This window comes from Triticum urartu, chromosome 4A (assembly GCF_056163025.1).
Source record: "Triticum urartu cultivar PI428250 chromosome 4A, HENAU_Tu73, whole genome shotgun sequence".
Classification (NCBI taxonomy): Eukaryota; Viridiplantae; Streptophyta; class Magnoliopsida; order Poales; family Poaceae; genus Triticum; species Triticum urartu.
The window spans coordinates 352,091,202-352,163,290 of NC_141876.1; the positions used below are offsets into that span (position 1 = coordinate 352,091,202).

General features: G+C 44.3%; 2 protein-coding genes and 1 non-coding gene across 4 annotated transcripts; 2 read left to right on the forward strand and 1 right to left on the reverse strand.

Moving 5' to 3' along the window:
- Window positions 1-14,575: 14,575 nt before the first annotated feature.
- On the reverse strand, window positions 14,576-14,658 carry TRNAL-UAA (transfer RNA leucine (anticodon UAA)). The gene has a single exon. It is a non-coding gene; the product is annotated as a tRNA-Leu (tRNA).
- A 101-nt stretch (window positions 14,659-14,759) lies between these two features.
- LOC125551217 (F-box/RNI-like superfamily protein) lies at window positions 14,760-31,502 on the forward strand. Of its 2 annotated transcripts, XM_048714373.2 has the most exons (9): window positions 14,760-15,167; window positions 15,509-15,775; window positions 26,987-27,134; window positions 27,225-27,393; window positions 27,714-27,899; window positions 28,260-28,452; window positions 29,010-29,086; window positions 29,217-29,367; window positions 30,988-31,502. In XM_048714373.2, exons 1-9 carry the CDS (start codon window positions 14,766-14,768, stop codon window positions 31,282-31,284), a joined length of 1,890 nt encoding a protein of 629 aa, XP_048570330.2. In that variant the 5' UTR covers window positions 14,760-14,765; the 3' UTR covers window positions 31,285-31,502. The 2 variants fall into 2 exon arrangements, with proteins under 2 accessions (XP_048570330.2, XP_048570329.2); XM_048714372.2 differs by having other exon boundaries at window positions 26,987-27,393.
- A 2,758-nt stretch (window positions 31,503-34,260) lies between these two features.
- On the forward strand, window positions 34,261-35,263 carry LOC125553728 (uncharacterized). Its single transcript, XM_048717458.2, has one exon. The coding sequence runs from the start codon at window positions 34,406-34,408 to the stop codon at window positions 35,060-35,062; it is 657 nt and encodes a 218-aa protein (XP_048573415.1). The 5' UTR covers window positions 34,261-34,405; the 3' UTR covers window positions 35,063-35,263.
- Window positions 35,264-72,089: the final 36,826 nt, after the last annotated feature.

Below are 72,089 nucleotides of genomic sequence, written 5' to 3' on the forward strand. Positions count from 1 at the left end.
TAAACAACCAACACATAATCATGGCATGATGCACAACCAAGTATGATGCATGTACGGTTTAAATATGCATGGCATGGCAAGGGGCACAAACAAAACTACAAGTTAAGTGGAGCTCAATATGCAACAAGTTGCATATTGACGGAACACCACATCAATTATTTAGTTCTCTCTCGGTTAGGTACTCAACAATATTAAATGTTGGTTAACATGGCAAGAGGTGTAGCATAACAAACTATACCATCTAGACAATTTAAATGGGGCCGGATATAATAAACAACAAAACCGGCAAATCCCCATATGCAATTATCAATTTGGTGCAACAACAATTTTAACCAATCTTGAAGTTGTTATCATGATGCGGATGACATGCTCAAGTTTTATGCAATTTTAAGAAAAGTTGACAAGGGCATATCAAGAAGCATTTGTCAACGTGGCGGAAATGAAAAGGGGAGCCACGGCAACGATAACAAAACGGTGCCACGGCAACGTTCCGGTTCCGGTAACTCGATTGAGATCCCGGTGCAAAGAAAGTGCGACGGGAGCGTGACATGCGATAGAAGGTGGGGTGCTCCCGGTTACCGGGTTCCCACATGACGGTGACAAGGTAAAAGAGGGCAACGTGCACCGACAAATCGAGCACGGTGCAAGCACGAGCATCTCATACATCACACATGCATTCGTTCACAGCGGTCGTCTTGGGGTTATACCTTCGAAGCGTGCGTTATCGGAGCGGTTCGGGTCAAGCGGTGTAGAGGAAGTAGTGGAAGTAGACGTTCTCGGACGTCGAGGGAAGTAGTGGTTCACGCGACGGTAGTCAAAGTAGTCATTCTCGCATGCTCTAGGGTCGACGGTAGAGGTTCTCGCGACCTCGGCGACGGTAGTGGTACATGTATATCGTTGCACGAGTTTCTGTAGACGTTCATGTCATCGGTATCGAGGTACTTGGGGTCTTTGGACTTTCCGGTCCCGTTCTTGCGACGGTAGTCATTCACGTTCGTTTCGGGGAGGTACTTGATGACTCCAAACCCTTCGCGGTCGATGGTAGTTGAACTTGATGCTTGCGGTGCACATGTCTTCATCAACAGTAGTAGTACAAGGTCGTCATGGGAAGTGGTCGTACTCGCGAACTTGTCGAAACCAGGGTCTCGGTCGTCGGTAGGTACTTGGTGAAATCCATGGGTGTCAGTAGTTGTACATGGTCTTCGCGTTGTAGTCTGACTTGGCGATTCCAAAACGTTCATCGGTAGTGGAACTTGGCGGATTCCACGAAGGCGTCCTTGGGCGTTCCTGGTTGTCACGTCTTGGCAAAACAAAGGGTATCTTGGCGTCCATGCAACCAGCAAGGGAGGTGATGGCGCTGGGCTCCAGCGAAGCAGGGCGCTGACGAGGAGGCAAAAATGGTGCTGCGGTGGCCTGCTGGTCTTGGACAGCGGCAACACATAGGAGAAGGAGGAGGGCAGCAGCGGGCAACGGCGTCCATGGGCCTCAGCAGCAGCGGCGCGGCCATGGCGGGGCTTGGCTGCTCGTGGAGGACGGCGAGTGTCGGCAGCAGGTCGAGCTGGAGGAGCTCGGGGCCTCAGGTACAGGAACAGAGGAGCTCAAGGCGCCATGGCAGGGGAACGGTAGCAGTGGCGGTAGGAGGTGGTGCGCCATGGTCTGCTGCTGCTCCTATTGGCGAGGCAGCGAGGCCACTTGGAACCAGAGACGGAGGGAGTCGGCGATGGAGACACTCCAGGCGGCAGCGGCGAGCACGGGAGCTCCTCTCCCTGGTGCGAAGCGTGCGGCGGCACTAGGAGACGAGAGGGAGAGGGTCGGGCGCGATGGAAGGAGGGACCGGCGCGGGATCTAGGCAGCAGAGGGAGGAGGGGCACGGATCGGGAGGCGCGGGCGCTCTCCTGGAGCTCGATGCGTGTGGTGGTGGCGCTGAGAAAAACGGATGGGAGGAGAAGGGAACAAGAGAAAGGGGATCGGGCAGGGAACGAGAGGGAGATAGGCTAGGGTTCGCTCGGGCCTTAGTTGTGGGTCGGTGCTGGAGTCTGTGAGGCCCAGGTGGGTAGTGGGGAGAGATGGGCCTAGTGGAGAGGGAGGCGGCGCCTAGGGAGACTGGTGGCTGGGCCTTAGGCCTAGGCTGGGCTTCTCTCTCTTTCTCTCTCTTATCTTATCTCCTTTAGCAGAAAAGAAAATCGAGAGAGGGAAAAGAAGGAGAGGGTTAGGAAAGGATTTTGCGCATAGGGATAATTTCCCCAGACTTGTAAAAATGAGCTTGATCCCGCAAAATAGAAGTGGGCACGCGGTTGAAGTTGAATTCAAACTCATTTGAAATTAATTCCAAATGATTTGAATAGGAGGTGAGGTTTGGGAAGGTCCAAAAATGTTGAGACTTTTGGAGGAGCCTCAAAAAAAGAAGAATGAATTTCCGGCAAGGTTTGGAGATCAACTCGAAGCAGAAAGGCATGGGATTATCTGCACGTGTGTTATGGGTGATTCCAAATTATTGGAATATAATTTATATAGCTCCCTAAAATATTGGGAGAATATGTTTTAGAGAGTAATCACCATAGTGAATATCCCTCGATTTAAATGGATCAAAGATCCATGCTTTTTATTTAGTTGAGATGCCAAAAAGACTTATGACATGATGACATGATGCAATGCACATGATGCAACGAACCAAAACGAATCACCTGACAACACCCGGAAACATGGAAGGCATCTGAAGCTCCGGTCTTGGGGCATTACAACACTCCACCACTACGAGAGGATCTCGTCCCGAGATCTAGAATGGCACTGGAGGGAAAACGGAAGAGAAAGAGAAGAGGTAAAGCTAAGTTGCTTCTTTGACAAACGAGTGAAACCACGAGCCTTGAGAGGTTAAGCCATTTCGAGAAAAAAACGGAGATAAACGAAGTTGAAAACACTCCGTTGGAAAAGAGGAACAAGGAACAATATGGAACCTTGAGATTGCAAAGGTAAGAATGACGAGCGCAAAGGACAAGAAGGAATTGAAACCACTCTGGGTGAGATAAACAAAGATCAAAGAAGAATAATCTCGGGCAGAACTCCGTTTGAAAAGTGATATGAAGCTTGACAAGATGAAAAGAACTTGAGCAGAGGACAAAACACTCTGGTTAAATGGATAAGCACGAAAAGAACACGATCCTCACCATTCGAGATGATGACTGAAGAGAGAAACATCACAATGCCACCGGAAGAAAAGAAAGAATGCATGGTATGAACGGAAGGAAACAAGATATTGTAAGATCACGCTTACCACAAATGCTAGAGCGGAGTTGTTGGAAAACCAACAATGAAAAGAATAATCTTGTATTGGGCTTATGGAGAAGAACTCAAAACTATGAGATGAAATTCTGCCACTCACGGGAAAAAGAATTGCATTGATATGAACAAGGAGACGAGAAAATATGTTCACGGAAGGATAAAGAAGAACTTGGGTCCTTTATGAGCACCATAATTAGCACGGTCCTTAGGGAAGAGCTTTAGGTGAAATATAACCCAAGATAACTCCAACAAAGAGATTGATGGATTTAAAATACCTCATTCTTAACAACATGTGAATCATGAAACACGAACTCAAATTATCAAGAATGACATAATACCACCTCCAATGATATGGAAGAAAGGAATTGCACTCCGGATTGCAAGATGAAGAAACTTAAGCTCCTTAGAAAAGAATGTAGATGAACACTTTGAAAAGGAATATAAATCCTTGATGAACCATCATGAAAGAACCTTCATGAAGAACTCCGGTAACAAAAGAAATGATCAAACGGAAGGAAAGAGAGGTCGAAAACACAAGGTGAAATCCTTGCAATGATTTAGATGGAGCTCGCGACGAGATAATTGAGAGAGCTTGGAACTCCGGGAAAAGAAAGCTGAGAACTTGAAACCAATAATTTAATCATCGTGAACAAACTCCGGAAGAAAAGATTAACATATGGATGAAACAAGAATAAGAATTACATTATGCTTATCCTTCACCAATTAAATTGATGACAAGCCACGGATTTGACACACTACTTATTCTCGTAGAAAGGATTAAGCGAGATATAGCGCAAACTTGGGAAGGTCTTTGACAAATCCACCGGTAGGATTGAAAACAACAAATGAATTGATATGATAACAAGGTAAGAAGAATCTTGAATGAACCACTGTAAGAATTAAAATGACCGAAGGAAAGATAAAGGAACACCGGGAAGAATTATGAAATGAACGAGGATACTTGAGAGAATTTAGATACAAGTGAACGAAGGGATTACGCACTGATTAGAGGATATTTGATCGATGCACCGGTAAAATTAGGAGGATGAGAGCTAACACCTGAGAATGAATAAATATGAGATGATGGGCTTCGGAGAAACAAACTGAAAAGACTCCTGAGTTGCTCCGGATGAGTGAAAAGAAATTCTCACAATCGAAAACAATTATGAGAGGACGCCACAAGCTAGAATCATGAATCTTGAAGAGAATGGATAAGATTGAGAGCAATTATTCTTCGGTCTTCAACTGCAGAGAATGATGATAATAAAGACCACCGTGACTTGTTGCGATACTCCAGAATGAAAAATTAGAAAGGTTGAACCAATGATGAGAAGAATTGAAAGATCTAGGAGAAGGGCATATGACTGATGACAGTTCATTCTTACGTCAAACTTCGAAAAGAAATTTAAAGATATCTTCGGGTGAATTAGAAGAGTCAGGTAAGATCCTAGAAAAGACCTGTGGGTTAGGGCCCACTGAAAAGATACACCGTTGAAATGATTTAAAAGAGAGGTTGCACCGGTTGAATTAAATGACTTGAATGAGATAACAACCTCGAAAGATCTTGAATGAATGTAGAGTGGAAAACACAAATCTTCGAGATATCTTGAGCACTCCGGAACAATTAAATAGCGAGAAGTGAATGAATATGAGGTGCACTGGCATGAGAAGGTATTGAAACGAGGAAAAAGGATATGATCAACACCAAAGCTTGATTTGAATACACCGGAGAAGAAAACGAGTGAAGAGTGACGAACTTGAAGCTCCGTTAGAATCTTCATGAGGATCACCGGGTAAGAACAAGAAGGAAAAGAAAATGGAGAGACTTCACAAGAATAAAAGGATGCTTGATTAAGAAATCTAAATCGTTGAGGAAAAAAGGTGGGTGGGCGGGAAAAACAAAGGCAACTTGGAGAGAGATGAAACAAACACCGTTCAGAAGAACTGATACCAGATCTTGCAGATGTTGAAAATGGACGGATCCGCTTGAAGAGAAGCACACCGGTTGAAAAGGATTGGCAAGACAATCTCGATGATCAAGAAGGATTAGTATTCACATAGGAATATGAGGACACCTGTTCGGAAAGGTATGGAATCAACACTTGACATTGAAGCAACTCAAATACCACAACTCAAAACAAAACAAAGGATTGGCTTGCAGAATAAGCCGGAACAAACATATGATAGAGATTTCGTCCGAAGTTTTCATGGTGGGGCCTACACGGGCTCGATCGTACAGCACCATCATGTACAAGGCAGTGCACATGACATACGAAGCATCCCCGAGTCGGCATAGCCAAGGACTCTTTAAGACACAACAAAACCACTGTAAAACCAACCGTGGATAGGCGGACCACTAGACGTCGAACCCCAATTTCATATCATACATCTGTTGGAAAGATATCCTAAGAGCTACTTGAATTCCCACTTATAAACTCTGAAACTTTCCCGGTTATGCAATCAGGTGTTGGGGATACAGGGGAAGCATAATATCTCACCCAAAGCTAACAAATCCTACATCCAACTGTATCCATCCTTCAACACATAACCAAGAAACCTTCGGAAATTGTTTACCTCAACCTTCTAAAAGCATCCGTTATACGAGTTATGGCAATACTCCCGAACTCCCGCCCCAGTACTGGGTGGCGTCGAGGTTATCTCACCAACAACTGCATAAAAGAGATTTTCGATGTCGGCGAAACTAAACTCAGGTATTCCAGAACTGCAACGATAAAATTGTGACGACAACACCTCGGAGCTCAACTCCCTGGGACACTGCCACAACCCCTAAATGACAGGAGGCACCAAGAACAATGTTCTCGTCACAAAACCATCAGAACGATTCCAAGATACCCGTGTGATCCTAAGTTTGTTTTAGTGAAATTTGAGAAGAGAAGAGTCAAAACTCTACGTCAAGATGCCTCACCAGAGCGACAAAGGGACTGAGGAGTAAAAAGAATTCCTAACTCTCCGATATATATAATCCTAAATGACTCAAAACATTTTTCTAGACTCAACAACGCCAACGATTCGATAAAGCAGGGGCTCCTAAGGTCGGGGAAGGCTCTGATTACCAACTTGTAACGCCCTCGATGCGGCTATATCTCCCACGTGTCGAAGCACGACTTAGAGGCATAACCGCATTGAAAGCAATGTCACAAGTGAGGTAATCTTCGCAAACAACCCATGTAATACATAAAGGGAAAGAGATACATAGTTGGCTTACAATCGCCACTTCACACAATTACATGAATAAAGCATTACATCAACCAGATACAATCAAGGTCCGACTACGGAACCAAAATAAAAGAAGACTACCCCAAAAGCTACACAGATCCCCGATCGTCCCAACTGGGCTCCACTACTGATCAACTGGAACGAAACAACACAACAGACAAAGTCTTCATCGAGCTCCTCCGGAGCTCAGTTGCGTCACCTGCTCGATAACATCGGCACCTGCAAACTGGTTTTGGAAGTATCAGTGAGTCACGGGGACTCAGCAATCTCACACCCTCGCGATCAAGACTATTTAAGCTTATGGGTAAGGTAAAAGGTATGAGGTGGAGCTGCAGCAAGCGACTAGCATATATGGTGGCTAACATACGCAAAAGAGAGCGAGAAGAGAAGGCAAAGCACGATCGAACAAACTATGATCAAGAAGTGATCCTAGAACAACCTACGTCAAGCATTACTCCAACACAGTGTTCACTTCCCGGACTCCGCCGAGAAGAGACCATCACGGTTACACACGCGGTTGATGCATTTTAATTAAGATAATCTTTAGGTTTTCTACAACCGGACATTAACAAATTCCCATCTGCCCATAACCACGAGCACGGCTTTCGAAAATTCAAATCTCTGCAGGGATGTCCCAACTTAGCCCATCACAAGCTCTCACGGTCAACGAAGGATATTCCTTCTAGCGGGAAGACCCGATCAGACTCGGAATCCTGGTTACAAGACATTTCGACAATGGTAAAACAAGACCAGCAAAGCCACCCAGATGTGCCGACAAATCCCGATAGGAGCTGCACATATCTCGTTCTCAGGGCACACCGGATGAGCAAGACGTCGGGTAAGCCAGCCTAGAGTTGCCCCTGGTAGCCTCGGACATCGCTCAGTTGGACCAACACTTAGAGAAGCACTGGCCCGGGGGGGTTAAAATAAGATGAACCTTGAAGGCTAGGTGGCAAATGGTAAAACCAATGTTGGGCCTTGCTGGAGGAGTTTTATTCAATGCGAACTATCAAGGGGTTCCCATTATAACCCAACCGCGTGAGGAACGCAAAATCTGGGAATATAACACCGATATGACGGAAACTAGGGTGGCAAGAGTGGAATAAAACACCAGGAATAAGGCCGAGCCTTCCACCCTTTACCAAGTATATAGATGCATTAATTAAATAAGAGATATTGTGATATCCCAACAAATATCCATGTTCCAAACATGGAACAAGCTCCAATCTTCACCTGCAACTAACAACGCTATAAGAGGGGCTGATCAAAGCGGTAACATAGCCAAACAACGGTTTGCTAGGACAAGGTGGGTTAGAGGCTTGGCTTAACAATATGGGAGGCATGATAAGCATGTGGTAGGTATCGCAGCATAGGCATAGCAAAAGAGCGAGCAACTAGGAAGCAAAGATAGAAGTGATTTCGAAGGTATGGTCATCTTGCCTGAAATCCCGCAAGGAAGAAGAACGAGTCCATGAAGAAGACAAACGGACGTAGTCGAACGGATTCTCACAACTCTGGAACGAAACCAAAGCTAACACGAGAAGCAACCCGGAAAGAAGCAAACAACATAATAAACAACCAACACATAATCATGGCATGATGCACAACCAAGTATGATGCATGTCCGGTTTAAATATGCATGACATGGCAAGGGGCACAAACAAAACTACAAGTTAAGTGGAGCTCAATATGCAACGAGTTGCATATTGACGGAACACCACATCAATTATTTAGTTCTCTCTCGGTTAGGTACTCAACAATATTAAATGTTGGTTAACATGGCAAGAGGTGTAGCATAACAAACTATACCATCTAAACAATTTAAATGGGGCCGAATATAATAAACAACAAAACCGGTAAATCCCCATATGCAATTATCAATTTGGTGCAACAACAATTTTAACCAATCTTGAAGTTGTTATCATGATGCGGATGACATGCTCAAGTTTTATGCAATTTTAAGAAAAGTTGACAAGGGCATATCAAGAAGCATTTGTCAACGTGGCGGAAATGAAAAGGGGAGCCACGGCAAAGATAACGAAACGGTGCCACGGCAATGTTCCGGTTCCGGTAACTCGATTGAGATCCCGGTGCAAAGAAAGTGCGACGGGAGCGTGACATGCGATAGAAGGTGGGGTGCTCCCGGTTACCGGGTTCCCACATGACGGTGACAAGGTAAAAGAGGGCAACGTGCACCGACAAATCGAGCACGGTGCAAGCACGAGCATCTCATACATCACACATGCATTCGTTCACGGCGGTCGTCTCGGGGTTATACCTTCGAAGCGTGCGTTATCGGAGCGATTCGGGTCAAGCGGTGTAGAGGAAGTAGTGGAAGTAGACGTTCTCGGACGTCGAGGGAAGTAGTGGTTCACGCGACGGTTGTCGAAGTAGTCGTTCTCGCATGCTCTAGGGTCGACGGTAGAGGTTCTCGCGATCTCAGCGACGGTAGTGGTACATGTATATCGTTCCACGAGTTTCCGTAGACGTTCATGTCGTCGGTGTCAAGGTACTTGGGGTCTTCGGACTTTCCGGTCCCGTTCTTGCAACGGTAGTCATTCATGTTCGTTTCGGAGAGGTACTTGATGACTCCAAACCCTTCGCGGTCGATGGTAGTTGAACTTGATGCTTGTGGTGCATATGTCTTCGTCAACGGTAGTAGTACAAGGTCGTTGTGGGAAGTGGTCGTACTCGCGAACTTGTCGAAACCAGGGTCTCGGTCGTCGGTATAGGTACTTGGTGAAATCCACGGGTGTCAGTAGTTGTACATGGTCTTCGCATTGTAGTCTGACTTGGCGATTCCAAAACGTTCATCGGTAGTGGAACTTGGCGGATTCCACGGAGGCGTCCTTGGGCGTTCCTGGTTGTCGCGTCTTGGCAAAACAAAGGGTATCTTGGCGTCCATGCAACCGGCAGGGGAGGTGATGGCGCTGGGCTCCAGCGAAGCAGGGCGCTGACGAGGAGGCAAAAATGGCGTTGCGGTGGCCTGGTGGTCTTGGACAGCGGCAACGCACAGGAGAAGGAGGAGGGCAGCAGCGGGCAACGGCGTCCATGGGCCTCAACAGCAGGGGGCGCGGCCATGGCGGGGCTTGGCTGCTCGTGGAGGACGGCGAGCGCCGGTAGCAGGTCGAGCTGGAGGAGCTCGGGGCCTCAGGTACAGGAACAGAGGAGCTCAAGGCGCCATGGCAGGGGAACGGTAGCAACGGCGGCAAGAGGTGGTGCGCCATGGTCTGCTGCTGCTCCTGTTGGCGAGGCAGCGAGGCCACTTGGAACCAGAGACGGAGGGAGTCGGCGATGGAGACACTCCAGGCGGCGGCGACGAGCACGGGAGCTCCTCTCCCTGGTGCGAAGCGTGCGGCGGCGCTAGGAGATGAGAGGGAGAGGGTCGGGCGCGATGGAAGGAGGGACCGGCGCGGGATCTAGGCAGCAGAGGGAGGAGGGGCACGGATCGGGAGGCGCGGGCGCTCTCCTGGAGCTCGATGCGTGTGGTGGCGGCGCTGAGAAAAACAGATGGGAGGAGAAGGGAACGAGAGAAAGGGGATCGGGCAGGGAACGAGAGGGAGATAGGCTAGGGTTCAGTCGGGCCTTAGCTATGGGCCGGTGCTGGAGTCTGTGAGGCCCAGGTGGGTAGCAGGGAGAGATGGGCCTAGTGGAGAGGGAGGCGGCGCCTAGGGAGACTGGTGGCTGGGCCTTAGGCCTAGGCTGGGCTTCTCTCTCTCTCTTCTCTTATCTCCTTTAACAGAAAAGAAAATCGAGAGAGGGAAAAGAAGGAGAGGGTTAGGAAAGGATTTTGCGCATAGGGATAATTTCCCCGGACTTGTAAAAATGAGCTTGATCCCGCAAAATAGAAGTGGGCACGCGGTTGAAGTTGAATTCAAACTCATTTGAAATTAATTCCAAATGATTTGAATATGAAGTGAGGTTTTTGAAGGTCCAAAACTGTTGAGCCTTTTGGAGGAGCCTCAAAAAAAGAAGAAATAATTTTCGGCAAGGTTTGGAGATCAACTCGAAGCAGAAAGGCATGGGATTATCTGCACGTGTGTTATGGGTGATTCCAAATTATTGAAATATAATTTATATAGCTTCCTAAAATATTGGGAGAATATGTTGTAAAGAGTAATCACCATAGTGAATATCCCTCGATTTAAATGGATCAAAGATCCATGCCATTTATTTAGTTGAGATGCCAAAAAGACTTATGACATGATGACATGATGCAATGCACATGATGCAACGAACCAAAACGAATCACCTGACAACACCCGGAAACATGGAAGGCATCTGAAGCTCCAGTCTTGAGGCGTTACATGTTAACTGAGTATGTAATAAAGCAACACATGTTCTTACCGGGTCGGGGATTAAGGATTCTTGTTGGTTAAATGAGGCTCCTGAGGTACTAAACAATTGGTGAATGAATAATAAGAGGCTACTGCCCATTGTCTTATTTGTCTTAAAAAGACATTCCACAAATAGGGCCGTTGGCTCTGGGGTTCGAACCCATCATAAAGGTCTTCCCTAAAAGAAAAATGTTAACTAAGTGTGTAATAAAGCAACACATGTTCTTGCCAGGGTCGGTTATTAAGGATTCTTGTTGGTTACAAGAGGCTCCTGAGGTACTGAACAATTGGTGAATGAATAATAAGAGGTTGTTTTCCATTATCTTGTTTGTCTTAAAATAATAGTTTTACTAAAACATATTTAGATGTGACATAGGTATTGCACATCTAAGTCATATATCATTGATCTCACATGAAGATTTGTGTGGATATTTTCCTTTTCTTTTTCTTTTCTTTTCTATGCTTGCTTGTGTTACTTAGATGTGTAATAATTAAGGTACATCTAGATATGTCTTGGACAAACCCGTAAAATAAACATTCCATAATAATTAAGAAAAAAACAAAGCAACACATGTTAACTGAGTATGTAATAAAGCAACACATGTTCTAGACTACCCTCTCAAAAACACATGTTCTTGCCAGGTCAGGGATTAGAGATTCTTGTTTGTTAAAAAACATTCCACAATAATTAGAGAAAAAATAGGGTTGTTGGCTGTGGGGTTCGAACCCGCTCGTACATTTCCATAATAATGAACTAAGTATGTAATAAAGCAACACATGCTCTTGCCTACCCCCGAGAAAAAAAACACATGCTCTTGCCTGATCGGGGATTATGGATACTTGTTTGTTAAAAAACATTCCACAATAATTAGAGAAAACATTCCACAATAATTAGAGAAAACATTCCACTATAATTAGAGAAAAAATAGGGCTAAGGGATTAGGGATTCTTGTTTGTTGAAAAACATTCGGTAATAATTAGAGAAAAATAGGGCTGGTGAAAAAAAACACATGTTCTCGCCTGGTCGGGATTAGGGATTCTTGTTTGTTAAAAGACATTCCACAATAATTAGAGAAAAAATAGGGCTATTGGCTGTGGGGTTCGAACCCACGCGCACATTTTCATAATAATTAACTAAGTATGTAATAAAGTAACACATGCTCTTGCCTACCCTTAGAAAAAAACACATGCTCTTGCCACATCGGGATTAGGGATTTTTGTTTGTTAAAAAACATTCCACAATAATTAGAGAAAACATTCCACAATAATTAGAGAAAAAATAGAGCTAATGGATTAGGGATTCTTGTTTGTTAAAAAAACATTCCACAATAATTAGAAAAAACATCTATACCAATATAAAAAGACCCAAAGGGGCCGATCCAACTAATTTCAGCCATCAAATCATGTCAATCCAATGACATAGACTGCTTCAATGTCAAACACTCAACACGTTTAGTGTGCAGTTAATTTCATGCCAAATATAGTGATAATCACATAATACGAACATAATGTGATGCTTAATATCCGCATGCACTTAATATATTTCCAAATTAACGTGCATTGCACGTACACAATGACTTGTTCCACAATAATTAGAGAAAAAACAGGGCTAGGGGATTAGGGATTTTTGTTTGTTAAAAGACATTCCACAATAATTATAGAAAAAATAGGGGTAGGGGAATCTTGTTTGTTAAAAAATATTTCACAATAATTAGAGAAAACATCTATACCAATATAAAAAGACTCAAAGGGGCCGATTCAAATAATTTCGGCCATCAAATCATGTCAATCCAACGACATAGACTGCTTCAATGTGGAGCGCTTAACACGTTTAGCGTGCAGTTAATTTCATGCCAAATATAATACTAATCACATAATAACATGAACATAATATGATGCTTAATATCCGCATGCACTTGATATATTTCCAAATTAACGTGCATTGCACGTACACAATGACTTGTTCCACAATAATTAGAGAAAAAATAGGGCTAGGGGATTAGGGATTTTTGCTTGTTAAAAAACATTCCACAATAATTATAGAAAAAATAGGGGTAGGGGATTTTTCTTTGTTAAAAACATTCCATAATAATTAGAGAAAAATAGGGGTAAGGGATTTCTGTTTGTTAAAAAACATTCCACAATAATTATAGAAAAAATAGCGGTAGGAGATTCTTGTTTGTTAAAAAACATTCCACAAAAATTAGAGAAAACAACTATACCAATATAAAAACACTCAAAGGGACCAATTCAATTAATTTTGGCCATCAAATCATGTCAATCCAACGACATAAACTGCTTCAATGTCAAGCGCTCAACACGTTTAACGTGCAGTTAATTTCATGCGAAATATAGTGATAATCACATAACAACATGAACATAATATGATGCTTAATATCCGCATACACCTAATATATTTTCAAATTAACGTGCATTGCACGTACACAATGACTTGTTCCACAATAATTAGAGAAAAAATAGCGCTAGAGGATTAGGGATTTTTGTTTGTTAAAAAACATTCTACAATAATTATAGAAAAAATAGGGGTAGGGGATTTTTGTTTGTTAAAAAACATTCCATAATAATTAGAGAAAAATATGGGTAAGGGATTTTTGTTTGTTAAAAAACATTCCACAATAATTATAAAATAATAGGGGCAGGGGATTCTTGTTTGTTAAAAAAACATTCCACAAAAATATAAAAACACTCAAAGGGGCCGATCCAATTAATTTCGGCCATCAAATCATGTCAATCCAACGACATAAACTGCTTCAATATCAAGCGCTCAACACGTTTAGCGTGCAGTTAATTTTATGTCAAATATAGTGCTAATCACATAATAATAATATGATGCTTAATATCCGCATGCACTTAATATATTTTCAAATTAACGTGCATTGCACGTACATAATGACTTGTTCCACACTTCCACAATAATTAGAGAAAAAATAGGGCTAGGAGATTAGGGGTTTTTGTTTGTTAAAAAACATTCCACAATAGTTATAGAAAAAATAGGGATAAGGGATTTTTGTTTGTTAAAAAACCATTCCATAATAATTAGAGAAAAATAGGGTTGCTGGCTGTGGGGTTCGAACCCACGCGCACTTATGTGCAGAAGGGACGCGCACTTAGAGAAAAACACTCAAAGGGGCCGATCCAATTAATTTCGGCCATCAAATCATGTCAATCCAACGACATAAACTGCTTCAATGTCAAGCGCTCAACACGTTTAGCGTGTAGTTAATTTTATGTCAAATATAGTGCTAATCACATAATAATAATATGATGCTTAATATCCGCATGCACTTAATATATTTTTAAATTAACGTGCATTGCACGTACACAATGACTTGTTCCACACTTCCACAATAATTAGAGAAAAAATAGGGCTAGGAGATTAGGGGTTTTTGTTTGTTAAAAAACATTCCACAATAGTTATAGAAAAAATAGGGATAAGGGATTTTTGTTTGTTAAAAAACCATTCCATAATAATTAGAGAAAAATAGGGTTAGAAAAAATAGGGATAAGGGATTTTTGTTTGTTAAAAAACCATTCCATAATAATTAGAGAAAAATAGGGTTAGAAAAAATAGGGATAAGGGATTTTTGTTTGTTAAAAAACCATTCCATAATAATTAGAGAAAAATAGGGTTAGAAAAAATAGGGATAAGGGATTTTTGTTTGTTAAAAAACCATTCCATAATAATTAGAGAAAAATATGGTTGCTGGCTGTGGGGTTCGAACCCACGCGCACTTATGTGCAGAAGATCTTAAGTCTTCCCCCTTAACCACTCGGGCAAACCAGCTAGGACGTGATATTTTTGGTGTAGCCATACTTATATTTGTGTGCCACCAAATCGGGTAGATCCGAATCTACGAGTCACCTGCACTACATATACGGTCGTGCACACTAATGCTTCCACTTCCGCGGCATCTCTTCCCCTCCACCACCTCTAACTTCTTTAAATTCCCTAACTCACTCCGGTCGCTCTTATCTCCGGCGACGCCCGCCGCGATGAAGGGCGCCGACCTGATAAACGTGGCCCTCCCGGAGGAGCTCCTGGAGGACGTGCTCAGACGTGTCGGCGGCGAAAAGCTTGACCTGGACGCCTGCGCCCTCGTCTGCCGCCGCTGGCGCCGCCTCGACCGCGCCACGCGCCGGTCCGCCAAGCTCCCGGCATCCGGGGTTCACGCGGACGAGGTGGTAGGCCTCTTCGTGGAGCGGTTCCCGGCGCTCGCAGACGTCTCCATTGACGAGCGTCTCTCTGCCGACGCCGCCGTGGTCTCCGCTCCTGCGTCTAGATCGCGCCGCCACGTGAGTGACCTCGATCTGATGGCAAAATGTGCGCCTTTTGGTGCGTGCGCTCGCGAATTGTGTGGAATATCGCTCCCTGCAGCTAATTCTTGGATCGAAATCTTGAAGAGCTATAGTTTGACGAAATGTTGCATCTGGTTTATCGGTGATCACATATATATCATCTTTATTATCTGGTTGTACACATTGTAGGTGGCTTGCATTTGCATGACTTAAATACACAGATCCTAGTGTGTATGGGTTATGACATTTTGATCATTTCTCAAGGGACAGCGTTTGTCCACGGACTATCAATGCTGCACAATACGACGGATACACTAAAATACTACTTCTTGATGCAGGTGATTAGCAGTATCCCATCTGGTAGCCGTAGCAGGATGTCCCGGGTACCACGTTTTGCAGGGATTTTATTCCCATTGCCATCGGAACAGACACCCAGTGCTGATGGGATAGAGAGCTTTTGTTTAACTGATGTTGGCTTAACTAGTCTCGCCAGAGGCTGCAAAGGGCTGGAAAAACTAAGTCTAGTATGGTGTTCTGCCATATCTTCAACAGGCTTAGTGAGAGTAGCAGAGAACTGTAAGAAATTGGCTTCTTTGGATATCCAGGTAATTCCGTGCTACTTGTTCTGCACCTTTTGCTTTGTTATTGACTTCACGACCTCTGTGTTTTACCATGTGTGTTCGTAGAAGACATAAACATCAGCCTTTCTATACCCCCCTCTATAAATGGCCCAACATAGAGTTTACACGCATTGTGGTGCGTTGAATGCAATGATATCCTAGGATTGTCATTGAGTTATTATACTTTGCTTTAATCAAAGAAAAACACTTTTGCATTACAAATTTGCAATCGATCCATTTATATGCTTGAATATTTCTCTTCATAATTTTGTTGACAAAATGTGTAAGGCCCCATATGCGGTACTATTCCAAATATAGACTCTTCGACCCCTATCTGGAATAGAAGCTCATATAGTACCGTTGAAACATATGACTTCATAATATACGTGCACTATCATATGTCGTGGACTTTACAAATTGAATATCATTACAATACCACTAGAGAAGATGCGACATAAAGATATGAATAGGGCAATACAAGTGCCAAGAATCAAATTTATTACAATCAGAGACCACTTGGTCCAACACTATTAACACAGCGGAACATAGCATAGTCAGAGTACACACAAAATCCACATTGGCCTAAGAGGCTGGAAAGTAAGCAGGTGATCCCTCCCATGGGTTCCAGTCTGTCACCTGGGATCCACTATTCTATTCGTCGATGTTATCAAACTCAACATAATAGCGACCAGAATCTACATCTCAATTGTAGAAGTAGTTTGCAAGTTGTTGTGACAAGGGTGAGTACAAAGGTACTCAACAAGTCTTATCACCAAGGTACTAGCACTAACAATACAATTTGGTATGAAGGGGATAAGTGATGAAGCTGCAAGCACTAAGCATCAACTACAACTTACGTCTATTAGATATAAGATAAGAGAGCATAATCCAATATAAACTAATATAAGATCTTTTAGATCACTAAGTTTATAGAGGGAGTAGTAATCATCCTATTCACCTGCCTCTATAAACTAATATAAGATCTTTTAGATCACTAAGTTTATAGAGGGAGTAGTAATCATCCTATTCACCTGCCTACGCAAACATAACACTACCTTGTCCTCCCCTTCGTATACCCCATGGCGAGGAGACAATCAAGGTACTCACACATTGGCAAGTTTTAATTATTAGGTTGAAGTTGTTCTATGAACTATTACCAAGCTCCAAGTCATCCATAACCGCGGACACGGCTTTTCGGAAAGATTTAACCTTGCAGGGGTGCACCAATGACCCAATATCCATATTCATTTGCTCTTCCCAACTGGATGCTGCCCATTATAGGCAACCATGTGATGGGATAGAACCATAAGTTCTGAAATGACTCAACACTGTTCTGCACACAACAGACAAGTCTGGGGTCACCTGGTTAGGTGTAACCAAGATCTTAAGTCCGAACGTGACCCCAATCTGGTCCTAACCGTGGGGAGAGGTTGGTGACTAGCTCCTATTCCAAGAATAGCCCCGTGATCAGCTCCGCGTTGCATATAATCCAGTCAAGAGGTGTATACCCACCCTCTAACTGTATGCGGAACAACCAAGCCGAGTGTTAGAGATACGACACGCAATCAAACATGATGAAGAACGAAATCAAACACAGGGACACAAGGATTTAACGTGGAAAACCCCTCCAACACGAAGGGGGCAAAGCCACGGGTGCCAGCCAGCAAATCTTCAATATATTGAGGGAGGTTACCAAAGTCGGGGATTTACAACTGATCAACTTTAGTGGTAGATTGGGCAATTACTGGCTGCAAAATTGCCCTCCAACTCACGACACAACCACCAACAGTGAACACATGACTTGTAAGGGACCTCCTCTTGTCCAAATCGTTGGAAGCAAAATCTGAATCCAGGTAGCCAGCTAGTCCCTCACCTGATGAGGAACACTAGATGAGAAGAAAGAAAACACATGCCAGATCTGTTTGGCTACTTCTAGATGCTTCCACTCTAGTGTAGTATTTCTTTCCTTTTCTTTTCTATCCTACCTACTGTTTTCTAGAGTCTTCTAGTTGTGAGTAGCTATGAGTAGAATGGTAAAACTTACATAATGTTTTCTAGAGTATTCCAGCTATAAGTAGAAGTATGTGAAGGCTTCCCAAAGCCCTATAAATAGAGGTCCTCACCTCTACTTTGCACCCAGACTATGTACCCCTACCTATAATAGAATTTGTTGTTCTTATCTAAGATCTTGGAGTAGATCTTGTGCCCTAGGAGTTCTGGATTGAACTCTTGCTGCCCTATCAGCCTACATTCGCCTCTAGAGCGATATCTAGCGCAGCACGTTGAAGCTGTTCCTTCAACACTTGTGCTGTACACATTGTAGCAGCAAGGTGGAGTTGCTCCTCCACAACCTTGTGCTGCTTCATCACCAGTCCTGCCGAATTTCAAACAAGCATTGGAAGTGCCACGAAGGTACCTGGAAATTCTGGACAACCTTCCGCTGTTCTTTACCAGGGTTAGCCATGAATCTACTAACCAGACTCATTGCAAATGATAAATCAGGCTGAGAACACACCATGACATACATTAAAGAACCGACAACACTAGAATATGGAACTCTTGACATATACTCAAAATCTTCATCCGTACTAGGACATTGAGAAGATGATAATTTGAAATGAGGAGCAATGGATGCACTTACTGGCTTAGCATCATGCATGTTAAAACGATGAAGAACTTTCTTAATGTAACTCTGCTGACTAAGAAATAACAAACCAGAATTTCTGTCCCTGGTAATCTCCATACCTAGAATTTTCTTAGCAGCACCAAGATCCTTCATCTCAAACTCACTACTTAACTATGCCTTTAAAGCAGTGATCTCTTTCTTGCCCTTGGCAGCAATTAACATATCATCAACATATAACAGCAAGTATATAGGTGATCCATCAACAAATTTAATGTAAACACAACTATCATATGCAGACCTCTTAAATCCATGTGCTATCATAAATGAATCAAACCTTTTATACAGACCGTTTCAAATCATATAGTGACCTCTTTAACTTGCAAACAAATTTCTCCGCTCCACTCATCAGAAGTTAGCCTTTATCTTTATACTTGAATTTGGATCATAACATAACACCGAGAAAACCAGGTTGTAGTCAGGACATAGTCTGTCGTCTAAGGAAAAAATGAAGAGCCCCCCCCCCCCCCCCCCTCTCCCATAAAACCTCCCACAAGCAGTTAGCGTGCCCATTCATGGAACAAAATAACAAGATCCCATTCTAGGTTGGTTCAAGTGGAACAAAACACCAAGACATAAGGCCCGGCATACCACCGTTGCCATTTGCGTACATTTTAATTATCTCCAAAAGCATATCACAAAGTGACCCATGGTAACATAAGCATAACCCAAGTACAGCATGGCATAAGACCTGACTCGGCACCACCCTAAGCATGCATACTTAGCAGGTTAAGCAAGCAATAACATAGGAAGTAACAAGCTTTGCTAGGAAGTCGAAGTAGAAGCTTTATCATGGCAAGATAAATGGCTTGATGGTGGATAGGTAACGAGGTAACCAAGAAAGCATCGCAAAAACTATTCCAAGTGAAGCTAGTACAAGTATCCAAGGTAATGATCATCCTTGTCTGATAGCCTGGTGATAGGTCTGCTCCTCTGAAGCATCCTCGAAGGTAATCTTATACAGTTATACTCAACCTCGGTTCAGGACTCTTAACGGAAAGAAGCAAACACCGGAAAAAAGGAAAGTAAGGTAAAAATACATTCATGGTTGATGCACAAGCATATGCATGCAATACATGTTTGAGAGGATGTAATAGGAGCTAACTATCTAGGCATGTTAAATGGAGTGTTGTATCATTAGTGGAATGATTCAATAGTGTCACTTCATGTGCAATTAAGTGTTACATTTGAATTACTATAGGTCAGGAGGTATAAGTTGATTTAACATGGCATAATCAGATTCCTTACATTTTTTAATTACATTTTTTTAATAGAAATGCACATAAAGTTTATTAGAAATGGATTCATGAAGCTCAAGTTATGATTGAAACAAGTTTTGGAAGGGTTTTGAACAAAACAGAATGGAATTTGAAGTCCGTGAATCAACTTGGAAAACTAAGAACATTTCTGGACTCCTTGTGTTGAGCTGATCAAAATGGACCTAAAGTTTGCTCTATTTGGATATAAGATGCTCAAGATATGATTAGAAACATTTTGAGGGTCATTTTTGCAAAACAGAACAGGACAGAAATTTGGATTGCCTAAAATTGAAATCCAAGTCAGGAATGGGTTTCTCACATCTTGCTGACTGAAATACATATAAAGTTTGTTCAAAATGGTGTCGGCGTACGACAATCTATGGGACCAGAGTGGGCCCCTTTCAGTTTGGCAAGGGGACACAACACACAAAGAGCAGAATCAACCATGCATAGCACACAAAGATTTACCCAGGTTCAGGCCGCAGTGATGCGTAAAACCCTACTCCTGCTTTGATGGATTAAGTATTATGAGCCCTGTGTTACAGTGAGCGCAACCATGCCGACAAAGTGCTCGGGGGTGTTGCTAGCTACTACAAATGGACGGGATTTCCCCCTTTGTAAAGGTCGCCATGGGCCTTCTTTTATAGAGCAAGGGGTCACCAACAGTGGCAAGATGGTAATTACATGATGATAGTGGCTACATTGTTATCATACCTATCAATGACTGACTTAGGACAAACACATTTAATGCACTGTTAGTTGTCACTCTACATTGGATGCTGGCAAGGGAGCTCCGCTCCACTTGTACCGCTGTCCCATCTACCTTTTATTATTGTGACACGCCCGTGGACAGGTGTCAGTAAAGTTGTTCTCCAAGCGGTGGATCGCCACGTGCCCTGATAACCTCTACCTAACCGCCTGCGTGCCCGCCACTTCTCGGCAGACTCCTGACAGGTGGGTGACAGGTGGGTGCGGGCGAAGCGGTGGATGGGACCTTAGGCTTGCCGGCTCTGAGCTTGCCGGCAAAGTGGAATGCTTGCTTCCTGGGAAGGCCTGCTTCCCGGCAATCTTGATCTTGACCTTGAGGTACTCTTTTAGTACTTCTCGATGACCTGCCTCGAGGCCTTCTTCACGGTATTATTTCGCCATTTCTTGAGTACTTTGAGATGGACTCGTCTCTGCCATATTCTTTCTGGCATGGAGGTTGTAACTTACCGGTGTGTGGTCAGGGGCAGTGAACACCCAAAGTTCACTACACCAACAAATGGAGTTGTAGAACTCAAGTTATGATTTACCAAAGTTTGAAAGGCTTTTGAGCAAGTTCAAATTTGAATTCAAAATCTAGGGTTCAAATTTGAAAACTAATGATAGATTTGAAATGCTCATATTTTTCTGATCCAAATAGATATAAAGTTTGTCAAATTTGGACAAGGGAATTAAAAGACACAAGCATCTGAAAGTTGAAAGTATTTGAATAATTCTGGAATTGATTTTAATAATTCAGAATAAATGAAACAGAAACTTTTATAGATAGGCCATGCTAGCCACTTAGACTGACTTGTGGGCCTAAGGGGTGCTGATGCATGCGCCGACGCAACAGTGGGTGAAGAGGCGTTTATCACCGAGGCGGCCGCTAGCCAGATAGGATGACATGTGGGGCTAGGTGCCACGTGTGCAAGCAGCCAGATAGAACGACATGTGGGGCTAGGTGCCATGTGTGTGCTATCAGTCCCGGCCGGCCTTGGACCCACATGTTAGTGAGATGATTAAATCACAGAAAGGGGGTGCGCTTATGAGCGATGCGGGAAGCGAACTCGCGACCCGTTGTTCTGTTTCGAAGGAACGAACCAAATGAGCTAGATGTGTGCAAGTGATAGGAATGAGATCTCGTTGGTTTTGAACCAACTCGCTGATGTTTCGCCCGCGGTGACCAAACAGAGGTGGATTAGCTCGTCGAAATGGATTCTCCGACGACTGAAGTGCCTCGTGGCGTGCTCCTTTGAAGGAGGGAAATGAGATGCTTCCTCCGGTGCTACGCACACAACCAAACGGCGATGGATACGTCGCCGGGGACGAGGGGAAGCGGAGGAGCTCTCAGGCGTGTGTAGTTGTAACGCCCCAGCCAAACCCACCAGTTCCTGGTTGTTGTGCCTGACTACCACCTAGGATCTAGACTGGTCCCACAAGATTACCACCTAGGATCTAGATTGGCCCCACAGACCAACACTAGACTTTCCTGTGCACTTTGTCCTCAAATTTCTAGTTGGTCACCTAGGATCTAGGACAAAGTGCTCACTTGGGTTTTGTGCGCACCCGGGATCAACTTCCCCGTCGGCCACCCATTCTCAAATTGCTCCAAGCCAAGCACGCTTAAATTTGAGGTTCCTTTCGGATGGGCTCCCGAAAAAGAAGGTGCACCTTGTTGATATTGGTAGTCTTATCATTCATATTAAGTCAGGATGTCACATACAACCCCACTCAAAGGAACCGACGTCCTCGTCGGCCTAGCAGGAACGTTCCCTCTTGGCATACGTATGTGTGTCCAGTCCGGCATATGTGCCATGCCATGTGCCACGACGAGCACACACGCCATGCGCCACATGCCCGCACACGCCTGTGTAACCGCGAGGGTCGGGTCTGTCCACTCCAGTCGTCGGCAGGAAGCATGAGGTGGCCGAGGCCTCACACCCGCGTGCCATGACTTCTCCTCTGCCTACTGGCTGGAGGTTGAAGACGAATGTGCCCCCATGGGCTGGGTAGGTTTCTCTCCTGGGCATGCTTCTCTCATGGTCCAGGCAGCTAAACATGTAAGGCTTTCATCCTTTCTATTTTCTATTGCATGTTTTTATTTCAAATTTGCTTAAATTTATTTGGGGATCAAATAAATTCCAAACCTTCTGAAATTTAATGTGTCAACTATGGACCCTTCCAAGTTTACATGTGAAATTTCTGGATTTTTGAACTATGTATTCTAATAGCCCCATCCAAACCCATCAGTTCTTCCGTTGTGCCAGGCTACCACCTAGGATTTAGACTGGCCCTACAGACCAACACTAGTCTTTACTGCACACTTTGTTCTCACTCGTGCGCACCCGAGATCAACTTCCTAGTCGGCCACCCATCCTCAAAGCACGCTAAACTTTGAGGTTCCTTTCAGGTGGGCTCCCGGAAAAGAAGGTGCACCTTGTTGATATGAGTAGCCTATCATTCCTATTAAGCCGGGATGTCAACGGTGCTAGAGCTCGAGATTGAGCTAAGAAACGTGCTAGATTTAGACTAGGACACATACAAACTTGATGGTGTAAACGGTGCAAGTAGAGGACCACCGGAACTACTCCGATGACGAGGTGATGCGACGGTAGTGTTCGGCTAAACATAGCAAAAGGTGCTAGAGGACGAAATCGAGCGCGCAAGGAGGGGTTTTGGAGAGGAGCTCACCACGAACACAGTGGTGTGCTCGGCTCGCCGGGAAGTGGACGGAGTCGCCTGAATTTGATGAAGACAACGATGGCCCGAAGAGGAAGAAGATGACGATTGCAGCGGCTGTAGATGATCTCCGGTCGAGGCAGGGCACGTAGGGGAAGTAGTCGACGCCACTGTTCGCTTGGACAGGGCGGCGAGGCTCAAAGACGACGGTGTTCATGTGGGCAGGAGGTTTGTCAAGATATAGAGGGGCAGTAGGTTTGTCAAGAAGGTGAAGAGGTGGTATGTGTGATTCAGTGTCTCCTATGTTCCACACCACAACCTGATGACGCACGATGGCAGAAAATATTTGAGAGCAAATGCACGGTGAATGGCAAGGTATGCAAATTACTGATTGATAGTTGCAGCTGTGAGAATCTCATCTCCCAGAAGTTGGTGAACCATTTAAAGCTTGAAACTCATGATCATCCAAACCCCTACATTATTGGGTGGATCAAGAAATGAGTGAACATGATATATTGAAGGAGAAAGTGGAGGAATTGCTGCAAAAGGGGCACATTCGAGAAAGTATTAGCCCATGTGCTGTACCAGCCCTGCCACGCCAAACAAAGATGGATCTTGGCGCATGTGTATGGACAGTAGACCCATGAATAAGACCACCGTAAGGTATAAAGTCCCTATTCCCCGTTTGGATGATATGTTGGATCAGCTTACTGGAGCAAGAGTGTTCACAAAGGTAGTTTTAAGAAGCGGATATCATCAAATTCGTATCAGACCCGGGGATGAATGGAAAACAGCCTTCAAGACAAAGGAATGGTTGTTTGAATGGCTAGTCATGCCATTTGGACTTTCAAATGCACCAAGTACCTTTATGCACTTGATGAATCAAGTCCTTCAACCCTTCTTATCCCACTTTGTTGTGGTCTATTGCGATGACAACTTGATCTATAGCAGGAATGAGGATGAACACTTTGATCACATTCGGAAGGTGCTAGAAGTACCAAGGGAAAATGAACTCTACGTCAACTTGAAGAAATGTGTTTTCGTGCATACACAACTTTTCCCCCTAGGATTTGTATAACATGCATCGGTATTCATGTTGATGATTCTATGGTTGAACCAATCTGAGAATGGCCAACTCCGAAGACCATTTCTGAGGTAGAAGTTTTCATGGCCTTGCAATTTTCTATAGGCGATTTGTGAAGAATCTCAACACTATCATGGCACCAATTACTAGAAAGGAAAGTTCCAATGGACAAAAGCGGCTAAAGTTAGTTTCGATGAGATCAAACAAAAACTATCACAAGCTCTTGTCTTGGTGCTACTTGATGGCAACAGGACTTTTGAGTTGGATTGTGATGCAAGTGGAGTAGGCATTGGAGCTGTTCTATCTCATGAAAGGAAGCCCATTGCTTTCTCTAGTGAGAAGTTAAGGGAAGCTAGACAAAAATGGAGTACCTATCAGCAAGAATTGTATGCCGTTTTTAGAGGTTGAAAACTTGGGAAGTCTATTTACTGCCTAAAGAGTTCATTGTTTATAGTGACCATCAATCCTTGAAGCATTTTATAAATCAAAAGCATGTTGATCGCATGCTAGCAAGATGGGCAACATATCTGGAGAGGTTTAACTATCTCATTGTGCATAAATCTGGAACAACTAACCGGGTGGCCGATGCTTTGAGTCATCGTGCCTGCCTCTTGACTTCTTTTGAAGCTGAACTTCTAGGCATGGATCAAATAAAGGAGTTGTATGAGGATGACGAAGACTTTGGCCATGTTTGGGTAAAGCACATCAGGGGCCAGTCATTAGATGATGACTATTTCATGTAGGATGTTTATCTCTTAAAAAATGATTGTTTGTGCATCCCAAGGCCTTTTTTGCGTGACAAACTAATTAGAGAACTCCATTCAAGTGATCTTAGTGGCCATGTTTGACGGGACAAGACTGTCGCTAACCCGGAAGCTCGTTACTTTTGGTCACAACTAAAGAGAGATGCTGGAAAGTTTGCTCAGCGGTGCCCCATATGTCAAACCTGTTGTTACTCCATGAAGTTTGACCGAAAGAATAGGTTTGCCACATGATGAGCATATGTTGTCTTGCGGCATGGGATGAATTGAGCCATTTTAGATAATCCATTCGCGACCACAAACACAACATCACTCCCTTGTCTTGTTCTTGGCAAGCCCAATACGAAGTCCATAAAGATGTCCTCCCATGGAGTTTCAAGTTGGTGATAAGGTGATGATTTCTCCTTTTACAATCAGCAAGTTTGACCGAAAGAATAGGTTATACATGCCTTTGCCTCCGAAAAAAGGAGAGATCATTCCAAGTTGGTGATAAGGTGATGATCTACCTCCGAAAAAGGCTGCCTTTAGGTGTTAAAGGTAAGCTTAGGCAGCGAAGTTATGGGCCCTTCTCTATTATGACAAAGATAAATGAGAATGCTTATGGGATAGATCTTCCAAGTGATGTGGGTATATCAAGCACTTTCAACGTTGCGGACTTGACTCTCTACCATCCAGAAGAAGCGCTCTATGAAGATAACTCGATGTCGAGTTCCAAACAACCAGGGGAGAATGATGAGGAACAATAGATGAGGTCGATACTTCTATTGTAGTCTAGTATTTCTTTTCTTTTCTCAACCCTAGATATTGTTTTCTAGAGTCTTCTAGCTATGAGTAGTGATGAGTAGAATGGTGAATCTTAAGTAATGTTTTTTGGAGTGTTCTAGCCATAAGTAGAAGTGAGATGTGAAGGCTTCCCAAAGCCCTATAAACAGCGGTCCTCACTACTCAAGTTTGTAACCAGACTATGTACCCACTACCTATAATAGAACTTGTTGTTCTTATCTAATATCTTGGACTAGATCTTGTGCTCTAGGAGTTTTGGATTGAACTCCTGCTGCCATATCAGCCCATCCCCGCCTCTAAAGCGATATCTAGCACAACACGTTGAAGTTGTTCCTTCAACACTGGTGCCTTACACATTGTAGCACCAAGGTGAAGTTGCTCCTCCACAACCTTGTGCTGCTTCAAGGAGAGGAAAGGAAAGAGGGATGGATGAGGACGCCACAGACGTCGAGGGGGTGCTTTATAGGGAGGTTGTGACGGTGTGTAGCAAGTGGCCGTCACCATCGGCTCATGGCATGTGCACACGCCCTCTGTCTTGCATGCGATGAATTGAAACAGTGACAACGCTTACAGTTTTGCTGGTGGGTTGGGCCGGCTTAGGTAAGTGGAAGGTTGGCCTTTCTGTTTTATTCCTTTTCCTTTTCTATTTAGAATAGGAAAAGAAAAGAAGAAAACAAATGAATGGCCAGAGATGAAATAAATGATGGAATATTTTATATAGGCCCTATGATTTATACAAATGCCCACAAAATTGATTCTATCAATTTTGGAAAAGTTTGAATTCAAATTCATTTGGTGCAAGATCAAAGTGTGCAAAATTTATGAGAATTTTATGGAAGGCTTGTAATGTGATAAGAAAGCCATATGCAAAGTTGTGAAACAATTGGAAAAGTTTAATTTTGAAAAGATTCAAATCATTTGCAAATTGGATTTGAATTGAAGCAATTGTTTAAAATAGTTGCTGGCCTTGAAAAATGTTTTTGAAACCTTGGATATTTTTAATATGCCACATATTGCTTAAAAGATTAATGACATTGATGATGACATGAAATGCAAAACTATTTATTAAATAAAATGAACAAGATAATGCTAGGGTTTGTTGCACTTGGGCTGTTAGAAAGTACATACATTTCTTTTCTTGAGCAGTCTTAGTATCAATTCCTACTTTTGGACAAAATGTGAACGGAAACTTATCTGCAGGCTTGCTATATTGGAGATCCAGGACTAGTTGCTATTGGGGAAGGCTGCAATCTACTTAACAATTTGAGCTTGCGCTTTGTTGAAGGCGCAACAGATGAAGGCTTGATTGGATTAATAAAGAGCTGTGGACAATCACTGCTCTCTCTTGGTATTGCTAATTGTGCTTGGATAACTGATGCATCTTTGCGTGCTGTTGGATCCCACTGTCCTAACCTTGAAATCCTGTCACTGGAATCAGAACTTGTTAAGAATGAAGGAGTGATTTCTATTGCTAAAGGATGTCACTTCTTGAAAAATTTGAAGCTGCAATGTATTGGTGCTGGCGATGAGGCCCTAGAAGCTATTGGTTCATGCTGTTCATTACTAGAGATTTTATCGCTAAATAACTTTGAAAGATTCACAGACAGGTACTCAGTATATTTTCACTTTAATCTGTTGAGGCACAAACTCCATTTTTGTTTCAAATATGTGTTTTGTTATTTATTAAATATCTATTTGGACTTTCTAAGATATTTTGTTATCCTTTATATGATTCTCAATTTGATGAATGCTACATTGTGGGCGTTGCTGAAGTACTTTACTAGGATTTAGGAATTCATATTTGTTGTTTCCCGTTGAATTGGATTTCTTACTGTAGGTATTGGCCCTCTGTTGTTGCCAACTTTTGCTTTTTCTGTTACTTTTGTAGGTCTCCTGATGGTTTGCTGACTTCCTTTTGGATTTGCAGGAGCCTTTCTTCCATCGCGAAAGGGTGCAAGAATCTTACAGATCTTGTTCTCAATAATTGCCTGTTACTAACTGATAGAAGCCTTGAATTCGTAGCACGCAGCTGCAAAAAAATAGCACGTCTTAAGATCAATGGTTGTCAGAATATGGAAACTGCTGCACTGGAGCACATTGGACGATGGTGCCCGTATGTTTTTGTTGAGAACTCGATTTGTTAAAAGTTCCCTTTTTTCAATTGATGTTTTATGTAGATTGATTATCCAATATTAATTAAGTGGGATGTAGTTCAAGTAGGGGAATTAGTATGGTACAAAGAATTATTGTTAAAAGGAATATGTTAGAAAACTGCGTCTGTGAAATAACTGCAAGTTGGTTCGCTATTATGACATTTACAACAAAAGCATGGGCTATCCTAGTTTGCAACTTTGCGAAAAGTAATTATTTCACATTACTATGTTAGTGTTATTAAGTTACCTGCACTTTTTATCTATATATGATTCTTCTTTTGTGTGTTAATGGTACATGCTTTCTCATCTTATGAAAGCAGGGGCCTTTTGGAACTCTCTCTAATTTACTGCCCAAGGGTCCGGGATACTGCATTTCTGGAGCTTGGTAAAGGCTGCACCCTTCTCCAGTCTCTTTATTTAGTTGACTGTTCAAGAATAGGTGATGATGCTATGTGCCACATAGCTCAAGGTTGTAAGTACTTGAAAGAAATTTCCATTCGACGTGGTTATGAGGTAATTTCCAAGTCTGCATCAATTTAAGCCTAGCATGTATTGAGACAGATGGGACCTTTTTGCGTATGTGCAATTTATGTTCTAATTCTGTTTGGGAAAATTTTGTTTTTGCTACTCAAGATTTTGCCAATTTTCCTTATGCCACTCTAGATTTTGACATTTCACTTTTGCCACTCTTAGCTTTTGACAATTATCACAATTGTCATTCTGTGGCATAAATTTTTTTTAGAGTGGCAAAAGTGAAATAAAATTATTTTGCTTTTGCCACAGAATGTCAATTGGATAATTGTCAAAAGATAAGAGTGGCAAAAGTGAAATGTCAAAATCTAGAGTAGCATAAGGAAAATTGGCAAAAACTAGAGTGACTAACAAAATTTCCCCATTCTGTTTGGCACAGTTTTCTGCTTTATGCCTTCTAATGCAATTGGTTGCTTCTGAAATACATTTCTGGAGTATGAAATAGGGCGTGTTTAGATGGACATCATGATATTGTTACATGTGGATTTGAAGTCCAGAATCCTGATTTGTTTGGTTGATTGAATTCTTTTGGTACGAAGGTAGGAGACAAAGCATTGATATCAATTGCTGAGAATTGTAAATTACTTAAGGAGTTAACGCTCCAATTTTGTGAGAGGTAAATACTACCATGCATTTATCCTGTTTTTTTATTTATCTTGCCCATGTATATCATTTACTGAAGTACTTCTCCATCATGATAGGTTTGACATCTCAGTTTGTGAATTTTGTTTCAACTTTCTTTTCAGGGTATCTGATACAGGGCTGGCTGCAATTGCTGAAGGTTGCTCTCTTCAAAAGTTAAACTTGTGCGGGTGCCAATTAATCACTGATAATGGACTGGCTGCCATTGCGAGAGGATGTGGTGATCTTGTCTTTCTGGACATAAGTGTTCTCCCGGTACATACTTTGACACTGAATTTACTGTACTATCAATCATCAATAAATTGAGTATGAGAATAGCCTTTAGTTCACTTCTTCAAAACATCAAACTAGGTTTGGGAAACAGTCGAAAATTGGCTGGTAAGACCATTTAGCTTGATTTCACAAAGAGAAAATGTGCTCCTCGTGATTTGATCGGACACATGGTCTTTCGTGGTGTGGGAAACCTGTTAATAAATTGCCCTAGCACAAGTCATTAGGAGTCTTAATTAAAATTATGTCCATTTTTACCTGAAGAAACCAGAATGGCAGTATGATGCTAGACCTTGACTGGATACAACCCAGAATTCAGTCTTACATCCAGGTTCTGTTATATACTCCCTCCGTCCCAAAATAAGTGTAGGGAGTAGGAAACTTCAAGAGTACCTTGTCTTCATAATTGTTGGGTTTAGATTTACAAGTTAAATATACTCCCTCCGATTCGAATTAATTGACGCAGCCTCTATACAATGTAAATTTTAAAAACAGTGAAACATAAAAAAGTATATGTAAACAAACAGACAAACAAAAGTTTTTGTAGCTCAGGAAAATATGACAGAATTTGAGATACCAATATGAGCTGTTCAAATATGAAGTATGTTGGTCATCAAAAGGAAATGAAGTATGTCATGGTATGAACTCTTCTGCATCACCCAGCATAGAAATGTTGCCTTGTATGCAAGGGATCAACAATGCCTCAGTAAGTCTGGTTGCCCTCAACGTGAGGGAACAGCAGCATCTTGTGTAAGTGTAGGTATTCAAAATTTTAAGCCACAAGGCGCAGTCCTCGGTTTGACTCTCTCCCCCATGGATTTCATGGTTTGGAAGGTTTGGGCGCCCCCAAAGGTTAAGTTCTTCGCATGGCTAGCCTTGCAAGGCCGGATTTGGACCACCGATCGTTTGGAGCGCCAAGGTTGGCCAAATTGTGGCCTATGCCCTCTTTGCAAAAGAGAACAAGAAATGGGCATCCACCTCTTCGTCAAATGCTGTTTCACCATGAGGCTTTGGAACATGGTCATCGCAAAATATGGGCTCGTGCACATGGACACCACCGTTTGGCATCTTCATGAGTCGCTCTTCGATTGGTGGGATAGGAGAACCGACATGACAAATCCCAACAGGAGAGCTATGGCTTCCCTCACCATGCTAGTGTCTTCGACAATATGGAACGAGTGGAATGCTAGGATCTTCAGGCACAAGAGCGCGCCGCCCCCAATCCTCCTCAAAATAGTTACCGATGAGGCTAGCCTTTGGGTTACCGCCAGTGCTAAGAAACTAGGGAAAATTCTATTAAGCGAGTAATTGCCATGCTGTGTGGGGTGGGGTCCTGTAACCAACTTAAACTCTATTCTCCTCTCATTTAATAGATGAGGCAAATCTTTTGCCTCTGTTTCGATTTTTTTAAGCCACTGAACTGGAACCAGCACTGTGAAGGAATCCAGCGCTAATCTTAATAGATTGTGTTTATTTTTGAAGAAGTGGAAAGGTCCAATGTTACAGTTATTTTGTATTTTCATACCCAGTCCTCCATCTTTAGTAAAAGCTTGCACTATTTTCGTATTGTATTATCTTTGTTGATGATTTGGTTGCAAACTGCAGATGACAGGGGACATGGGGCTGGCAGAGATTGGCCAAGGCTGTCCCCAGATTAAAGACATTGCACTCTCGCACTGCCCAGGGGTCACCGATGTTGGTCTGGGACACCTGGTCAGGGGGTGCTTACAGCTGCAGTCATGCCAGCTGGTGTACTGCAAGCGAGTGACCAGCACCGGAGTGGCGACGGTCGTCTCGAGCTGCTCTAGGTTGAAGAAGCTCCTCGTTGAGGAGGCAAAGGTCAGTGAGAGGACACGTCGGAGGGCAGGACCCATCTTATCATTCCTCTGCTCTGGGCTTTAGCTTTAGCTTGAAAAGAGAGGGAGAGAGAAAAATGCTGTTGTATAAAAGTCCTTTGTTTTACAAAGCGGCTGCAGCTTAAACCTTAACAGTACCTTGAGCAAAACAAAGAAAGAAAGAAAGAAATTGTTGTATGAAACTCAAAAGTGTTGAACCATCAACTGTATGAATTCAGAGTGATAAACGGAACAAGTCAATTGATGAATTGTTTTGCTTGTGTATACTCCCTCGTTTTAGAGATTTCAATATGAACTACATACAGATGTATATAAACATATTTTAGAATGTATATTCACTCATTTTGCTTCGTATTTAGTCCATGTTGAAGTCTTCTTTTTTTGCATGGTAATCCATGTATCATTCATATCACAAAGATTAAATTTCAATGAAGGCTATTCTATGGTTGCGCTGCCTGTGCTTGATGATTGTCGTAGTATTTTACTAGATTTTGGAAAGGTGACTGTTGAGCATTGTATTAGAGAGTCAAATTTTGTAGATCATGAATTGACTAGATGGGGACGTGATAAAAATCCATCTTTTTGGGTTGATGCCCCGCTGGAGCTCATTGTTAAACTGTTAGTGGATGATGTAACGGTCATATGATTAATAAAGTTTGCTTTCCCCTAAAAACAAGCCATGTAAGGACCAACATGACAAAACTAAAAGCATTGTAGAACATCTTTGAGCTTATGCCAATGCCTGTTACCTGCCTCCAGCACAGCAGCCATCTAAGAAAAGAATGACGGATCATCAAGCTCGACGCGGCTCCATCGTTGATATGTAGCTTTGGGGACCTTCAAGATGGTTCATCAAAAGTGAAGCCATTGCCGTTGAATGAATCAGACCAGAAAAACACCTTGGACATGACATCAAACTCCAGATCCGGCACCCACCACGACTAAGATGGCGAAGAAGGAAACCACACCTGTCATTCATCAACTATGAACCCAGCACACGTTCCGTCTTTCAGATGTTGTCGATGCAGGCCATAATCTGCATCCACTCCTGGACTACCTCCCAAACTTCGGGCCGACATTGAAGCAGACAACGTCGCAATGACGGAGCCTGAGGACACATGTCCACTACGAGGATGCCGCAACTGCCACACATCCTTGTTGGAATAGACTGGTTTTCAAAATCATCCCCAACCATAAGGCCGAGCGCCTTGTCGGGGAAGGATCTGAAGAATCTTTATTCAGCGTCGCCATCGTTGCCGTCGAAGCCAAGCCGATGAACAGCCTTAAAACAAAGCTACTTTACCCTAAAACTATCCACACACGTGGATCCAGCGACCCCCTCACCACCGACGATTGAGGCCGGTTGTCGCCGAAGGGCAGTCGCTGGAGAACGGTGGCGGAGGAACTCTCCTTGGGAGAGACGCTGGCCAGATCGTCCTTTTTTGTATGTAGTCCATGTTGGAATCTCTAAAAGGACTTATATTTAGGAACGGAGGGAGTACAAACATATTATTCGAGTGTTGCTGAACCAATCCTTTTACGACAATCATTCCCTTTGTTGCTGGTCTATCTGTTTGTCTGTCATGCTGATGAGTTGCTATCTCTTCCGGTTGTTAGTTAGTTACTTTTACCTTATAAGGGATTACATCTCTGTCACACTTGGGAATTGTTTCAACCAGCAAATTAAGGTTCAATTCCAGTTCCCATTAGATACTTAGGGCGTCTCTTCCAATTGGATTGCTTAGGCGCCCGCAAGCGTCTGGTCCGTTTAATTTGCTATCCAACGCGGTATCTATCGGTTCACCGATGCATTCGGGCGTCCGACTAAACCAAACTGCGTGTGTGTGTGTGTGTGTGTGGGGGGGGGGGGGGGGAGGGGTGCTTTGCGGGAGCCTGGACCACCGTCACATAGGACCGTGACACTCTTGGGCCATTGAAATTCCCATTCAGAACACTTTTTCTGCCACTGTGCCCCTTCTCCCTCCTTGCTTTGCATCCAAACCCTCCTTGTCTGCCGCCGCCGCCCAAGAACACTAGGATGTCCGCAGGCCCCACTAACGCGCCTGCCTGCCTTGGACTATGCCGTCCTCCACCTAGAATCCCTCCGCAACCAGGTACCTTCTGCCCCTGCCTACTATGTCCATGGCGGACACCACACCAGATAGGTGTTCGGTCAAGTGTCGTTGGGTTTTTTTTGTTGTTTTCTAGAGTAATTCGATGGTGGGGTACTCACTAATCGAGAATGAGTTGTTTAGCGATGCGTGGTTGGTCGTATCCGCGACCTTTGTATGCAGGAACTCAAGGAGCTTGATATTTTGGCAACGCGTGCATGCGTCCTTTCATGAGTAAAAGAACTTCACGCCCTATGACATGTACATCATCCATGAACGCAATGTGAAGTCGATATCACATTAATGGTACACCATCTACAACTCCGTTATGAAGTATTGTGGTGCGATTCACTGAGTGGAGACAAGTGGCCATTGGGCTCGTCAACCATGAAGTTCATAAATTTGCTTCGTGTTGCTCTACATGTTGGTTCATTCATTTATTCACTCAATATTGATGTATTACATGACCTAGGGCAGGCTATTCACGCAGATACATTGTTGGATGAATTTGAAAGAATAATATATGTGGGACGAGATATGCCGATCCTGACTTGGATATCTTTAAATTCGAAAAACTTGTTAAACATCCGGTTATCTCGGATAAAATATTTACATTTAAACTATCGTTGTACTAGCAATATTTAAACGTTATTTATGAATGAATTGTGCTATTTTTATAATTATTTTTAGTGTTGCGCTCTTAGAAAAAAGAAAACATACATAGGGTACATAATTAGTTGGCCGACTCCGTGTACGCAAACTGATTCGGAACAAGTAGCGTGTTGGAGATGCCCTTACATAGCAAAGATAAAAATGAAGCTAGAATCTTTGCCTGTGGTGAAGCTAAGAACTTCCTTTTCCCTCTCTTCCTCCTGCATCCATTTCTATCGGGAAGGTCATCCCAGCAGCAAGGAAGGAATTGATTCCAATCCAAGCTCTCACACTTTCGGCTACCTTCCTTATCCACTGTAACCCAGACTCCCAGAGCATCTATAAAGTGACTTCATTCCCAGTTTTGCAAACACAGAGCACGCACACCAACTCGTGTGTGCCGAGATGGAGAGAAGCGCGGGTGGCGGCGACGATTCGGCGAGGGCCGTCGGCATGTGTGACCGACTCCTGACCTTCCTCGCCAAGAACCTGTCGATGAACAGGCCGAGGAGCATCACCGAGGGGCCAAGAGACGCCGGCGCCGGCCGCGATCACAGGAATCACGCAGAGGAGGAAGACGACGAGTTCGCTGTGAAGATCGAGAAGGCCGAGTTCGAGTTCAGCCACGAGGAAGAAGGCCACAGGAGCTTCACGGCCACCATCCTAGAAGAGACAACTGCTGATGTGAGAGCAAGTGATCAGCACAAGGAGGCCACGGGGGAAGCCGGCCATCAGGTGGAGGCGACGGAAGCGGGCGCGGCGGCTGTGCAGGAGAAGAAGCCGAGGAGGACCGTGACCATCAAGGAGGAGGCCGGCGGCGTCAAGGACAAGGCCAAGAAGTCGCTGTCAATGAAGAGGCAATCGTCGTCGTTGAGCGGCGGCGGCCAGGTGGTCGGGGCAGGAGGGGAGGACCCGGTACCGAAGCCGCCGCTGAGGTGGGGGCTCCGGCCGAGGATGCCGGCGGCGAACCTGAGGGTGCCGTCCAACATCAATGAGAAGTCGTCCAACTTCATTGAGGAGCGCAGGAGGGGCTTCGGCGCCGGCGGCAAGCCGGGGAAATGAGCTGACGCTCCCAGCAGGGTGGATGCTTGCAAGCTGCAATGTTAATACAGTACAGTAATTAAGTGTGTGCGTGTGTGCGTTGGTTTGGATGATTGTTGGTTGTATCCAGCAGAGTTTCATGATGATCACCAGAGAAGAATCCTTGATTGTAACTATAGATAAGTTTGTCAGATTCATGTCGATGTTACTGTTCCGTGTTAACTATAGCAAAGGTAGTATGGGTTTTTGCTACAACTACGGAATCAATCGTTATTGCAAGCTATTTTTTGCCCCATCTTCACGAATTAGAGGTGGACTTAGGGAAGAACACCAAAAACAAAAAGAAAAACCACAAGAGGAACACTTTATTAGACAAGATTCACACACACAAGTACCCAAATCAAGCATTCAACAATAAATAAATAAATATACAAAGGTAGTTCATCCAAATCTCTAGGAGAGAGGAGGGAGATGAAGTCTAGCTTAGCGAGGGAGAGCTAGAGAGCGCCGCCCGCCACTCCAGCGATGGCGGCCACCGCCGGAACACCAACCGACCACCACTAAGACGCGCCGCACGCCACTCCGGCGACGACGACCACCACCAACAGCCGCCGATCACCCCGTGAACGGCGGTCGCACTGGCAGCGGCCACCTCTCCTCACTTCCACAGCCGCATCCGCCAGCCCAACTAGCACCTACCTGACCTGCTCATCCACCTCAACTAGCCTCCTTACAGGTATGATCAAAGCTGCGTGACGCGGCCAGGTTTGCTCTTTGCACCAATCAGCTACGTTGGTTTTCCTTTCTAGCCTCCTTCTTCCAACGTACGATCCGCCTTCCCTGCATGATAGGTTGCATCTCTTGCTCTACCATTTAGCTTGTAGGCTCGTGATCTTTCATCTCTGGGCTCCTCTCCTAGCTCCTTCCGTGGTTGTGATCCTTGCATCTGTTCACGTGCGGATAAACCCTAGGACTTTGGCGGCCACGACCGCTCGCCATGAGGCCACCCGAGGATGAGGGCACTCGGTTTGAGAACCGCATGCTCCAGTGCTATGGATGCGACACGGTATCGGCTATCGCCGGCACCCGATGTGCCATCACCCTACGTGCCACTGTCCTAACCGATGACGTCTTCTGCTCGCCGGAGTTCTTTGCGCGCCTGCTCCGGCACTGGTTCGGCAGCGACCCTGCCGGCTTCCGCGTACGACCGTTGACCGTTGGCCAGTTTGAATTAGAGGTTGCGCATGCAGGTGTTGCATGGGAAATCGTGCGGCGGACGACTTGGATTTGGGGCGCCCTAAGCGTAACCTTTTCCATGGCCGTTGATGCACCGAAGCCTGCACGCCCCCATTCCGGCCACGCAGGCGACCCATGCAGTCACAACTTCCTTCCCTGCTTGGCCCTCACCCTGACACGATCCAACGTTCCTCCACTACATCGTGCGAGGAGCATAATCTCCAGGCATTAGATTTCCCGCGACCTGCTCAGCGTGCACCTGCGCGGCTGCATGCCCCATGCAACATTGATGATGCCATTACCTTAAATCCTATTCTCCTGCTGCCCGCCGCGCATTCTGACCAATCCGACCACTACCCTTGCCAGCACGCTGGTGATGTCTTCCCACTTAACCATGAATCTCCTGCCAGGGATCACGAAAACCAACCTAATGGCACTCATATCCTCCGCCATCATTCCTACTTGCATGCTCTCCTGTCCACTCTGGCGCCTAGGAATCAAGCGCATGTTGCGCGACTGAAAGTGTGTTATATCGACTAGAGGGGGGGTGAATAGGCGATTTTTATGAAAGTCTTCAAAACGTGAGAGTTATGAAGACCAACAGTGAAGATTATGCCTATTACTATGCAGCGGAAGTTAGATTACACTAGGGCAGCCATGGTCATGTATTCAATAGAGTGAAAGCGCAATGACAAACAGCTTCAGTGTAATAAGGATCAGGTAGGAAGAAGTTATGAAGCCGAACAGATCATACATTCATGTTGTGAAGACAAAATATAAAGCAAGCATGCAATGGCTTCACAATGAATAACTGTAAATGAAGGAAAGTGAAGATGAAACCAGTGACACGTTGAAGACAATGATTTGTTGGACCAGTTCCAGTTGCTGTGACAACTGTACGTCTGGTTGGAGCGGCTAGGTATTTAAACCGAAGGACACACAGTCCCGGACACCCAGTCAAGGACACTTAGTCCAAGACACCCAGTCCTCACCGTTTTCTCCTTGAGCTAATGTCACACAGACCTCGCCCAATCACTCTGGTAAGTCTTCAAGGTAGACTCCCAAACCTTCACAGACTTCGTTCACTGGCAATCCACAATTTCTCTTGGATGCTCAGAACGCGACGCCTAACCGTCTGGAGGATGCACAGTCCTCAAGTGTAATAAGTCTTCAAATCACACAGACACGAAGACTTAAGTGATGCCCAATTTACTCTGGCTCTGGGTGGTTAGGGCTTTTCTCCTCACTGGGAATTTTTCTTTCAAAGGCTTCGAGGTGGGTTGCTCTCAAACGACAAAAGCCGTGCGCTGAAATCTGAGCAGCCAACCATTTAAGGTTGTGGGGGGTGGACTACTTATAGCCACTTGGCAACCCGACCTGATCTGTCCGAAATGACCCTGGGTCATTAAGGAACTGACACGTGTACCAACGGTCGGATTTCGAACTCACACGGCAACTTTTACTTGGGCTACAAGTAAAGCTGACTTGTCTGACTTTGGACAAGATTTTCTCTCAAAGTCTTCGCTCGAAGACATAGGATTTGAATTTGGCATCACTTCAGTCATTCTGACTGGTTCTCTTCGACCCCACTTAACAGTACGGTGGTTCCTATGACACAACATGAATGAAATAAAACTACGAAGGATCTAGGTCTTCGAGTTCCAAAAGCTTCATAGGGAGTCTTCTCATGTCATTGTCTTCAATATGAATATCTTCATAAACCACCATTGTCTTCAATGTCTTCGTACATTTTTAGGGGTCATCTCTGGTAGTGAAACCGAATCAATGAGGGACTTCTACCTGTGTTTTCCTGCAATTCTCACAAACACATTAGTCCCTCAACTAGGTTTGTCGTCAATACTCCAAAACCAACTAGGGGTGGCACTAGATGCACTTACAATCTCCCCCTTTTTGGTGATTGATGACAAACTAGTTGAAGTTTTCAACGGGAAACATAATTTGCGAAATTGTAAAAGAATTGTCTTCATAAGTTGCAAGGGCTCCCCCTGAAGATGTGCATATAAGTAATTTGCTTCTTGAATGCAAATGCACATGGCAGGTTGTACTTGTGGAGATCCACTTCAACTTATGACAATCCACTATGCATGTGAAAGTATATGAAGATAATGACATGCATAATGGAAAATGGACGTCTGCAGAATGAGATGAGTGCGGAATTTATCGTCGCACATGCGGAATTTATCTTCGCATAACGGAGTGACAAGCAGGTAGCAGACGGCCATCAAGGCTAAGTGTTACAACTCAAGGAAGCAAATGTAGCAAAAACGGGAGTTGTAAGCACGAAGCAAAATGTAGCAAGATATGAAGGCACCCGCCCATAGTGACCCGCTTGAAGACTATTACCATCATATGCTTCTCCCCCTTTTGTCAGTGATGACCAAAAAGGTTTGAAGACATAGAGATTTCTACGCGTTCCCAGGCGCAGCAGGGTCGGTGGAGTTGTTTGGCGGCGGTGCAGACGAGCTTGGTGCAGATTCGACGCGCGTTGAAGCAGGTGGAGTTGATGTTGCGTCGTCTTCTTCTTCAATAATACGGGCAGACACGGTGGCAGCAGAAGAAGAGAACTCTGACTCTTCAAGTGATGGTGTGCTGCGCATCACCGCTCTTCTTGGAGGCGTGGAGTCAAATTTGAAGTGCTCTGTGAAGCCATCCTCATGCAGTTCAGCTTCAGGGCACATCATGGTGAGGCCCTTCCAAGTGCGGCGACAGGTCTCGTGTGTGACAAATGCATTCTTAGTTGCCATATTTCTGAGGCGATTGACGTCTTGCATGATGCTTCTCATCTGCCTCTTGAGCCAGTCGTGATGCCTATCTTGCTTTTGGTGAAGAGCCACAAGAAGCTCTCTGTCATTGAGTGCACGAGTGCGCTTCTTGGGTCTCTTTGCAGCTGTGTTGTTGGTGGCTTCAGTTGAGGCAGGGGCACGTGTGGTGCCAGCCATTGGATACACGCGAGAGAGAGCTTCAACACCTTCAATATTTTGAGTGAAGCTCTGGTGTTCTGCATTCTGAAGACTTAGTGGTTGCTTGGCCGGCTCTGGATATATTGCTTCAGCAGATGTGTCCATATCGGGCAAAAATATCCTATGATTGCGGGCTGAGGGTTGATAGGAGATTGCAGAGTGAAGCTTGATTAGCCTCATAACCCAAGGAGCATAAAACTTTAAGCCAAACAGTTCTGAAGCAGATGCTGCAAATTAACGGATGAAGAGATCCTGTGCATTGAAGCATTTGCCATGAAGAATGCAGAAGAGGAGAGTCTTCATTGCACCATCAATCGTTGCATATCGAGAGTGTCCCTTGACTGGCCAGAGAGTCCGCCTTATGATGTGATATATTGTTCTGGGCAGGTACTCTAAGTCTTCAACGAAGAACCTAGTTGGATAGGGTGCATTTGGAGGAAATGGCTTCATCATTGAGAGCATCTGACTCATATCTGGCTCAGGACGCTGAAATATGCTCTCAATGGCTTCAGCATGGAGTTGGCACCCTTCTTCAAAGAATTCGCCAGGAGTGGGAAGGCCAGTAAGCTCAATTAGGTCGAAAGCATTGGCTTCATGATGGATATTGCCTGTCATCCACTCCAGGATCCATGTCTTCGGATCTCTGTTATAGCCTTTGATATGCAAAGTGGCATAGAACTGGAGCAGAAGCTCTTCGTTCCAGTGCTCTTCGTCAGTGATAAATGGCAGCAAACCCACTTGCTTGAAGCAATCCAATGTTTCTTCTAGACCAGGCAGACCTTCAACAGCTTCAACCTCAAGGCGCTTGTGAGGAAAGATGCGGCCTTGATTGTAAAGGATGCATGAATAATAGCTGCGCTGTTGATGGCTCCAGAACCTATCTGATACAATCCGTTCCCTTGAATAAGGGTTCTTGGAGCGGTCGAAAAACGTGTTATCTGCCCTGAAGCCGTTGATGTTGAAGGAACCAGGAGCTGATGCAGGACCTGGGAACCTTGGTAGTCGTGGGATCGGCTTCTGGACCTGGGGCCTGTGCGCAATATGATAGTGGAATTGTGGTCCGGCAGCAGACTCAGGCACAGAATGTTCAGGAGCAGTAGCTTCGGTGTCTTCTGAAGCTGTTGTTGGGGAGGGCTCCACATTTGCTTCGGCGTTGTTTGTGGCAGCCTCAACATTTTCAGCTTCAGGCACGTTCTCCTTGAGAACTGCTTCTTGTTGGTGTGGGGGAGTTGGAGCTTGTGGTATTTCTGCTTGCTCTTCGGCTGATGCAGCCGGAATGTCTTCAACAGCCTGAGCCCTTGGCCCTCTGCGAAGCCTATGGAGGGTAGGCGCCGGTGGAGTTGCAGTGGGTTGGGGCTCATCTTCCTCCTATGGGCGATCTGCCCACGACGCATCTTGTGTGATTGGCGTCAATGGACGACCAATACTGATCTGTTCGCTTGTCTCAAGCTGAGGAAGGGCTGCATCACCTTGCACATTGTCTTGGGGACCAATGTCTTCAGTAGCATTAGGGTTGGCTGCTGGAATGTCTTCAGCATGCGGAGCCTCTATGTAACCAGGCTCATGCACTGTCATCTGACGATCTGCGTCAGGATAGCGGACGCAGAGTGGTTCAACTATCAGGGGCTCTGTGGGAGCAGCCCGAGATTTCTTGGTCTTGCGCTTCTTGATAATGGGTTCAGAAGGAGAGGCTTCAGAATGTTTTCTCTTCTTAGCCTTAGTCTCTGCAGTCCGTGTCTTCTTGTGCTGTGAGGCGGTTGATTGACTCTTTGGCTTCGAGCCAGTCGTTGCAGCGGGGAAGACAATCGGAGCATCAGGTTCTGACCTTGGCGCTTCAGGTTCGGGCACAGCTGCCTTCTTTTTCTTCTTCGCGGCCATCCTGGGGTCAATGCCGGGACGCCCAAGTGCCTTGCGCTTTTCTGCCTCATTGTAGGCTTGCACACAACGTTCAGCCAAAGTCTTCATGTGTTCTCGTGAGCCTTGAGCTTCGGCACGCGTCTTCAGGAAGTTTTCTTTCAGCTCGTGCAACATGATCTTGAAGTTTTTCACTTCTTGCACACTGAGCTTGGCCACGTGCTTCTTGAACTGAGCCTTTTCATGATCAATTTTCTGCTTCAGTTCTACAATTCGCTGGGCTATTGCAAGTTTTGAAGCGATTGCACCTTGAAAGGCAACGCTGAGGCCTATGGGTAGCTGCAGATCATTGAAGCTTATGTCTGGTGTGTCAAACCATTCATCGATGAAGTTGTGGATGATGGCGACATCAAACAGAGGCAGATTTTTGAAGATTTCAGCCTCCTCCTTGCTCTTGATGAGCTGCTCAAGAGCATCATCTCCAAGATCTTCATCGCTTGAAAGATCAATGGCTTCGCAGCGCAGAATGTCAGCAGCTGTGAGCTCTTTGCCTGTGAGTGGCTGAGGCTTCTTGGCTTCTTGGGGCTTGGACACTCGTGATAAGTCTTCTGACTGCACACTGGCTTCAGGAGGTGCAGTTGCTAAAGGCTTCACTCTTGCGATCTTGGGAGAAATGGCTGGCTTTGAAGCTTTTGGAGCTTTTGGCTTCTTCTGCTTTGGCTTCGGAGCAGCAGGGGCGTCATCTGACTCAGTATCTGCTGGAGGGTCATTCACAGCAGTCCCTTGGACTAGGATGCGAGTGATGAGGCCTGCAAGATTGGCATACGGCCCGATGATATTGGGATCGGCGTTGCGTGTGCCATCTGCCCTTGGTGAGGAGGGACCAGGGTTGAAGTCAAGCCCAAATTTCTTCTTGTTTATCTTTGCTGACTGTTGTGCAAACTGAAAGTTGCGCTTGAAGAGATTATCATCGCGACACCAGAGAAGTGATGACGGATGTGCCTCAGCTGGCTGTGGTCCTCTCACCATGCATGGATAGAATCCTTGAGCAATGGCTTCGTCTTTGGACTTGGGTACGAGATTTTTGTATAATACATCTCCCCACGGTCTCTTGATGGCGCACTTCTCCGCATATTCCTGAGTGACGAAGCGGTAGTGGAACCATTGCTCTGCCCAATATCTTCGAATCCATTGGATTCGTGTCTTGCGCTGACCATAGCTTTCTTCAGGATCAGTTTTGTACATCTCTGCCAATTCATCAGGCAGATCTTTGGACGTTTCACCACGTCGCTGTCTGCCTCCCTTCCTTGCTGCTGTTTCTGAAGCCATGGATAACTTGGAAGGCTTCAAGATGTTCAAAGGCTTCAAGGGCTTCCTTCTGCAAGAACTGGCTTCAGGCGAGTTGATGTGATGCTGCAAGTACTCTGCAAATGAATGCAGACTATGAGAACCGAAGGATTCTCCCACGGACATGTACCTGTGACAGCATTAAGGTGCGAGGGAAGGGGAAGAGGTCATATGCATTCTCAGAAGATTTTGAAGATAAATGGGTTTAGAAGACATTGACCTCATTATGCGAAGACATTCACTTATAGATAAGAAGTTGGTTCCAGATTTGTACGAACCTATAGATCAGTACAAGTGAGGAATCTAACTACTTTATGAAGTACAAGTGAATATACTAGGCATGTTATGAGATGCAGCGTGAGATTTAACTGGTGTGAAGAGAAACTTCTTATGGCAGAAAGTGACTGAACTGTAGGATCAAAAGAAGCTGTAAAAAGAGGTTTTATTTACCACACTTGGAACTGCTAGACGAAGTGAGATTTGAGGCCGAGCAGTTCGATCCTTCGTGCCCTAACTTGGCGACGGAAGACACCTACGGTGACGGCGGAGAAAGTGATGTCCGCTGTCGGCGTGAAAACGGCGTCGGAGAGGTTGCGGCAGTGAAGCGCTTCGTCGCCGGCGTCGTCGAGTGCTAGCGGTGGCGCTAGGGTTCGTGCGAGGGTGGAAGAAGGAGATAATGACCGCAGTGAATCGTATATTTATAGGGATAGAGGCGGCACTGCGCTATTACGCAGGTACCCCTGGCGGTTCGCATTTGAGGCACGCGTGGCCAGTTAGATTATCGGGATTTGTTCCACGTCCCACGCACGCCTAAATTATCGGGCGGTCGTTTCTGCTTCTCTGGATCTTATGTGGAGGAATGAGCATTAAAACTGACTTTTATGGTTGTCTCAATGTCTTCGGCTGACAAGGACACAGTGAAGACATTCGACAGTTTCAACAGAATGCATATGACTTGGAGAGATAGAGTTTGAGATAGAAAGCATAGAGAGGTTAGGGTCCGATCACATTCACTTAGTTCAAAAGATTCAACCAAGAAGACATAGCTATAAGTGAATGCTATAGAGGACAGAACATCAGTACATATATATCCATATAATCAACGCAGTGAAGATAATCATGAAGACATACAGAGAATGAAGCCAAACCAATTGTGAAGACATTGAGAGGTGACGCCATGAGAGAAACACTTCAAAATGGAACGTTTGGTGGTGGCGTTACCCACCGTATAGGAAGTATTAGACCCAGACACGGCGCACAATTATCGTGGCGCTCCGAAGTCAAATTCCACATTAATGTATTCACACTTAGAATGTATGTCTTCATTGATTGAAGATATACGCTACTTCGTGTGTTGCACATCTAAGTCATCAATATGCATAAGTGTTAGGATGTGTGCCTGATCACAGGACATTTGAGGATTCCAAGATATTTAGCTCACACCGTAACTTGCAAAATCTCTTCTCATCCAAGGGCTTTGTGAAGATATCTGCCAATTGCTCTTCAGTGTTGACGTGTATGATATCAATGTCTTCCTTCACAACATGATCTCTGAGAAAGTGATGACGAATTTCAATGTGCTTTGTCTTCGAGTGCTGAACTGGGTTGTTGGCAATCTTGATGGCGCTTTCGTTGTCGCAGTAAAGTGGCACTTGCTTCAGATGAATGCCATAATCCTTGAGTGTTTGCTTCATCCACAGAAGCTGAGCGCAGCAAGATCCAGCAGCAATGTATTCAGATTCAGCAGTGGAGAGAGAGACACAGTTCTGCTTCTTTGAAGACCAACATACAAGTGATCGTCCCAGAAAATGACATGTGCCTGATGTAGATTTGCGATCAACTTTGTCACCAGCATAATCAGCATCCGAAAATCCAACCAGATCAAACTCTGAGCCCTTTGGATACCATAATCCTAGAGTTGGGGTGTGAGCCAAATATCGAAGAATTCGCTTCACAGCTAAGTGATGCGACTCCTTTGGTGTCGCTTGAAATCGAGCACACATGCAAACACTAAGCATGATATCTGGCCTAGATGCACATAAATAAAGCAAAGACCCAATCATGGAGCGGTATACCTTTTGATCGAACTCTTTACCATTGTCGTCGGGACCCAGATGATGCTTGGCTGGCATTGGTGTTGTGAAGCCTTTGCAGTCTTGCATACCGAACTTCTTCAGGCACTCTTTAAGATATTTCTCTTGAGATATGAAGATGCCGTTGCGTTGTTGCCGTATTTGAAGACCGAGAAAGAACCTCAGCTCCCCCATCATGGACATCTGATATTGCTCTTGCATCATGTATCCAAACTCTTCACTATACTTCTGATTGGTGCAGCCGAAGATAATGTCATCCACATATATTTGGCACACAAACAGTTCACCATCATATGTCTTCGTGAAAAGAGTGGGATCCAGGGAACCAGGTATGAAGCCTTTGCTTTTCATAAAGTACTTGAGTGTATCATACCAGGCCCTAGGGGCTTGTTTGAGGCCATACAGTGCCTTGTTGAGCTTGTATACCATATCAGGATGTTTTGGATTTTCAAAGCCAGGTGGTTGTGCAACATACACTTCTTCTTCAATCTTGCCATTGAGAAAGGCACTTTTCACATCCATTTGATATAGAAGTATATTATGATGATTTGCATAGGCCAGCAGTATGCGTATGGCTTCAAGCCTAGCCACAGGAGCAAATGTTTCATCGAAGTCAATGCCCTCCACTTGAGTATATCCTTGAGCAACTAGACAAGCTTTGTTTCTGACAACTTGACCATGCTCATCTTGCTTGTTGCGGTATATCCATTTGGTGCCTATTATGTTGTGCTTCCGTGGATCAGGACGCTTAACCAGTTCCCATACATTATTCAGCTCAAACTGTTGAAGCTCTTCTTGCATAGCTTGAATCCATTCAGGTTCCATGAAGGCTTCTTCAACTTTCTTGGGTTCTGATATTGAGACAAATGCGAAATGCCCACAGAAGTTCGTTAGCTGAGTTGCCCTTGAACGAGTGAGTGGACCAGGTGCATTGATGCTGTCCAGTATTTTGTCAATTTGTACTTCATTTGCAACACGAGGGTGTGTGGGGCGAAGACTTTGCTCTTGCTGATCTATGTGGTCATTTGAAGGTATATCTTCAGGCTGAGCATTGTCTTCATGTGGATCAGGTGCTGAGATGATAAGTTCTTCTTCAGGTTGAGCTTCAGAAGGTACAATTTCTCCAGTTCCCATAAGCTTGATTGATTCATTTGATGGAACTTCATCTAGCACATTTGGCAATTGCTCTCTTTGTGATCCATTGGTTTCATCAAATCGCACATCCACTGTTTCAACCACTTTGTAGTGGAAGAGATTGAAGACTCTGTAGGAGTGCGAATCCTTTCCATATCCAAGCATGAAGCCTTCATGTGCCTTTGGAGCAAACTTTGAGGTGTGGTGTGGGTCCTTGATCCAGCATTTTGCGCCAAATACTCTGAAATAACTGACATTTGGCTTCTTGCCAGTTAGGAGTTCATAGGATGTCTTGTTCAGAAGCTTGTGAAGATAAACACGATTTATTATATGGCATGCAGTATCAATGGCTTCAGTCCAGAATTTTCTTGGAGTCTTGTATTCATCTAGCATTGTTCTGGCCATCTCAATGAGTGTTCTGTTCTTGCGTTCGACGACGCCATTCTGCTGTGGCGTGTATGGAGCTGAGAATTCATGTGTGATGCCCAAGGTATCCAGATATGTATCAAGGCCAGTGTTCTTGAATTCGGTGCCATTGTCACTTCTGATGTGCTTTATCTTGGCGCCAAAATTGTTCATAGCTCGATTTGCGAAGCGTCTGAAGACATCCTGCACTTCAGTCTTGTAAAGGATTATGTGCACCCAAGTATATCTAGAATAATCATCAACAATTACGAAGCCATAGAGGCATGCAGAAGTAGTAAAAGTTGAGTAGTGAGTGGGACCGAAAAGATCCATGTGAAGCAGTTCGAAGGGTTGTGTAGTAGTCATGATTGTCTTCGAAGGATGTTTTGCCCTTGTCATCTTCCCTGCTTCACAAGCACCGCATAAGTGATCTTTCTTAAACTTGACGCCCTCGATGCCTATGACGTGCTTTTTCTTCGCAAGGGTGTGGAGGTTCCTCATGCCAGCATGCCCAAACCTTCGATGCCAAAGCCAGCATTCTGAAGCTTTTGCAAGAAGACATACTGCAAGTTGTGGTCCTGCTGAGAAATCTACCACATACAAATCACCTTTCCTATACCCTTCAAACACTAGAGATTTGTCAGATTCCATTAGCACCAGGCAGCGATATTTGCCAAACATAACAATCATATTCAAATCGCAAAGCATTGAGACAGACATTAAGTTGAAGCCAAGGGATTCAACAAGCATGACTTTATCCATGTGTTGATCCTTTGAGATTGCAACTCTACCTAGACCCAATACCTTACTTTTACCAGTGTCAGCGAATGTAATGTGGCTCTTGTTGGATGGACGTAAAGTTGAGTCCATAAGAAGGCTTCTTCTGCCAGTCATGTGATTTGTACACCCACTGTCAATAATCCATTCTGAAGACTTTGAAGTCGCTGGTATCGTACCCTACAGTGCAGTTAGGGGGATAGGCTTCACGAAGAGTGTTGTGAAGCATAAACATTTGACGAACCAGTGGGTTATGAAAACTTAGATCCAGATTAGGACTAATGGGGAGAGTAGCATGCGATTCAGGAACGAAGTACATAATGATGCCATTTGGGTATTTTATCTTGCGCCCCACAAGATTTTTATGGTCCCCAGCAATAGCATCAGAAGATTTTGTTTTTGTGCTGGAGACCTTTCCCTGCAAAGGAGAGTTAAGCTTTCTTAACCACCCACATCTTCAAGGGTGGCTTAGAAGCTATAAGTCTAAGTGCAGCATCTGAGAATTTTGGCTTTGAAACCTTAGCAAACAGTCTAGCAGGTGGACAATAATACTCATAGGAATAAGCAGAATAGTTTTTGGTCATATGAACATGATGGTTCGACGAACCACTCTCATATTCATATGCCTGAGTATGGTTCCCCTGCAAAACATTTGCGTTAGTGCGACTCAGGTGAGTCCCCTGTTTGTATGAAGCATTTGGACCATATGAAGCCTTTGGTCTGAGGTTTGTCTTCTTCAAGTGAGGTGTCATGAAGACATTCACAGGAAGATTTTCCAGACATGTTTTCGGAACCCAGATCTTCTTCATAGGCGGTCCATTCCTGCAGTTAGTACCAATGTACCTGGCAAACACTTTATCATTCTGATTCTTAAACAGTTTATAGTTTGCATCAAAGGATTCATCAATGATAATTGGGTTAGCACAAGTGAAGCCAGACAGATTGGATGGATCTGCTGAGGATTCCTTTGCAGCAACCCATGTGGTTTTGGGGTACTGCTCAGGTTTCCAGTAAGACCCATCTGCATTAATTTTCCTCACGAACCCAACACCCTATTTCCTAGGGTTTCGGTTCAGAATCTTCTTCTTAAGGACATCACATAATGTCTGATGCCCTTTCAGACTTTTGTACATCCCTGTTTCAAGCAATGTCTTCAACCTAGCATTCTCATCAGCAATAGCAGTGGTATCCTCAGCAGAGGGGTTAGTTACCACATCAACAGTTGAAGATATTGAAACAGTAGTAGCAGTGGAACATTCAGCAACAGAAGCAGCATTATCACGCTCAATGCATTTAAGACATGGTGGTTCAAATCCTTCCTGAGCGGGACTGATCTGTTCAGCGCGAAGTGACTCGTTTTCCTTTTGAAGATCTTCATGAGCCATCCTCAATTTCTCAAGTTCTTGCTTCCTTTGAAGATAATCATAGGAAAGCTTTTCATGAGTTGTTGAGAGAGTATCATGACGATCTTCAAGTTCCTGATACTTAACGTGAAGGTTTTTTATGTCTTCAATTAAGGATTCAGATCGAGTCATTTCAGCACCCAACAGATCATCGCTTCTGTCTAACAATTTTTGAATATGTTCCATTGCTTTCTGTTGTTCAGTTGCAATTTTAGCAAGTGTTTTGTAGCTAGGTTTTGAATCGCATTCAGAGTCATCGTCACTAGATGTTTCATAGGGAGTTGTGCGTGTGTTTACCTTGGCACCGCGTGCCATGAAGCAGTAGGTAGGAGTGGAGTCGTTCTTGTCATTTGCGTCGGTGTCGGTGATGCAGTCATTGTCTTCAGTATTGAAGATGGACTTGGCGACGTATGCTGTAGCCAGACTCGCAATGCCAGAATCAGACTCCTCCTCAGACTCCACCTCTGCCTCCTCAGATGCGGACTCCTCCTCTGAATCCATCTCCTTTCCAACAAACGCACGTGCCTTGCCAGATGAGCTCTTCTTGTGTGATGAAGACTTTGATGAAGTTTTGGAAGAAGACTTTGAGTATTTCTTCTTCTTCTTGTCGTCAGAATCATATTCCTTGCTCTTCTTCTTCCTTCTGTTCTCATTTTCCCACTGTGGACACTCAGAGATGAAGTGTCCAGTTTTCTTGCACTTGTGACATGTTTTCTTCTTGTAGTCATGAGCAGAAGCTTCATCATTCCTTGAGCTTGATCGTGAGGATTTCCTGAAGCCTTTCTTCTTAGTGAATTTTTGGAACTTCTTCACTAGCATTGCAAGTTCTCTTCCAATGTCTTGAGGATCATCAGAACTGCAGTCAGATTCTTCTTCAGATGAGAAGACAGCTTTTGCCTTCAAGGCACGAGTTCGCCCATAGTTTGGGCCGTAGATATCTCTTTTCTCAGAAAGCTGAAACTCATGTGTGTTGAGCCTCTCAAGTATGTCTGACGGATCGAGTGTCTTGAAATCAGGACGTTCTTGAATCATCAGGGCCAGAATGTCAAACGAACTATCAAGTGATCTCAGCAGCGTCTTGACGATTTCAAGTTTGGTGATCTCAGTAGTGCCGAGGGCTTGAAGCTCATTTGTGATGTCAGTGAGCCGATCAAAGGTGTGCTGGACATTCTCATTGTCATTTCGTTTGAAGCGGTTGAAGAGATTGCGAAGGACACTGATTCTTTGATCTCTCTGGGTTGATATGCCTTCATTAACTTTGGAGAGCCAATCCCAGACCAGTTTGGATGTCTTCAAGGCACTCACACGGCCATACTGTCCTTTGGTCAGATGACCACATATGATATTCTTGGCAGTGGAGTCCAGTTGAGTGAACTTCTTGACATCAGCAGCAGTGACACCTTCTCCAGCCTTGGGAACGCCGTTCTCGACGACATACCATAGGTCGATGTCAATGGCTTCAAGATGCATGCGCATCTTATTCTTCCAGTAGGGATATTCAGTTCCATCGAAGACGGGGCAAGCAGCGGAGACTTTGATTATCCCTGCAGTCGACATAACTAAAACTCCAGGTGGTTAAACCGAATCACACAGAACAAGGGAGCACCAGGCTCTGATACCAATTGAAAGTGCGTTATATCGACTAGAGGGGGGGTGAATAGGCGATTTTTATGAAAGTCTTCAAAACGTGAGAGTTATGAAGACCAACAGTGAAGATTATGCCTATTACTATGCAACGGAAGTTAGATTACACTAGGGCAGCCATGGCCATGTATTCAATAGAGTGAAAGCGCAATGACAAACAGCTTCAGTGTCATAAGGATCAGGTAGGAAGAAGTTATGAAGCCGAACAGATCATACATTCATGTTGTGAAGACAAAATATAAAGCAAGCATGCAATGGCTTCACAATGAATAACTGTAAATGAAGGAAAGTGAAGATGAAACCAGTGACACGTTGAAGACAATGATTTGTTGGACCAGTTCCAGTTGCTGTGACAACTGTACGTCTGGTTGGAGCGGCTAGGTATTTAAATCGAAGGACACACAGTCCCGGCCACCCAGTCAAGGACACTTAGTCCAAGACACCCAGTCCTCACCGTTTTCTCCTTGAGCTAAGGTCACACAGACCTCGCCCAATCACTCTGGTAAGTCTTCAAGGTAGACTCCCAAACCTTCACAGACTTCGTTCACTGGCAATCCGCAATTTCTCTTGGATGCTCAGAACGCGACGCCTAACCGTCTGGAGGATGCACAGTCCTCAAGTGTAATAAGTCTTCAAATCACACAGACACGAAGACTTAAGTGATGCCCAATTTACTCTGGCTCTGGGTGGTTAGGGCTTTTCTCCTCACTGGGAATTTTTCTTTCAAAGGATTCGAGGTGGGTTGCTCTCAAACGACAAAAGCCGTGCGCTGAAATCTGAGCAGCCAACCATTTAAGGTTGTGGGGGGTGGACTACTTATAGCCACTTGGCAACCCGACCTGATCTGTCCGAATGACCCTGGGTCATTAAGGAACTGACACGTGTACCAACGGTCGGATTTCGAACTCACACGACAACTTTTACTTGGGCTACAAGTAAAGCTGACTTGTCTGACTCTGGACAAGATTTTCTCTCAAAGTCTTCGCTCGAAGACATAGGATTTGAATTTGGCATCACTTCAGTCATTCTGACTGGTTCTCTTCGACCCCACTTAACAGTACGGTGGTTCCTATGACACAACATGAATGAAATAAAACTACGAAGGATCTAGGTCTTCGAGTTCCAAAAGCTTCATAGGGAGTCTTCTCATGTCATTGTCTTCAATATGAATATCTTCATAAACCACCATTGTCTTCAATGTCTTCGTACATTTTTAGGGGTCATCTCTGGTAGTGAAACCGAATCAATGAGGGACTTCTACCTGTGTTTTCCTGCAATTCTCACAAACACATTAGTCCCTCAACTAGGTTTGTCGTCAATACTCCAAAACCAACTAGGGGTGGCACTAGATGCACTTACAGCGACGTGATGCATCCAATGCAATAAACCAGCTTTCAAAGCCCAAAGATTTGCATCGCAGATGCTTTAGATGCCCTAGTTTGCCTCGTCAACATTAGCCCACCCATGCCGACCTTTCTCCCCTGGCTCAAGCGCCTCTTTAGGGAACAACTAGGCATCACGGTAGTCCGGTACGCCGTATGAGCCTCAAGCACTGTCTACATTATCTTCCTTAGAGAGGAAGAGCAAGCGACCGCCATGAGAGCAAGCCCCATTGAAACCACCTCTCGCCGCATTGATATCCTCCCACACAATGCCGGCGACAATGCTTTCACCTTCTCCTTCCGCCACATTGTTAGTCTCTCCCTCGAGAAGATGCCCTTGGAGCTCTAGGATTGCAGGGGAGTGTCCCAGAGCGTTGCTGGTTTCGCCAGCTTCTTTGGCCTTAGCCACGCTTGCCTCCATGGCAACGACTTCTCTTGCATCCTCGTCCTTGTGAAGGTCGAGGCTCTGCAGCACACCCCTGACCACCTAGCCTTCCACTGCATCGATGGCGCCGACATCTATGCTGACATCATCATTAATGAGGTCTGGGAGTTGGCATGCACGCTGGGCTTGCCCTCTTCCCCTCACACCCACACGACAGCCATGCATCAGAGAACAGCGGCCCGACCCGTCTCTTGGGATCAGGCGTGGACATGGCAACCCCCGTGCCTCACGTGCCATCAATGAGACCATGGATGACCGCGCTTTTCGCGCCTTCCAATATCCGCACTATGCCACTTTCATAGATGCCATCGCCATGATCAAATTGGCCGCCAAACCTAGACTCCGCAAGTATCATACCTTCGCCATCCCCTCCATCCGGGAGCTTGCACATGAGGACGAGGACCGCCTCTGCCTCCAACCTGTCCTCCTGGCTGCAGAAGTACGGCGGCCCCATGCTATCGTCGCTTTTGACACTGACACTCTAAGCTTCACGTTCTCACTTCAGATGAGTAACAAGCGGTCAACCTCTGGCGTGGTGGTGCTTGGGCCAGCCAGCAAAGACCACAACTACTTCCTTTGCTTCGATATGACTTTGGGCCAGATCAAGCATCACACTTACCGGTCCATTCTCTTCAAGCTTTGGCCGAAAACCCTCTCCGACGAGTTTTGCTCCCGTAAACTACCTCTACTTCCCTCTATCGAATGCAAACACCCACCAAAAGCATTTGTCCCCAGCTCCATGATCCCGTATGTTGGGCCTCTCCTCTCCCTTACCGGCGAGCCATCTTACCCAACACTGAAGCAACCGCTGGCCCAAATTAGGATTCAGGCCCACCAGGTGCTGACTGCACGAGCTATCTGCACCAGGCCCATCCGTCCGGTCCCAGGCCCATTTGTTGAGCTTCTGCCACCGGGTTTCCTCTCTCCAATAGCCAACACCGATGTGCAGCATGGTGCCTGTGCTATGCTACCTGCTGGGATAGCTGCCAGGTTCTGCGACTGCCGCCAACCACCGCCTGAGCCTGCTGCCATAGATCTCAAACCCTCTCCACCCATGATCCAGCTCCTCAGCGCTCCATCCATCACCATCTCAGATGACTAGCCGGTGCCACCGACGCACACGTCCGTGCCTCCACAATAGGCCCGCCCCCCTTCTCTGGGGGGAGGGGGAGTAGACAACACGGCGGATCTGGCCCCATGCACCTCCGCTACATCCCCTCACCGCAGCCCGAGGATCCATCAGCTGTATGACGGGGCGTGTGTGGAACCCGTCGAGGGCGCATCCAATCGCAAGGCCTCGGCAAGCCCATCGGCCAACGAGTCTGGCCATCGTAGAGCAGCGGGAAGGAAGCGGGCCAAGGTGACTCAGGAGGCCACCATCGTTGGCCCCCCCTGCACGATACACCCATGCCACTCACTAGGGGCAAGGCCAAGCAGCTGGCACGCTGCCGTGACCTAAACTTCGACGCGGTCCTGGCGGATGCAGGCCCGTCCGCAGATTCCCTCTCCGACGCCACCTCGGGCGACACATCGACCTCCTCCACGCACGCCAGGTCCGCTCATGACTAGGGACTTCCGTCTCTGATAATGCAAGGATCCTGGCCTCTTTACGGCTTATGAGGCCCTCAAGCTTTCTATGCCGCTGCTCCTGGTCGCATTTGCATTTGTAGTTCACCTTAGGCCTTGGCCATGTCAGGCCGTGTTTCTGCTTCGTAGAGCATGTTTATTTTCCTATGATTTTTGTACCAACAATCATGTAGCTACAAAGTGCTCAATCATGTTCGAGCATGTTGCATTGCCAACTCTGTAAGCTCTAAGGAGCACTCATCTAATCAAGTACCAGTTGTTCCCGTTATGCCTGCCGTCCCAGCCGCTTATTCTTTGCTGCATTTTTGTTATCATGCAAATTGTTAGCTGGAACGTTAGGCGTTAGGGGATGCTGACAAATGCTCTTTGGTCAAGGATACTCTCCTGTCCTGCCGATCGAGCATCATCTGCCTACAGGAAACTAAGTTGCAGGCGATGGACAGGAGGAAGGCGGCCACATTCCTGTCTCTGAACCATACCTCCTTCTTCCACATGCTGGCCCGTGGCTCATTTGGTGGCCTGCTAATCGCCTGGGATAACCAAGCGATGAGTGGCATGGAGATCGCAAGGCACAGATTCAGTGTCACGACGCATTTCCAGTCAACAAGTTGCAATGACAGTTTTGCTCTTTCCAGGGTATATGCACCATGTGAAGACGAGGAGCAACCTGAATTCTTTCTGGTTATGGAACAAGTAGTGCAGCAAGTCTCTGGACCTTGGATCATCCTAGGAGACTTCATTATGTATCCGTATGCACATGAAAAATTGAACGGGAGGAACAATTGGTCAGTCATGGACAAGTTCAACTCGTGGATAAGAGATAATGCACTGCATGATATCCACATCATCAACCGCTAGTTCACCTGGTCGAACAAGAGGGCACAGCCGACCCTGATCAAACTTGACAGAGTTCTGGCGAATGCTGAGTGGAACCTGACCTTTCTCAACAGCACATCAACAAGCATCGCGACCACAACATCTGATCACGTGCCCATTGCCGTGGAGTTCTCCCAAGACAAACCAAAACGCTCTCTCTCCAGGTTTGAGAACCACTGGCTACAGATTCAGGCAGCTAAGGAGCTTATCACGTCCAGTTGGAACAAGGGCACCAGGAACTTCGCTGCTGCATCAACCTTGATTAACTTCAAACTCAGGCGGCTGCCATCAGAAAATGGAGTCGTGCTAAGGCACCAATGAAGATTCTACTTGACAACTACAAACACAATGTTCAATACCTAGATGCAATTGAAGAAAGGAGGCACCTATCAAAACTCGAGCTCTCCATGAGGAAGCACACCACCATGGAAGCGTAGCAGCTAATCCTATGGAAAACAAGTTTCTGGAGGAGAAGAGCAAAAATTAGAGGTTGCACTCTGGGGGACGAGAACACCGGATTCTCCCACGCGATGGCAAATTACCACCACAGGAACAACATCATAATGCTCACCGAGAATGGCATTGAATACTTTCATGACCAGGACAAGCTGGAGATCGCAATAGCCTACTTCAACAACATCTTTGGCACGCACTCCCCCTCACTACTAACACTGGAGCCATCACAGCTATATGATCGGACAGACCTAAGTGCATTGGATGAACCCTTTTCATGGAGTGAAATCCTATCAGTAATAAGGAAGAACCCAAATAACAGAAGCCCAGTGTTGGGGAACGCAGTAATTTCAAAAAAATTCCTATGCACACGCAAGATCATGATGATGCATAGCAAAGAGAGGGGAGAGTATTGTCCACGTACCCTCGTAGACCGTAAGCGAAAGCGTTATGAGAATGTCGTTGATGTAGTCGAACGTCTTCATGATCTGACCGATCCAAGTACCAAATGCACGACACCTCCGATTTCAGCACACGTTCAGCTCGCTGACATCCCATGAACTACAATCCAGTAGAGCTTCACGGGAGAGTTCCGTCAGCACGACGGCGTGATGACGGTGATGATGTTGCTATCGACGCAGGGCTTCGCCTAAGCACCACTACAATATGATCGAGGTGGATTATGGAGGAGGGGGGCACCGCACACGGCTTGAAACAATCAACTTGTGTGTCCTTGGGTGCCCCCTGCCCCCGTATATAAAGGAGCAAGGGGAGGGGGCCGGCGGCCTCATAGGGTGCGCCCCAAGGGGGGAATCCTACTCCTACTAGGAGTAGGTTCCCCCTTTCCTAGTCCAACTAGGAGGGGAAGGAAAGAGGAGGAGAGGAGAAGGAAAGAGGGGGTCGGCCCCTAAAGCCCTAAACCAATTCGGTTTGGGCCTAGGGGGACGCACCCCACACTTCCTTGCTGCCCTCTATTTCCACTAAAGCCCACGGAGGCCCATTGACCCTCCCGGTGAATTCCCGTAACTCTCCGATACTCCGAAAAATACCCGAATCACTCGGAACCTTTCCGATGTCCGAATATAGTCGTCCAATATATCGATCTTTACGTCTCGACCATTTCGAGACTCCTCGTCATGTCCCTGATCTCATCTGGGACTCCGAACTACCTTCGGTACATCAAAACACATAAACTCATAATATCGATCGTCACCAAACTTTAAGCGTGCGGACCCTACGGGTTCGAGAACTATGTAGACATGATGGAGACTCATCTCCGGTCAATAACCAATAGCGGAACCTGGATGCTCATATTGGTTCCTACTTATTCTACAAAGATCTTTATCGGTCAAACCGCATAACAACATACGTTGTTCCCTTTGTCATCGGTATGTTACTTGCCCGAGATTCGATCGTCCATATCTCAATACCTAGTTCAATCTCGTTACCAGCAAGTCTCTTTACTCGTTCCGTAATACATCATCCCACAACTAACTCATTACTCACAATGCTTGCAATGCTTATAGTGATGTGCATTACCGAGAGGGCCCAGAGATACCTCTCCGACAATCGGAGTGACAAATCGTAATCTCGATCTATGCCAACTCAACAAGAACCATCGGAGACACCTGTAGAGAACCTTTATAATCACCCAGTTACATTGTGACGTTTGGTAGCACACAAAGTGTTCCTTCGGTACTCGGGAGTTGCATAATCTCATAGTCATAGGAACATGTATAAGTCATGAAGAAAGCAGTAGCAACAAACTAAACGATCATCGTGCTAAGCTAACGGAATGAGTCATGTTAATCACATCATTCTCTAATGATGTGATCCCGTTAATCAAAAGACAACTCATGTCTATGGCTAGGAAACTTAACCATCTTTGATTCAATGAGCTAGTCAAGTAGAGGCATACTAGTGACACTCTGTTTGTCTATGTATTCACACATGTACTAAGTTTCCGGTTAATACAATTCTAGCATGAATAATAAACATTTATCATGATATAAGGAAATAAACAATAACTTTATTATTGCCTCTAGGGCATATTTCCTTCAGTCTCCCACTTGCACTAGAGTCAATAATGTAGTTCACATCTTTATGTGATTAGTTCACATCTCCATGTTACTAATACCCAAAGGGTTTACTAGAGTCAATAATCTAGTTCACATTGCTATGTGATTAACACTCAAAGAGTGATCATGTTTTGCTTGTGAGAGAAGTTTAGTCTACGGGTCTGCAACATTCAGATCTGTATGTATTTCACAAATTTCTATGTCTACAATGCTCTGCACGGAGCTACTCTAGCTAATTGCTCCCACTTTCAATGTGTATCCAGATTGAGACTTAGAGTCATATAGATCGATGTAAAAATCTTGCATCGCCATAACTCTTTACGACAAACTCTTTTATCACCTCCATAACTGAGAAATATTTCCTTAGTCCTCTAAGGATAATTTTGACCGCTGTCCAGTGATCTACTCCTAGATCACTATTGTACTCCCTTGTAAGAAAGATGCTAAGGTATACAATAGGACTAGTAAACAACATAGCATACTTTATAGAACCTATGACTGAGGCATAGGGAATGACTTTTCATTCTCTTTCTATTTTCTGTTGTGGTCGGGTTTTGAGTCTTTACTCAACTTCACACCTTGAAATACAGGCAAGAACTCCTTCTTTGACTGTTCCATGTTGAACTACTTCAAAATCTTGTCAAGGTATGTACTCATTGAAAAACTTATCAAGCGTCTTGATCTATCTCTATAGATCTTGATGCTCAATATGTAAGCAGCTTCATCGAGGTCTTTCTTTGAAAAACTCTTTTCAAACACTCCTTTATGCTTTCCAGAAAATTCTACATTATTTCCGATCAACAATATGTCATTCACATATACTTATCAGAAATGTTGTAGTGCTCCCACTCACTTTCTTGTAAATACAGGCTTCACTGCAAGTCTGTATAAAACCATATTCTGTGATCACTTTATCAAAGCATATATTCCAACTCCGAGATGCTTGCACCAGTCCATAGATGGATTGCTGGAGCTTGCTCACTTTGTTAGCACCTTTAGGATTGACAAAACCTTCTGGTTGCATCATATACAACTCTTCTTTAAGCAATCCATTAAGGAATGCAGTTTTGACATCCATTTGCTAGATTTCATAAAATGCGGCAACTACTAACATGATTCAGACAGACTTTTAAGCATTGATACGAGTGAGAAAATCTCATCGTAGTCAACACCTTGATCTTGTCGAAAACATTTTGCGACAGTTCGAGCTTTGTAGATACTAACACTACTATCAGCGTTTGTCTTCCTCTTGAATATCCATTCATTCCCAATGACTCACCGATCATCGCGCAAGTCAATCAAAGTCCATACTTTGTTCTCATACATGTATCCTTTCTCAGATTTCATGGCCTCAAGCCATTTTGCGGAATCTGGGCTCATCATCGCTTCCTCATAGTTCGTAGGTTCGTCATGGTCTAGTAACATGACTTCAAGAAAGGATTACCGTATCACTCTGGTGTGGACCATACTCTGGTTGTCCTATGAGGTTTGGTAGTAACTTGATCTGAAGTTTCATGATCATCATCATTAGCTTCCTCACTAATTGGTGTAGAGATCACTAGAACTGATTTCTGTGATGAATTCCTTTCCAATTCAGGAGAAGGCACAATTACCTCATCAAGTTCTACATTCCTCCCACTCACTTCTTTCGAGAGAAACTTCTTCTCTAGAAAGGATCCACTCTTAGCAACAAAGATATTGCCTTTCGGATCTGTGATAGAAGGTGTACCCAATAGTTTCTTTTGGGTATCCTATGAAGATGCACTTTTCCGATTTAGGTTTTGTGCTTATCAGGCTGAAACTTTTTCACATAAGCATCACAACCCAAACTTTAAGAAATGACAGCTTAGGTTTCTTGCTAAACCACAGTTCATACGGTGTCGTCTCAACGGATTTAGATGGTGCCCTTTTTAATGTGAATGTAGCTGTCTCTAATGCATAACCCCCAAAACGATAGTGGTAAATCGGTAAGAGACATCATAGATTGCACTATATCCAATAAAGTACAGTTATGATGTTCGGACACACCATTATGCTGTGGTGTTCCAGGTGGCATGAATTTGTGAAACTATTCCACATTGTTTTAAATGAAGACCAAACTCGTAACTCAAATATTCTCCTCCACGATCAGATCACAGAAACTTTATTTTCTTGTTACGATGATTTTCCACTTCACTCTGAAATTCTTTGAACTTTTCAAATGTTTCAGACTTATGTTTCATCAAGTAGATATACCCATATCAGCTCAAATCATCTGTGAAGGTCAGAAAATAATGGTACCCGCCGCGAGCCTCAACACTCATCGGATTGCATACATCAGTATGTATTATTTCCAACATGTCTATTGCTCGCTCCATTGTTCCGGAGAATGGTGTCTTAGTCATCTGCCCATGAGGCATGGTTCGCAAGCATCAACTGATTCATAATCAAGTGATTCCAAAAGCCCATCAGCATGGATTTTCTTCATGTGCTTTACACCAATATGACCTAAACAGCAGCGCCACAAATAAGTTGCACTATCATTATTAACTTTGCATCTTTTGGCTTCAATATTATGAATATGTGTGTCACTACGATCGAGATTCAATAAACCATTCACCTGGGTGTATGACCATTGAAGGTTTTATTCATGTAAACAGAACAACAATTATTCTCTGACTTTAAATGAATAACCATATTGCAGTAAACATGATCAAATCATATTCATGCTTAATACAAACACCAAATAACATTTATTTAGGTTCAACACTAATCCCTAAAGTATAGGGAATGTGCGATGATGATCATATCAATCTTGGAACAACTTCCAACACACATCATCACTTCACCCTTAACTAGTCTCTATTCATTCTGCAACTCCCGTTTCGAGTTACTAATCTCAGCAACTGAACTAGTATCAAATACTGAGCGGTTTCTATAAACACTAGTAAAGTACACATCAATAACATGTATATCAAATATACCTTTGTTCACTTTGCGATCCTTCTTATCCACCAAATACTTGGGGAAGTTTTGCTTCGAGTGACCAGTCCCTTTGTAGTAGAAGCACTTAGTCTCAGGCTTAGGTCTAGACTTGGGCTTCTTCACTTGAGCAGCAACTTGCTTGCTGTTCTTCTTGAAGTCCCCCTTCTTCCCTTTGCCCTTTTCTTGAAACTAGTGGTCTTGTCAACCATCAACACTTGATGCTTTTCTTGATTTCTACCTTCATCGACAGCATCACGAAGAGCTTGGGAATCGTCTCTGTTATCCCTTGCATATTATAGTTCATTACAAAGTTCTAGTAACTTGGTGATAGTGACTAGAGAACTCTGTCAATCACTATCTTATCTGGAAGATTAACTCCCACTTGATTCAAGTGATTGTAGTACTCATACATTCTGAGCACATGCTCACCAGCTGAGCTATTCTCCTCCATCTTGTAGGCAAAGTGCTTGTCAAAGGTCTCATACCTTTCGACATGGGCATGAGTCTGAAATACTAATTTCAACTCTTGAAACATCTCATATGCTCTGTGGCGTTCAAAACATCTTTGAAGCCCCAATTCTAAGTCGTAAAGTATGGTGCACTAAACTATCAAGTAGTCATCATATCGAACTCGCCAAACGTTTATAACGTCTGCATCTGCTCCTGCAATTGGTCTGTCACCTAGCGGTGCATCAAGGACATAATTCTTCTATGCAGCAATGAGGATAATCCTCAGATCACGGATCCAATCCACATCATTGCTACTAACATCTTTCAACTTAGTTTTTCTCTAGGAACATATCAAAATAAACGGGGAGCTACATCGCGAGATATTGATCTACAACATAGTTATGCAAATACTATCAGGACTAAGTTCATGATAAATTAAAGTTCAATTAATCATATTACTTAAGAACTCCCACTTAGATAGACATCCCTCTAGTCATCTAAATGATCATGTGATCCAAATCAACTAAACCATGTCCGATCATCATGTGAGATGGAGTAGTTTTCAATGGTGAACATCACTATGTTGATCATATCTACTATATGATTCACGCTCGACCTTTCAGTCTTAGTGTTCCGAGGCCATATCTGCATTTGCTAGGCTCGTCAAGTTTAACCCGAGTATTTCTGCGTGTGCAAAAATGGCTTGCACCTGTTGTATGTGAACGTAGAGCTTATCACACCCGATCATCACGTGGTGTCTCGGCACGACGAACTTTGACAACGGTGCATACTCAGGGAGAACACTTTTACCTTGAAATTTAGTGAGAGATCATCTTATAATGCTACCGTCAATCAAGCAGAATAAGATGCATAAAGGATAAACATCACATGCAATCAATATAAGTGATATGATATAGCCATCATCATCTTGTGCCTTTGATCTCCATCTCCAAAGCACCGTCATGATCACCATCGTCACCGGCGCGACACCTTGATCTCCATCGTAACATCGTTTTCGTCTCGCCAACTATTGCTTCTACGATTATCGCTACCGCTTAGTGATAAAGTAAAGCAATTACAGGGCGATTGCATTGCATACAATAAAGCGACAACCATATGGCTCCTACCGGTTGCCGATAACTCCGTTACAAAACATGATCATCTCATACAATAAAATTTAGCATCATGTCTTGACCATATCACATCACAACATGCCCTGAAAAAACAAGTTAGACATCCTCTACTTTGTTGTTGCAAGTTTTACATGGCTGCTATGGGCTTGAGCAAGAACCGTTCTTACCTACGCATCAAAACCACAACGATAGTTCATCAAGTTAGTGCTGTTTTAACCTTCTCAAGGACCGGGCCTAGCCACACTCGGTTCAACTAAAGTTGGAGAAACTGACACCCGCCAGCCACCTATGTGCAAAGCACGTCGGTAGAACCAGTCTCGCGGGTGTCAGTTTCTCGTTACTAGCAAGTCTATTTACTCGTTCCGTAATACATCATCCCGCAACTAACTCATTAGTCACAATGCTTGCAAGGCTTATAGTGATGTGCATTACCGAGAGGGCCCAGAGATACCTCTCCGACAATCGGAGTGACAAATCCTAATCTCGATCTATGCCAACTCAACAAGCACCATCGGAGACACCTGTAGAGCACCTTTATAATCACCTAGTTACATTGTGACGTTTGGTAGCACACAAAGTGTTCCTTCAATACTCGGGAGTTGGATAATCTCATAGTCATAGGAACATGCATAAGTCATGAAGAAAGCAGTAGCAACAAACTAAACGATCATCGTGCTAAGCTAACAGAATGGGTCAAGTCAATCACATCATTCTCTAATGATGTGATCCCGTTAATGAAATGACAAATCATGTCAATGGCTAGGAAACTTAACCATCTTTGATTCAACGAGCTAGTCAAGTAGAGGCATACTAGTGACACTCTATTTGTCTATGTATTCACACATGTACTAAGTTTCCAGTTAATACAATTCTAGCATGAATAATAAACATTTATCATGATATAAGGAAATAAACAATAACTTTATTATTGCCTCTAGGGCATATTTCCTTCACCCAGGACCTGGCGGGTACACAAATGAGTTCTACAAATGTTTCCAAGGGCTGCTAAAAGACGATCTTCTGAATTTTTTCCAATAGTTCTATGAGCACAGTGGCTCACTATAGGGCGTCAGCACAGCAAACATCGTGCTTGTGCCAGAGAAGGAGCTGCCAACGAATATTAAGGACTTCAGACCCATCTCCTTGGTGCACAGTCTGCCTAAGATGTCTTCCAAAGTCCTTGTAGTGAGGTTACAGAAGCAAATACCGAAACTCATGCACCCTCTTTAGTCTGGTTTTCTGCCTGGCCGTTGCATTACAGAGAACTTTGTGCTGGCGGCCGAACTGGTCCAGCAAGCCCACAAACGGAAAATAACAATTTTTGTGCTCAAGCTAGACTTCCAAAAGGCATTCGATAGTGCGAGTTGGGATGCCCTCCGGAAGGTTATCGTTGCTAGAGGATTCGGGGCTAAATGGATGCGGTGGATCAATGAAATTCTCACTTCCATCTCCTCCAGAATTCTCATCAACGGCAGGCTTGGGGAGAAGATCAGCTCCAAGAGCGGCTTGAGGCAAGGAGATGTCCTCTCCACCTACCTTTTCCTCCTGGTAGCTGACGTTCTGCAGCAGTTTTTCAACAAGGAGTTCAGAAGGGGAACCTATACCACCCTCTTGGGGCTATTGAATGTCCCCCTATCCTGCAGTACGCCGATGACACCCTGCTCCTTGTACAAGGGAGTCTTCAGCAGACATAGGTTGTCAAGGGGATTCTTGATGTTTTCTCTGGCTTCAGCAGGCTTAAAATCAATTACCACAAAAGTACTTTCATCCCTATCTGCCTTGACCAGGAACTAGCCAAGCCATTGCCACCCTCCTGCAATGCAAGACATAATCCTTCCCCTGCACGTACCTGGGCCTCCCACTTTCTATACACAAGATAACACATGGATCACTGCTACCTTTCATTTGTAGGGCCGATAAGAGACTATCAGGATGGATCGCCACCTTCTTGTCATGGGGAGGGCGACTAACTTTGATAAACTCCATTCTGGCAGCAATACCGAACTATTACATGGGATGCTTCCTATGGCCGGAGGAGTATCTGAAGAAACTAGAGAAGATACTCAGGGGTTTCCTTTGGTAAGGCAAGAACAAGGCTAAGGGTGGACACTGCTTGCTGGCTTGGGACACGATAACTCTGTCGCAGAATGTTGGGGGATTGGGAATTAGAGACTTGAGGGCGCACAATAAGGCCATGGTAAGCAATATCATGGCTAAGATTCTATAGCATCTGGAGATACCATGTTATAGATGGTTTGCCACAAGCTACTGTGAAAGAACAATTTCTTGGACAGTCCATAGTGGAGACACTGCTACTTGGCACTGCCTCAAGTCAGGTTTAAAACTAAATGCATTGTGGGAGATGGAAGCGGCACCTCTTTCTGGTATGACCTGTGGCTGGACTGTGGCCGACTATACCTGGTATATCCAACCCTTTTCTCCTTCTCTAGCTGCAAGTTCTACACTGTCGCATCACAACATAGCAACGGACTTTGGAATATCCAGCTACACCCCAACCTCTCCCTCACCGCGATGTGAGAGCTTGATGCCTTGACTCACATGCTCAGCACCATAACTCTAGAGGAGGGCAAACTAGATGCAAGAGTGCCCATCACAACAGAGGCCAAGCTTTCTACTGCCTATTTTTACAAGCTTCTGACTTTTCGGGGTAAGGACTGCCCACTAGCTCCATACATTTGGGAAAAGATCATCCCACACAAGCACCGTATCTTCCTATGGATTGCTTTAAGAGACAAACACAACACCAGGAGCAACATGATTGCCAAGCATTGGGAAACAATAGCCACCCACAACGGCTGTTATTTATGCCCAGCTACGGAAACCATGCACCACATTCTTCTGAGGTGCTGGCTAGCAGGTGCAGTCTGGGCAAAGCTAGGACTTCAACAGATAGTGATATCCTCGGAAATAGCTTAGGACCTGCTATGCTCCGAACAAGCAAGAATCCTACATGGAAGACTATGGCACATACTTTTTGCTCCCTGCTCCGTAACCCTGTGGTGTGCCAGAAATGCACAGGTCTTCAACAAGAACTACTGGGGGCTGGCCATGCATGCAAAGAGATTGCTGATCTCCTCACACTATGGAGCATGCGGGCACAGGAAGAACCGGCTAGAGAGCTACTAGTGCACTGGGCTAATTTGTTCTTCACTACTTAGGCTGTACTCTTCCCCTCTCCATGTCTTCTGGTTATCTATTCTGATGGTCTGGTGATGGCTAGCTGCACATGTTATGCAGTGTTTACATCACCTTCATGTAAATGACTACGGTCATCCGGGCATTTTTTGCCCGTTTGAATGCATAAGGTAGATAACGATCTACCTTTTTATTCAAAAAAAATCTCTAGGAGAGAGATGATACTTGATGCTTCTATAGGAAGCGGCTATTCTGCACCAAGGCTCATCTACACCTGTGTGTGAACAGTAAAATAAAAAATAATAGCAGATTTTTTTTAAAAAAATCTGATTTTTTATGTTACAAGATGCTCCAATGCGTGATGTTCATGCAAAATTTCAGCTTGTTTGGAACGTCACGAGCTCCTCGAATGTCCAAACAAGATGAAATTTCACATGAGCATCATACATTTGAGCATCCTGCACCATAAAAACATTTTTATATTTTCTACTATTTTTTAGATTTTACTATTCATCAGGTGTGGATGAGCCTAGGCACTGAGTTGAATTTTTGGTTCTGTGAAGCCTTTGTTCTTCAATAGGGGAGGCCTTAGGTGATTCACATATGAATCCTTCTCCTCAAGAGGAGGCGGTGATTCCATTAGGGAAGATAGATCCCACAAAACATGAGATACATAACTTAAGCTCTTTAGTTTCATATAGCCACAATGGGCTAAGTGAGGGGGGGGTACATGGGTCTGTCCCAACATATGCACACGGGTAGGGGTTGGATAGTCCGATGGGTCGGATATTTCGACAAGTCAGACATTTCGAGGTAATCTCTCGCATTTCCTGACCTGAGAGCCTAGCGTGGAGTCAGAGGCTAGGTCGAACAGTGGGTCGAACTGTTCGACTTTCTTGCATATATTTGGTTGCTTCCTCCTCGTGATTCCTCTGCTTTCAGGCTTTACTCCTTGATGGTGTAGGTGTACTCTTGTGCTTGTACTCCTCAACAAGTTTGAACCTCTGCTCAAACCTATGCATGCACACGAGAGGAGAGTCAAGTAGTATACTATCTTTGAAGTGGACAAGAAGACACGTTGCTACTTGTGATAAGCGTTAGGATGCTGATACGTCTCCAACGTATCTATAATTTATGAAGTATTCATGCCATATTGATGATGAACACAGGGGTACATCATACATGACATTTCAGAAAAATGCACAATTTAGTTGGAAAGAATTACTAAGCCGAATCAAGCAAACACATGGCCAGGTGAACGCTAACTTAAGTTCATACCACAATCTTGAAAACATGGCTGCACTTCCATTTCCATTGTTATTGGTTGAACTTAGGTATCACATGGAAGAAGTCCAACAACTTACGATCTCTTGAAGCAACCGGTTTGGAGGAACAAGTTTGGAGGAAACAAGTTGCAAGTGAAGCTGATGCTGTCAGTTTTTACCTCTGATGTTTTGGTGTGTCACACCCATATGGTGGAGAGACGGGGCCATAGGGGTACATCAACAGAAGCTACATCAAATTATCTTTCCAATGCAAAAAACCTCACATCATTTGGAGTTGTGAGTCAAAAGTTCTAGTCATTCTCGTGGAAGGTGTCCAGGCTGTTAAGACTTCGCGCATTTCCGAGGAGCTCTGCAACAACTCCCAAACTTGACTGCTTATTCACCCAAGGAAGCCATGCAAACCTGCTTACTTTTGAAACCAATTTCACACCTAGCTAAGGGGAGTTGTCCCTGCTATAAAACCCCATCTCCCCCATCCTCTAGAAAACCTTTTGTTAAACCATTCAGCTACAAGTTTATGCAGCAAGACTGCTAGAGAGATCCGAGAGATCTTGCTACCTTTTGCTCTTGTGAGTTCATTCGGATTCGCGAGAAGGAGCCTCTGGCCCCCCCTAGTTTGTGCTCTACGATTCCGGCCATTTTGTGTGGATTAGTCCCGATTTGTGGTTCTGCGATTGTTCGGACAGCGGGTTGGAGTTCTTGTAGCTTCAGTCAGCCATCCCCAATGTACGGGTTGCATCCAACCTTGGCAGGTATAAAGCTAGTTATCCCGGCTGCTTGCAGCTAGTTATCCCTCCCAATTCGATCCTACGACGTGAAGATCGGGCCACCCTCGGGCGTGAACTCGTTCATCCGGTTCCCACCTATCATATGGTATCAGAGCTTTCGTCGACACGGTAGGATTTGTTATCCAACTTTATCTTGCTATCATCCCTTTAGATCGAGTGTTTCCATGCTATATTTCCTGTCCTAGAAGTCCAAAGCCCCACCAAAAATAAATCCAAGCCTTGTTGGTGCTGAGATCTTGTTGTTGCATACCTTGCATGTTCTTCATCTTTTAGATCTGCACCAAGTTCATCTTCATAATTGCTTTCAGATTTGTTTGTTGTGCTTTGGAAAAAGAGAGAAAAAAAAGAGTGGCAAAAAATCAAAGAGAGAAAAAAAAGAGTGGAAAAAAAGTCAAGAGAGAAAAAGAAAGTCTTGTGTAAGATCCAAAAGTTTCAGCTTGATAGAAAAAATTTTAGAAGCTTGTGTGTTGTGTTTTTCAATCTTGGTGCAAAGGTGCGGCAGATCCATCCACATATTTTCTTGGTTTGCATCAACTTGATTTCAGCACAAGCCCCTTTTTGTTTACCCCACCGAGCTCCACCAAGAACCGAAGCTAGTTCTTTGATCCCTGTCTTTCAATCGCTTTAACACATCCGGGAGAAGCACAATCTGATGTGAACTCATAAGAACTTTGGTGAGTAAGAGGTGAGGTTGTGTGATTCCACAAAATTATCCTATTCCACTTTTGGCCTTACTAACATGGCGGGATTTGCATCGAGTGTTCATGGACAAAATCAAGGGAAAAAAGACACCCCGGTCACACGTGCTGAGTTTCTGGAATTACGGAACATTGTTCAAGAATATCAAAGGGGGCTTAACGAGCGTCTTCGAGCAAGTGGTGACGGGGTTCGACACCGACAATACCCTATTTCTCATGAAGTGCAACAAAGAAGGCATGCTCGAGGGCATGATATTGTTGCTCGTGGGCATGTCACTACTACTCAAGAAGTGCGGCAAGGATGGCACGCTCGAGGGCAAGCTACTGCTGACCTGAGGCGTGTTGCTGCTATTCCTGAATCGCAGCAAGGACGTCATGGCCGACAACAGAGTTATGGCACCCATCGGCACACCGACGACACACCGCAAAGCAGGACCATGGTTGATGAACCAACTTTGGTGATTCATAGCCCATGTTCATCTAAGAAGCTCACTCCTGATGTTCACATCTCAGCCACCACCACTGTCCCAACATCCTGGAAACATGTGCCACAAATTCCATCTGAGGAAGAGAGCCCACAATCCAAAGTCCCACAACTTGAGAGTGATAAGAAAAGCAAGTTGAGTGGCTCCACCAAAAGTGAGGAAGAGTGTACACTTTCAAAAATCCCACCACTTGAGAGTGAAAAGAAAAATAAGTTGAGTGACGCCACAAAATGTGAGGAAGAGTGTCCACTTTCCACGTTTCCATATATTGAGAGTGACAAGGAAAGTGAGGTGAGTGAGTCCACAAAATGTGAGGATCAGATTGTTCATCATGAGATTAGAGAAATGCAAGATCTCCACCTAGATATACCACACATTCAGGGAGAGAGAATTAATGAGTTGTGTGAGTCCACAAAATGCAAGATCATTAGAGAGATAAGCGATCCACAACCCAATATACCACACAATAAGAGTGAGAGGATAACTGAGTTATATGAGTCCACCAAATGTGAGGTTGAGATTTTTCAACAAGAGAGTAGCAAGCTGAGTGATCCACCACCATGGGAAATTAGTAGTCCACCAAATGAAAAGAGAGAGGAACATTCAATAACTAACCTTTCACAAAGTTCTCTTTATTTGCAATATGTGCAGGTGCAAAAGACATATCTATCAGCTCTCTTACAACGATGGGAGATTGAGATCCAAGAGCAAATATGGAGGACATGTAGTACCAGTACACAAGGTGCATGTGTGAAGATTGATTTTCAAAAAGGCATTCAAGTAATCACTGAGGTAAAACAAAAAGGATCTTCCATTTTGATGAAGCCAGAGGTATGCACTTATGAGTTTTTGAAGCAATGCTGTGATAAGATTAGAGAAAAATTGTTTCGTACATCATCCATCCAGCAATATGATTTTGTTAATCTTGATGAGGCTATTAAAGATCCAATAAAACTGAATGTTGCACATGATTATTCATCATTTTCTTTTCCTAGTCATTTTGTATTGTCCTCGTGCTATAATTTTGTAGACCAAATGAAGTCGATGACGACTTTTCTCCAAGAGAGGGAGGATGATATGGACATGGTTATGGTTGGTTATAAATTTGTGCTCCATGGAAATATTTGCTGGAAGGAACTCCTAAGTCGAACAAAACATCATGTTTGCATTATCCATAAGATAGCAAAGCTGAAAACTAAAATACTCCATATCATGAAACCTTTGCGTTATGATTTGGTATTGCCCTGCCTTCTTTTATGTGATGACCAGGTAGAGTCGAGGACGACTCCTTTTCAAGAGAGGGGGGATGATGAGGACATCTCGGTCTTCAAAACAATACCAATCATCTCTGGAAAAATTGCACGTTGTAAAAAACAAGTACATGATCAGATGCAACACAATTCAAAGGTGAAAGCTACAAATGAGGATTGCATTATTTGTTTGCATAGATATTATCTACTTCCCTTCTACATATGTTTTGCAGATCAAAGAGAGTCGAGGACGACTCTTCATCAAGGGAGGGAGGATGATGAGCACATGAGTACATCATACATGACATTTTAGAAAAATGCACAATTTAGTTGGAAAGAATTACTAAGCCGAATCAAGCAAACACATGGCCAGGTGAACGCTAACTTAAGTTCATACCACAATCTTGAAAACATGGCTGCACTTCCATTTACATTGTTATTGGTTGAACTTAGGTATCACATGGAAGAAGTCCAACAACTAACGAGCTCTTGAAGCAACCGGTTTGGAGGAAACAAGTTGCAAGTGAAGCTGATGCTGTCAGTTTTTACCTCTGATGTTTTGGTGTGGCACACCCATATGGTGGAGAGACGGGGCCATAGGGGTACATCAACAGAAGCTACATCAAATTATCTTTCCAATGCAAAAAACCTCACATCATTTGGAGTTTTGAATCAAAAGTTCTAGTCATTCTCGTGGAAGGTGTCCAGGCTATTAAGACTTCGTGAATTTCTGAGGAGCTCTGCAACAACTCCCAAAGTTGACTGCTTATTCACCCAAGGAAGCTATGCAAACCTGCTTACTTTTGAAACCATTTTCACACCTAGCTAAGGGGGGTTGTCCCTGCTATAAAACCCCATCTCCCCCATCCTCTAGAAAACCTTTTGTCAAACCATTCAGCTACAAGCTTATGCAGTAAGACTGCTAGAGAGATCCGAGAGATCTTGCTACCTTTGCTCTTGTGAGTTCATTCGGATTTGCGAGAAGGAGCCTCTAGTTCCCCCTAGTTCGTGCTCTATGGTTCCGGCCGTTTTGTGTGGATTAGTCCCGATTTGTGGTTCTGTGATTGTTCGGACAGCGGGTTGGAGTTCTTGTAGCTTCAGTCAGCCATCCCCAACGTACGGGTTGCATCCAACCTTGGCAGGTATAAAACTAGTTATCCCAGCTGCTTGCAGCTAGTTATCCCTCCCGATTCAATCCTATGACGTGAAGATCGGGCCACCCTCGGGCGTGAACTCGTTCATCGGGTTCCCGCCTATCAGCTTACAATAATTTTAAATGGTTTTGGTGCACTTTTATATGATTTTTATGGAACTAACCTATTAACCTAGTGCCCAGTGCTAGTTGCTGTTTTCTGCATGTTTTTGGTTTTCCAGAAAATCCATACCAAACGAAGTCCAAATGCCAACAAAATTTATAGTGATTTTTTAGAACATAAGCAACCCTTGAAGCTTCGAGGAAGGACCAGAAGACGCACAAGGGAGTCACGAGCTCACCCCGCGCGCCCTAGGTGGTAGGGAGTGTCGTCTAAGCTAGTGGGCCCGACGTAACTCCGACTGGCGTGTAACCAACACTAAAAATTCTTATAAATTGGGAAACCCCAGAAAGAAACCTAGAACTTCCACGTTGCCGCTGTAAGCCTCTGTACCGAAGCGATCTCATCGGGAGGCCTTTTCCAACATCCTGCTAGAGGGGGAAATCATCACCAGAGGCCATCTTCATCATGCTGGTGGTCTCCATGACGAGGAGGGAGTAGTTCACCCTCGAGGCTAAGGGTATGTACTAGTAGCTATGTGTTTGATCTCTCTCTCCCTCTCTCTCTTGTGTTCTTGATTTGGCATGATCTTGATGTACCACCAACTTTGTTAATATAGTTGGATCATATGGTGTTCTTCCCTCTCTATTTTGTTGTGATGAATTGAGTCTTTCCCTTTGAGGTTTCATTATTATCGGATTGAATATTGGATTTGAGATCACTTGATGCATGTCTTGCATGTAGATACTCATAGTGACAATGGGGTATTCTATTGAGTCACTTGATGTATGTTTTGGTAATCAACTTGCGGATTCCCAAGGTGACATTGGGGTAATCTAGGCACATAGGTTGATACACATTTTCGTCCTACTTTCTCCGATACAAACTTTGGGGTACTCTTTGAAGTTCTTTGTGTTGGATTGAATATGATGAATCAGAAATTGTTTGATGCATATCAAATAATTAACTTACGGGTACTTGTGGTGACATTGGAGTATCTAGGTGATATTAGAGTTGATTGATGTGTATCATATGGTGTTATTGTAGTACGAACTCTAGGGCTGTTTGCAAGACTTATAGGGATGGCTCAATAGATTGATCGTAAAGATAACTTTGAGGTGGTTCGCTACCTACAACAATTTCATCTTATGTTCTCAGCTACTGATAAGAACTTTGGAGTGATTATTTGTCGCACATTGAGGGATTTTTATATGATTCAATTATGTTAGCACTGTTGAGAGATTGCACTAGTGAAAGTATGAACCCTAGGCCTTGTTTCTAGGCATTGATATAGAATTTTGCTTGCTATTTGCTACTTGTCACCTTGCTGTTTTTATTATTTCAGATTACAAAAACCTATATCTACTACCCATACTACACTTGTATCACCATCTCTTCGCCAAACTAGTGCACTTATACAATTTACCATTGTATTGGGTATGTTGGGGACACAAGAGATTTCTTTTATTTGATTGCAGGATTGTTTGAGAGATACCAATTTCATCCTACACCCCCATGGGTTGACAAACCTTAGGTCATCCACTTGATGAAAATTTGTTGTTGTCCTAGAAAACTCTGCGCTTGGAGGCCCAACAGAGTCTACAAGAAGAAAAGTTGCGTTGTAGACATCAAGATAATTTTGGGCGTTGTTGCCAGGGAGGTGAGTGCTTGAAAGTATATCTTTGGATCTTGCAATTTAATCTTTTAGTTTATTGATTTTCATTAGTTTGCTTTATAAAAGAAAACTACAAAAAATTGGAAGTGAAGTTGCATCAAGTTCTTTATCTTTATAATGTCTTCCTTGAAAATGATGGATCAGAAAATTGTGCCAAAGTTTTAGAATAAGAATTCAATTAAATGTAAGGCATAAAGTCTTTGAATGATAAGCAT

Excerpts from the sequence above, each read along its gene's own strand:
- LOC125551217 (XM_048714372.2), top strand. The coding sequence starts at position 14,766 with ATGCTTCCACTTCCGCGGCATCTCTTCCCCTCCACCACCTCTAACTTC. Across the intron at positions 27,394-27,713 it reads TTTGAAAGATTCACAGACAG|GAGCCTTTCTTCCATCGCGA; the intron begins GTACTCAGTATA and ends TTGGATTTGCAG. Across the intron at positions 29,087-29,216 it reads ACGCTCCAATTTTGTGAGAG|GGTATCTGATACAGGGCTGG; the intron begins GTAAATACTACC and ends CTTTCTTTTCAG.
- LOC125553728 (XM_048717458.2), top strand. The coding sequence starts at position 34,406 with ATGGAGAGAAGCGCGGGTGGCGGCGACGATTCGGCGAGGGCCGTCGGC.